At 40.9% G+C, this 72,089-nt stretch overlaps 1 long non-coding RNA gene across 1 annotated transcript; it reads right to left on the bottom strand.

The window, feature by feature from the left end:
* Window positions 1-15,460: 15,460 nt before the first annotated feature.
* Window positions 15,461-46,727, bottom strand: LOC139827420 (uncharacterized). Its single transcript, XR_011737956.1, has 6 exons — window positions 46,478-46,727; window positions 45,144-45,316; window positions 23,801-23,858; window positions 23,380-23,480; window positions 18,873-19,060; window positions 15,461-16,985 (listed from the first exon to the last, which is right to left on the bottom strand). It is a non-coding gene; the product is annotated as an uncharacterized lncRNA (long non-coding RNA).
* Between the last annotated feature and the right edge of the window lie 25,362 nt (window positions 46,728-72,089).

Raw genomic sequence — 72,089 nt, 5'->3', positions numbered from 1 at the left:
GGAACCAAAGAAATACATTTTTTCCTCATTTTGATCCTGTCTAATCATTACCACTTTCATGTCAGGCAGACTCCCCTTTTAGTGGAGAGTCATGTGTGTAAGGGTCATATCTGAATACAGAACATCAATATTTATTTGTTAACAGTCTTATGTATGTGCAGCTACCCACAAACATAAGTTCATAATGAACTGAGATACACATTTCAGCTTATGTTAAAAATTCAGTTTCAGCCTTTATTTTGAAGAAGCGCAAAGGTGCTTATGCTCCTGTAATTCTCACACACAAACAAAAGGGTCTCTGCTACATAATTATAAGGAGGTAATGCTATCTAATTTTTGCTGTGGCACACAGACACCTTTCACACAATTGTGGCTGCCTGAATGATGAAAGAGGCAGCAAAGACCACTTGAAATTCCAGTATGAAAAGCAGGTTCCAGCTACATCAGATGTAGCTCTGAAGTTGCTTTAAAATATTCAAGTACAATGTAAACACTTCTGTCTGGATGGGAAAACCTGTCCCCTTATCACCTGCAAAACTAATTGCCATGGAGCCCACATGAGTGGAGTCAAGGAATAAGCAGCAATAGGGAAAAATGGGCCTGATGCAGCATGTGACAGTCATCCTCACTGGTGATACGCTATCTCTTACCTTTTCATCCCATCTTCTTGTCTTTCTCTTGTTCTTCGCTTATTTGAAGCTTTTCCTGTCAGTTCATGCAGCACTGGACTGTATAAAAGTAGGTTGAGCAGAACCAGCAGGGAAATGGTTTGGTAGCCAAAGTATAGGTACCTTGTAGGACACAAGTACCTCTGTGTGTGTGTGCACCTGTACGTGCACCTTCACCTCTGCAAACTTTCCATCCTCTTTGGGCTCCTTCCGTCACCACCAAAGCCAGGCACTGGTGATCCCACTGCCCTCCATGGTGGCAGCGACCAGCCAGGTCCAGCCAGGGTCCTCTCCATGGGGATTGCCCTGGAGGCCTCCCAGGGCAGGTGTTGCAAACCTGCAAGAAGTGTTCACTACATATTTTAACTTATCAGAGCCCCGGTCCTCCATTTTCCCTGAGAGCTTCTTTCGTGCTTGTCCCTATGTTAAACAAATCAGGCACTCATAAGTAGGTCTAAAGGGCCTTTGTCCTTGTCCCTTGTGTTAGACTTTCTAAAACTCAGTTAGTAATTCTGAAAGAAAAGTTTTAAACAACATATCGTCACCAGAGGAGCCAGAGGGAAACCGGGAGGCTTGCATTTCAGAAGACTTCTCAGCAAGCAAATGAGAAAGATTCCTCAGCTGGTAAATGTTCACCTGCCTTGGCTCTTAAAGGGGAGCATAAATGAATCCAACACATCTAATAAATAATGTTTAGAACAGAGTCAGGCTATGTGTTTACAGTTCCCCAAATGACACATTGTTAGAAGAACTTCTGCAGAAGACTCGTCCACACAGTCAGTAGTGGGAAAACTAAAGCAGTGGGAAGCAGGATGTGACCGAGAATACAGCCTTCATGATGAGTCTTTATCTACAGCAATTTCCATGAGTTAAATGCAGAAAATAAAAACTTGAGACAGGTTTAAAAAGAGAAACACTTTCAAAATGCTGTGCTCTGTTACAAACAGAATCACCTACATTTTTAAAGTGGTACTTGGGGATCTGACCATATGGTTCCCATATACCTTAATGGGACTCAGACAGCCAAATCCCTTATGCAGCACTTCAACAATGTTGAAAAGTATGCCAGGCTCTAGACCCATCATTGTTATCTGCTGCAGAGCATAAACAAAACAAACAAACAAAAACAACCCAACCAAACAAAACCAAACACACAAAAGATTTTAAAATGTTCTTATTAAAAAATCTGGCCTTAAACAAAAGAGAAAAGAGAGACTCAGACAGAGGAGCTATTAGTGGGAGTGACACCCTGATAGATCTTCATACTGCTGCACAGCAAGTATTATCACCTTTACTTCAACACTAATGCTATTTAAGCATGGGCAGGACTGGAGATAACAAAGTAAAACCAGTTCTTAGCTTTCAGTATAGTATTAGGAAAGAGTAATTAGTTGATCCTTCTGACAGTGAAAGATGTAGCATTATTTCTTCTCGTTCTTAACTAGCAAAAAAAAAACATTTGTCATTACATCCTGGATTCTTTCAGACCCACAAATATAATTATTTTCACGTAGCATTTCTTGAGATGGTTATTTGTATCTCAGAACAAGTATGCTTCTAAAATGTTTGTGTGGACACTGAATGACAACATGTTAAAAATGTTTAGAACATCTCTCCAAAACAGTTTCTTTTGACAGCATTGAGCATCCAGTGCCCATGAATACCTCTGCTTTTCACTAGAGAAAATAAATCTCCAAGCATTAGCATATACTCCTGAATTGGGTAACCATTTACATCTCTTGCAGGTATTCAGATTTACCCAGAACAAAAACCCACAGTTTTCTGACTAGGATCTTTACCACATTGAATCACATTTTCGAAACTAGACAAGAGCAAACTCTTCTACTAAGGCAAATCTGCCCCCCACGAGCTTTAATAAAGCAATGCCAGTTTACATTGATTTTAATTGTGGGCTCAAGAGTCTTATTTCATTCATTTTTGTATTTGTAGAATATCTGTCTAAATAGCAATACAACAAAATCTTCATAGCAAACTTAGCCCAGGACAAAGAAACCGAGTTTTCTCTGAAGTTTAAACATTTATCACATTTTAAATATTTTTAAAATACAAGATACATATGGAATGTTTAAAGAGTCAGCCTAGTTTCTGGGAAGAGCAGTTAAACAATGACTCTGATGAGACTTGAAGCTTATGTAATTAAGTTTTGCCTACATGAGCATGGAGTTAATTTTTTATGCATCATGTTTCTGTAGAGCGCTTCATTTTTTATTGGTTAGTTATGATATTTTAGTTGCATTCTTCTTTTGCTCACACAATAACAAAATGAACTGTATATATGAAAATCAGTTGGCCTAAGTCCCTGTCATGGCATTGGTTCTGAAGCAGTTTTGCTGTCGCAGTACCAGTTATGTTGATCGCTAAACCCAGTTCATTTACACCACACTACTTGCTAAGATCGCCATGACCATAGTCAAAGGCGTATCCCTAGACCCAAGAAACCAAAACCTTTCCTGGGTGTCTCAAGTTGGACATGGCCTGTGTTTCTTTGTAAACACTTGCCAAGTCACCCTCTTTCTAGCTTCCTACTACAAATTTTGGGTATTCTCACATGGTTTATTCTGCGGGAAAAATAGATAGATAGATAGATAGATAGATAGATAGATAGATAGATAGATAGATAGATAGATGAAATATATGTATATAACTAGAGAGAGACAAAAATTGTAGTGATATTGGTGTGTGCTTGTGAGCATGTTTACTGCCTTGGTTTCAAACACATAATGGGTTTTTCTCTGTTTCTACATAACAATAGGCAGAACAGCGAACCCTGAGGCTGCTGAAGAGAGGTATTTCTAAAACTGGTTTCAGCCTGGAGAAGCGTATTTCTCCCTTCTGGAGGACAGAGGTGGGCTTCTTTGGGAGCAGCTCAGATCAGCTAAGTGTCTCCCTCAGATGCCTCAACTCTTTTAGAGGTTTCAGTATCTGCAGCACTGTTAAGTCTAAGTAGCTTAGGGACAATTTTATATGCTTGTATCCTCCAAAAAATACAAGTAAGTGCCTTAGAAGATTGTTAAAAGTCTCTGATCAGGTTAGTGTCTCCTTGACATGGATCTCAGTAGTTTCAGTCCTTTCTTAGTCTGCAGATGCACCAGACTTTCTTGTCAGTCTATCATCTCAGAGTAGAACCTATAATAATATGACCTGGAAAAATAAATTATTTGGGCTGCAAGTCAGATACCAGGTTTCTTACACTTCAAACAATTTAAAGAGAAATAAGAGGTTAATTAAGTTATGAATTAGACATTTAGGGAACTAGTTTTGCATTTCTAGAACAAATCTCACTAATGACGAATCTCTGTCTTTGCTCACATAAATACTTTTAAATACTGCTCTTCATCCAAAAAAGAACCTATAGCAAAAAACCACAGAAGAGTGTGTGATACTTTGACTTCAGTACGTAGAAAGCATTATCCAAAGAGAAAATCTGTACAAAGGATACTTTTTAGTGAGCCTGTTTTACATATAGATGTTTGCTCAATTTATTGGTTTTTTTCATACTGGTATTTCTACTAGCATCTCTTTTAACAGCTGTCAAAAATTCAAATGCTAAAAATTCAGTACTCAAGTACTTCAACAACTAAACTGAAGGGACCAGACCTGAGATTCCAGATCATTTTTCCTTAGAACTAACAGAAAGAAAGAAAGACTTAAAAATTATTACACTCATCTCCCTTCTTCTCTTCATTTTTATACTGTACAAAAGCACAGAGATCCTAAAGCCTAGCACTGAGCTAGGTCTTTCTCACTGCAAGTCATTCCAGAAGTTTTCCATGTGTCTCTTTAGGCACCTAGGTCTCATTGTGACATTAGCCTGCTTTTGAAACAAAAATTTCAGAGGGGAATAGAGCTTAATTGTAATTTATTTTGGCTGCCTGGGCACTGGCATAAATACACATTATGTTTAACAAACACACATGTATATATACACTTACATACACACACACACGCAGCCAGAGACTTGCAGGCCATCCGGTAGCATTTTCAATGGTGCCTAAAGCTTCAGATAGAGAAGGGGAAGAGAAAAATCACATGGTGTCACCTACTCACACACAAACAGGCTGCTCTGACAGGCTGAGAGAAGAGACAGCAGCAGCAGCACACAGGAGAGCAGGAATTTGAAACATGAGAAATTCTGTCCCAGTGCAGTCAAGGGAAAGCTCAGCACAGATTTCAGCACATGAGGAGAAGCTGCATCAGTGATCTTTCTTAAGCCAGAACAGCTTGGCTTATCAAACTAATCTGTGGCATGTGTCATTTAGATGCCTTCATGCTCCTGAAGATGTAATGTAATGTGTAAAGACTCCCCAAATAGAAACTTTTGAATTCCCAGGCTTTGTACTGGAAGCCTAATCATGACTGTGGGACTGTAATTGCACTGAATTTAGCTGCCACACACTGAGCCAAAGTCTGTCCTCATAAGTGTACAGCTTACATGGCTTTCATCTCAAGGTTAGTTTTTCTTCCATGATGAAAACATTTCCCCAGCATTAGTGAATAAATACCATCCCCTCAGCTGCGAAATTGATGGTGCCTTCTTGTTTAGATACCATTATTGCAGATTAATTATTTAATCTAATCTTATTGTCATGCCCATTGACTGTTTAGTAGCAAAGGCTGCTTTCATTTCTCTCTTTAGATGGCATACTACTGCCTGAGAAACTGCAGTTTGCAGATACTGATATATGCATGTGGCAATACATGATTTTGAAATAGAACAGACTCCCCTCAGCCCCCCTGCTGAACATTATTAAATGTGATGACAATACTGCTGTCTAGTTTGACTGTCCATTTCTTGTACGTTGCTGTTGTGTCACACAAATTTCTAGTTACATAAACTCAGCAAAAATATATGCAAATTGTTAACAAAACAGAATTTTCAACCATTTACACTGTCTGGTAGTATTTTCTACTTACTCTCCGTATTTGCAGATGACTACAGGAGAGCTGAGAATCAAGATATTTATCATTATTACTGATGCCAATGAAAATTAAATTATATTTTAGTCATCTGCTAAAAAACTGTTCACCCTTGGTAAGTGGATGAATGTATTCTTTCAAGGCTACCCTGAAGAAAAGAACAATAGTTTAAAGCTTTACTCTTCCAATTGTTCTGTCATTCCTATAACCAGTAACTGTTGCAGTAGAAAACTGTCATCTGGAAATTTTTCCTATACAAAATGAGATTGTATCAAGAACAAGATTTGGCTAAGAAATGTTATTTTAGCTTTTTTTTTTTTTTTTTTTTTTGAGATGAGATCTCTTATAGAAATCAAATATGCATTCTGTTTTCAATGAGTTTCAAGATTTTCAAGACTTTTCATTCTGTTTTTCTCTTTTGTAACTATAAGCATTTGGGGGAACAGAAATGAATTCTTTTCCCATTTTCGGAATCACCAGAGTTCAGTAAGACTGAAAAGACAAAGTAACAAAAGGAGAAAGACATTTTTAAAACCCAGCCAGCAATCAAAGTTTTAAAAAGTTGTGTCCCATAGCTGAAAAGAGTAAATATTCAAAAAAAGAAAAAAAGAGATAAAAAGTAAAAAACCTGAGATGATATTAATATTGTTAGTCTCAGTGACAGAAGAAGGGGGAGAATTAATATAAATTTTTGTGAATAATATACTTCAATATAGATTTAAAAAAGGAAGAAAGCACTCTATTTTGAAACCTGAAAATGAGAAACGTAATAAGCATATAACATTTATTTAAATTTAGTTTTTCCATCAACTCTAACATTTAACTACAGAAATAAAACTTGTCCATTCCTACCTCAGAGTCATATTGTTAAAGTATTCGTATCTGTAACACTCCCATAAAAGAAGGAATTGTGATTTCCTATCTATTATCAGGGGAAACATGATGCCAGTAAGAGTTTTGTGTGAATTAGGACTGTAGAATACACCTTAAAATTAGAAAAGGAATGTATTTTAACTCAGTTTTCAAAAGGACTGATTATTAATATGTTTCCTCCTTAGAGATCTATTTATGCCTAGGATTTCTTCAGATAATTTGGCACATCAATATGGTTCTATTGATGGCTATTTCTTCATAAACAAAGATAGATAAAGGCATGCTCAAACACCTCGCTATTTGCTTTTTACTTCCAACTCCTTTTACAAACTGTGACTCACCACTGTACCTTCAGCAATATTTTACAATTCTAGGTGAAGCAAATTCTATTTATTTCTCTGATTATAGTCTCCAGTTCTAATGGGTATTGTCCCATACCAGATGTTATCACCTCGTTTCCGGTAACGTCAATGACACAAGGTAGAGTTTTGTATTACGGAAATAGCTCTTATCCGTAATCATTTATGAAAACCACACAATTCAACCATTCACTGTATGACTATGTTGGCAAGCTGTTAGAAAACAAGACTTCCTAAACAGGAAAACTCTGTCTCAGAGAATCTCCTGAGGATCTTACTGCATTTATCATGGACAGACGGTCCCCTTTGGAAGCTACAAGCTGAAGGGCTCTGTCCAGACAAAATTTGATTAGATAAAATTATCTTTGTAAAGAGAAGAGTGTCTGTGGTAGATCCACAGAGAAAGTGCCTGGTGAGGGCAAGCAGGAAAACCTTGGTGAAGGGTTTGAAGAAGGCAGGCTTTGCCTTTGCCTCCTTTTCCAGAATGAATGGTCTCAAGTAAGGAGAATCTCAATGAAGACTTCTCTTACCTTACAACCTCATTTTCTTACATGAAGGTTTGAGGGGATTTGCTTCAGTTTAGCTAGGAAATCTGGCATGTCACCACTGACAGACACCATTTGCTTCTCCTGGGAAGAGGCAACATCTCCTGGGAAGGAGGTGAGGCTGTGGTGAGGCTGTAACTGAACCTGGGGTGCAGTAACTGGGCCCCAGTCTCATGCTGGGATGATACAGGGGAAGAGACACTGAGATCTGTGGAAATGGGAAGGAAAGAAGGAGGGAAGGAAGGAGGGAAGGAAGGAGGGAAGGAGGGAGGGAAGGAGGGAGGGAAGGAGGGAAGGAGGGAAGGAGGGAAGGAAGGAAGGAAAATACTGAGTAGGGATTACCCTGCCCTGCAGCCACATAGCCATGATAGAGGCAATTGCTTGAAACAAAGGGAGAAGGTTTTGCTCATCTATGTTCTAGTGAAAACCGGAAACAACCCCCGCCCCCCAGAAAAAAATCCCCCAGACATCTCCTGTTAGGGGGTTGGGGCTTTTTTCGCAGGTGATTTAACAGATAACACTCATCTAAAATCCACTTGGCACTCAGCTAAAACTTGAAATAAATATGCGCTGGGCTACTCTAAGATTGACGTGAGATATAAATGAGTCATTCACTTTAACAGCCCTGAGAGAGACACGGACCTTAACCTCTTGTGACCTGCAGCACCGTAAGTGTACCTGCTGACCATTAGCACTGGTCGCTTATCACCTCCTTTTCAGCAGGAATTACTGTAGGTCTAAAGACAATGAACTCTCCTCTTGCCTTGAAGTTTTTGCTATGTTAATGTTTTATATCCTTTTTTTCTCAAGAAATAAAAACTTTTTAGCTAGAAAAGCTTTTCTCTTAGTTTAGATGAAGTTAGCGATGCCAACAAGAAGACTTTTAGATTAGCAGTATTTTTCAGAGTGAATCAGATGACTGATATCTTCATTTAATAACCTCTGTTAGCTACTCCTGCTTATGAGGGGACATAATATCCCTCTCATTTTATTTTTGGGAAGTTCAGCAGTGCAAGGATGCTCCCTCAGGATCACGAACCAAAGTTGGAGGCTAGAGATGGAGAAGGAGTATTTGTTAAAATGTATGTAATTGTAAGTGCCAACTTTTCTATAAAAAGGAAGCTGAGAAGCATGCTATGAATGTTCATTTGCAAAGTCTCAAGCTGTGACAGCGTAGCTGTGAATCTCATTCCGCTATTGTCAAAGCACCGCATTGGTAATTGGCAAGAATGGATGGCTGGCCACATACAAACTAACAAAAGTTACAAGATCAGCAGCAGCTAAATATACTTGCTGCTTCTATAAAGTGTATAATCTACTTTTATTCTTTTTCCTCTGAGAGCTGTGTGATCAGTGATGAAGTGTAAAGTTGGGGAATAAAGTGAAAGTGCATTCCCCAGGACTTAAAGCTGGAATCCAAGCCCTCTGCTTTGACCTTCCTTCTGCTATTCAGCAGACCGTAGCGCTGCAAGAGCGGCTGAAGTGACAGCAGCATCCAGAGAGAGTTCATCAGCATGTTACTCAGCAAACCCTTCAGGGACCACCAGGTGCTCAGAAGTATTAAATCACACAGATGTATCTGCAACCGATGCTCCCCAGGGGGAAAGCATCACCAACTGGGAGAGGGAACATGGAAGGAAGGTCTTAATAATATCATGTGGCAGAGTACGATGTAACGTGACATGGCATGCAACGTGATGGACTAGAACTTGGTATAACAGCAGCTATCTAGGGGGTAGGAATTTCACCTCAGCAGCAACCCAGATTGCAAAATGTCTGCTATAAATTCCTGTAATGTAGGAAAGATGCTGTGAGTAAAAAGACTGTACCTTTCTTTGCAACAGCTGTGAATCATCTGACATTTAGACAATAGTGTAATAAAAATAAGAAATAATAATTTAGCCAGAGCCTGTTAGATCCTTTAATAGATGCAAAACTTGAGCTGCTGGTGTCTCTTGAGCATTTCTGAAATGTTATCAGAAAACACAGGTAAAAGAAGATCCCATTGGTAGCTCTGAATGTCCTCTAATGATTCCCTATCCAGATAATTTTCTTAGACTCATCACCTTTACTATCATAAATCAAACCTTGATGTTATTTTAAGTCCCTTAGCTACCGACACAGAAAAGATATTGCATTAGATTGTTTTCTGTTGCATTTTATCCCTTCCTGTTCCAAGAAGTTTGCTAGAAATCAAAGCAAGTTTTGAAATTATAGGGAATTTGAAAGTTGCTTTTTCAGATGTTGAAATGGCTCCATCTTGTCTTTTATTCTCTTGGAGTGTCTGAAGAACAATGTTTCTGATTGGGTGGAGAGGAGCACCTGTTTTTGTGGTATCTGAAAACTGAGAGAGCTGGGTGGAGGCTTAAGATATACAAAGGCGCTTTCTCTGTAACAAAATGGGAAAATGTTGAATCTAATTTCTGGTTGTTTCACACAAAATTATCTTTCTCAGACATGGGATGTGCCACTCCAGCTATGGTTCTGGAACAGTAAATTGGGCAGGGACTGAGAAGGAGGAAACCACTGGTGGTGGCACCATGACTGGATGAGAGAAAGGCACCACAGAAAATTATGTAGAAACACATCTAAGAATCCTGCAACCTAAAAAGAGTGCTTCCAGAAGAAGTAGGAAGCAGGAGTACTCAGACTATGAAAGAAATTTCATTAAGCAAGGAAATGTGGGTATTTCAAACTTTGTTTTGTTTTGAACATACCAAAACCAAAACTGGTTTAAACCACCAATTAATTAAAAATATGTATCCATGCCCAGAAAAACTGATTTTGGCTCAAAACTGAAAGATCTTAGCCTTTCTAAACTTTCTAATGTCACACACAAGTGTGGCACAAAACCAAAACCCACTGTGTTCATCTGGGCATTTTTCTTTCTGATGGTCTCCCAAACTAAAACTCCAGTGCAAGTGTCTCAGATTGTAAAGTGTTCCCATTTTAACATCAGAACCACTTCTCCCAATGGATTACACTCACACGCGAACCTTAGTGACTCACAGTATTGGTGTGGTGGTATGGAGGGTGAAATGGAAGGAACAGGGTCTCCTACTCAGGGAAAGGGCCAAGGGGTGTCTTGAGAGGGATTGCAGGGAATGAGGAGACATGCAGGGAGCTGCACAAAGGAATAAGGAGGCACTGATGAGAAGGACTGTAACTGGGAAAAGAGTAGAAGTTGAAGTGATTGCTGTAGGCAGACCGGGAGGGACAAGAAAGAGAAGCAGCAGACAGAAAAAACTAGGAAAGGTACTGGATTTAAAAAACAGTGGTATGGCATGATCCTGACAGGAATATTTGCCACAAAGAGAAGTGGCAAGATCCAAACAATTAATTACTGGAACAGTCCTAAAATTAGGCTTTCTTAAGCGTAATGAATTTCAGAATATTTTGAAATACTTCAGTTTTCAAATTGTGTGATTCAACAGCCTGAATTTGGTTCATAAGGGAATGGGTTAAACTCTTGCCTGAGCTTGGAAGACAAGGGGACCTATGGAATAAAAATGGATGTTTGCCTTCACTCATCTGATCTGGAGGCGAATGAGCCATCTGGAGCTGAGCAGAGAAGGACACAGACGAACAGTTTTTTTGAAGGAAAAGTGGAAGCAATATCCTCTCTGAGCATTGCTTTCCAACAGGGATGCCCGCCCTGGCTGGAGCAGCCCTGTGAGGATGGCAGCAGGTGAGGCAGAGTTATGATGGATAAGGGTGGTTGGGAGAAATGTTGATAAATGTTTTCCAGGTCTGAGAAAGAAAGCTTGAGCAGATGTGCTGCTCTCAGTCCAACAAGGACGTTGCAGGGTCAGAGCCCCAACCCATCCAGTTGACCAAGAAATGCTGGCTAGTTTTGGAAAGACTGTCTTGCTTTGCAAAAATGGCTGCTGGCTGTCTCTGCTCCACATGAAGAGTTAAGCTCTCATTTCAGAGCAGCTGTAGGCAGCTCTGCAAAGGTGAGTGAGGGGGCAAAGAGGCGAAGGGGCCCAGGAGCAGGCTGCACGCATGGTTGCTGCCTCCAAAACCCACCCTTGGGGACTGAGCAAAGCCCAGCTGCATCTGAAATAACAGGTTATGTGTGAATATTTGTCTGTGCCTCAGAGTCGTGATCTCTTGAGTCTACAGACCTGCTCTAAGTACAAAATGGCTCCTCTCCACCCCAAACACAGAGGCATCCTCCCCAAGGTCAAGCAGGACGGGGATGGATGCAAACCTGCCCCTTGCCACTGTGTGCACCTGGGAACGCAGCTAGGCTGTGTCGCTTGACCCAGGCAGTTTGAAGGGCCCCCAACTAACCCTGCTTAAACACAGGCTCCTATATTCCCTGCATGGAGCAGCCATCCTCATTCCCCTTCTCCAGAAGTCTGTTTAACCAGTTAATGACCTCCTGGCAACATTGTGAAGCTAGGCGGTGGCTTGGGAAGGGGCCCTGGGAGTAGCACCTACATCAAAAACTCAGTCTCTAGTTCATTCCTGTCCTCTCCTTTGCCTTCTGCTCCCCACCAAACAAATATTCTTTCCTAAAGCATTTCTGTTGCTTTCTGGTTTGGTTTTCGAATAATATGCCCTTCCTCGTTGCATTGAACTGATCCATTCAGAGACAAAGCCCAAAGAGTTAAACAGTAATTACTGAAGAGGCCAAGGCACACGGACCTACACCTAAAGTAGCATAAAATACTCCTGTCACAGATTCACAAGCACTGTGCTGTCTATTTTGAATAGTCTCCTGGTAATTTTGTGCATTTTAGAGGGCAAGATAAGGTCAGGTAGGCCTTTTGCAGATCACAGTGAGTAGCAGCAGGTTAGCTGACAGACAGAAAAGGCTGCATATCTTCAGCACTAATGTCTGGACACTGCAGAGCCCGTCTGTCTTTTAAACAAGTATTGGTAAGGGAAAGTCTAGCAGCATTTGGAGGGAGTTGAGGGACACATATTTGAGGATTTAACTGGAACTCTTTGCTCATTATTCCTGTGCATTTGTCTGTGCTAACTGCTGTTTGGAGGTCTGTATTGGGGACTGCATAAATGTACTCAGCAAGACAAGGCAGAGGAGCTGACGAACAGGCAGGCAGGCTGGCACACAGCCTGGCAGTAATGCACCCTTGGTACCAACAGCTGGTACCCCCGGACCAGACACTTTTCCCAGCATAGCCCCACAGAAATGCTTCCTTGTGCACATGACACAGGATAATCTGGTTGAGTTGCCTCCCCTCAGATGTCCATCTCCATCAAAGCCCATGGCAAAACTACCACCCATCTTCCTCTGTGTCACCCTGTGAGTGATGGCAAAGTGCAAAGAGGCCAATTAATTCCCTTAACCCAGTTTCCACTTCCTTTACATTTAACAAGTATTCATGCATGTTGTCAATACTCTTTCCTTGGCTATCTTTCTGTGCCTTTTGTTCATAATTTTCTACCAGGACTTTTTTTTTAAGGTTTTTTTTCATTTAAGGCAGAAAAAAAAATTATACTATTGCAGTAGGTTGTATTTCACTTTCAGAAAAGTGAAGCATACTGCAGAGAATATATGCAGTTGAACTTGCGTGGCTGTAATTCCCCCCCACAGACCATTTCTCCTGGGAACTAAACACTTTTACCATGTGCTGAATGACAAAATACATTAGTATGTTCCTTATATAGAAACACCATATACCACTGTGTTTTAAGCATAAAGTTTGACTTGGACAAGTGAGCTTTAATCATTCCCAAGGAAAGGACAGAGATGAGATTTGGCTTCCATGTTATATTCTGGTAGAGATGTAGCAGGCAGCTTGTATTTACTTTTGGAAGTTTGGCATGTTCCACTCAATTGCACCTGACTTGATAGAAATACACATGTATCCTGCATAAACATCAAGGAAGTCTGTAATGAAAGCAAGGCTGCTCATGCACATACGCAGAAAAGAAAGGGCAAAAAAGAGGCAGGATTGCAACCGTACTTACAATCAGCAGCAGATGAACCCTGAGACAGGTCTTCTGCTCACCAGAAACCATCTTCACTCCCTAAATTCACATGCTTAGATCCCCATACCAATGGCATAACAGAAATCTTTCCTGTCCTATAGGACAGTGGATGCACGTGCCACTTGACAAGCAGACGCCTTGTGGTCCTGTACATACTCCATGTAACAGCCACATGCTTCTACAGCTCAGAGATAGAAGACTGAGGGTGCCTTCCATTGTTCTTTTTCTGTTGTTCTTTTCTTTCTTTTTTTTTTTTTTCCTTTTTTTCCTTTTTTTTTTTTTTGTTTTTTTTTTTTGGGGTCTTTGGATCAGTTTTTGAAATAATAAAGAGCTTAATTCCCAGTACCTCTAATTACAATGAAAAGCTAAAAACAATAGGTCTTTGAGCCTGACCCTGCGAATGGCTCTTAGAGAGCAACCCACCTTATACGCAGAGATCTTTGCCTAGAATCAGGATAACAGCATCACCAGAACAAGGAGCTGGACTCTGAGCGAGTGAGTGGACCCAGGAAACTACTTGTGCCAGGAACCTGGCATTTATAAAGCTTGACCCTGCCTTAGCACAGCATTCTGTGTGAAATTATGAGGCTTGTGAAGGCTCTTAAATCTGTCTTCAAGGAATAACACTAATATCAGTCCTTCCAGCTCTGCAATAACCAGACGTGAAAGACTTAGTAACTTAATAGCTGGTTTATGAGTCAGCCTGGGCTCCTGTCCCCACACATGTGGCCTCCAGCTATAGTCCTGAAAGGACAGAAGCCAGTCTTTCTTCAGTTTTATTCTCCTATCCATCACAGAGGCTTCTGGAGAGGCTTCAAAAAATGCAGAAGCAACAAGCAGAGCAATTTTTGTACTCACCATTCTAGAAATGCCTCTCCCTGCTGCCCATGCTCATGCTTTGGCAGCAAAAGTGCTCTGGAACCACTGGCAGATTCTCTTGTGAGGTGTCTGGGATATCTGGGCATAAAATCCAGGGCATGGCTGTGCATTAGGCAGTACCATTTTCACCCCTCTCTAGCCCTCTGTGGTGCAGCAGCTTCTTTCATCTTTGTTGCTTTAATTAAGTGAAAGGAGAAACTCCTTAGCTGTTTCTCTTGACATTTGGTTTCTAAAGATTTTTTTAAACATCTATTGCTACAAGTGCTTCACTTTTCTGTTTTCTTCCCTTTCTCCCAATTATTTTGAAAAAAAATGCCATGGCCACATTCACTTAGTATTTCTGGTATTTTGGGATTCTAGAATTTAAAATATAAGTCTCAAATACCAGCATGAGCTTCAGACAATGAAATCATTAGCTTGAAAGAAAGAGCTCAAGCTGTCCATCAGCAGTAATGTTAGCTACATGACAGAAAGCACAGAGCTAGGTGTGCAGGAAAGAAAATGTTTTGTTTTGTTTTTTTTTTTGAATGCAGGAAATTAACACAACATTTATTTCAAAGTCAAGAAAAGGAATAAATAAAAAGTATTTGTTGGAACATTCTGAGTACAGTGATGGGCCAGCGAAATATTTTCAGTGCTCAGATCAAAAACACTGTGATGTGGTCAGGGTGTAAAGGTTAACCAGCTCAGGCCATATATGTCCAAAAAGGCATTTTTTTTAGAGATACTATTTCTGAATGGGTGGTTGGTGTTATAATTTCTTCAAGCTTCTAATTATTTTATGGCTTAAGTGAAATTAATTTTTCAGAGGAAAATATTGCTTTCTTTTACATCTATAGCATGGTGTAATCTAAGAACAGGTAAAATTAAGCTCTGAATAAAGATTTAACACAATTACTCCTTATTTTGCTAAATACATTCTGATGAATTGAGTATTTTCTACAATGAAACCTCATAGCTCTTATGCTCTCAATGGGACTAGAACACTTTGGGATAGTTCAGATATTTTACAAAAGAACTGGATTGAAACCGTGTCTCCTGTCTTCTTACTATTACACTTTTAGGTCCTAATCCACAGCAATATTCAAACCTAACTTTCAATATCTGTGTAATTTCATTGTCTCCATTGAGAGTGCTGTCTAGACTGGGTTCTTCATGCTACCTACAACTGTACACTAATATTCCACATCAAAACAGACAATTGGTATCATATTATGTAAAAGGAAAGCTCTTTATTTTTATGCAATTAAAATATATAAATCTGAATTAGTAAAAATACTCCTGACCTTTCTGTGGATATGAATCTACACACAACTCCTATGGCATATGAGAGCATCTCTACCTGTGTTGCTATCGTAAATAACTATAGGAGTAATACTTGACTCTCTTGTCAAAGTTTAGAGACAATTGTCATTACTTCATCCTCCTCCATTTTACCCCCTGTTCTAATTCTCCTTCAGGAGGAGAAGCAGTGAGGGCTGACACACCTGTTGCTCATCACTGACAGATGCCTCTGCTATTATTACGAGCTTAATCATAATTCAGTTGCTTGCAGTATGTTACTATGTCTTATGCTGGATCTAATGAAGCTGCAGATACACTGAAAGAAAGAAGGAAAAAATACCAAGTCTATTTTGCACATTGGTTGGTGCCAATATATATCCAGAATTTTTGGTATGTTTGAGCAAACTTAATTCACATGTTTATAAATGCCAGAAGTAGAGGGCATTCTGAGTGCAAATAACTGCATGCTAGGAAAAAAAAAAAAAAGAAAAAAAAAGAAAAAAAAAAGGGACTTGGTGAGTTGGCTGTATGGTCAGTTTCCTCAAGAGGCTGGTTATTACCTCTGTGCTCCTTGTGACCTTTCCTGGCTCTCTCCTGAGCAGAGACTACAATGAGAGGTCGGATGCTTCCTTATCACTCTCACCCTCCACTCACTCTCTCATTTTTGACTGCAGTGTGTCAATTTGGGAGCGACATTTCTTTATGTTAGAAAGAAATGATTAAGGAAAAATTAGGTAGGTTACACAGTTGTGTAGAGAATAACAATCTGGATGAATATAGTAAGGACTCTAGGGAGATGAGGTGGTGAAGTGGCTTTTCAGGTTTGCCTGCTGCAGATTTAAAACTGCAGTTATGAAGTCTCTGTTAAAGGGGAGCAGAGGGTTCCCCACAGGGAGCTAACTCTGTTCTGCAAGACACGCTGAGCGAACACAGCCCACTTTAAGACATGTTTTGCCAACATGTGGTCATGCATCATATGCCACAACCCCACTATTGTGGGCATAACTGTGCAGGACAGAAAATTGTGGTTTATAGTCATACACAGAGACATACAAACATGGTGGGTGGGCTATGGCTGGCTCAGAGCATTGCCCTCCTCCTTGAACAGTAATGTCTCTTTCTCCCTGGTACAGCCAGCCCTGCCCGCCACTACTCTCCCATGTCTGCAACATGAAGTCCTTTGTGGAAAGGATTCTCTTTTTCTTGTTCTTCTGCATAGCAGCCAGCCCTTCACTAGGATGTAAGGTGATGCAAAGCCTTTCTTTTTCCATTTCCGATGGGAATGGATCCACAGCTGTGGTGTAACCAGCTGAAATGCTGCATTATGGATGAATTATTTCAAGTCAAGAGTGGAAGACAGTGCAGATCCCGTGGGAAAGGCTGTGACTGGGATGAAGCCACTGGATTTGCTAACTGCATAGGGTCCACAGGCTAGAATTTATATCCTCCTGACGCCAGGCATTCATGTAGAGAGCCTGTAAGCAACATAGTGAAAGCAGTGAATGCCATAATCAAATAACTCTTAGTATTTATCTAAAGCATTTTGTAATTTTTAGAAGAAAAAGACGTTTGTGCATTAATAACTAAAATAGATGAAACTACTGCTACAGTCCTACCCTTCACTTTTCTTCCTGCATTCATCTTCTTATATGTTTCTTTGTCTTTTATTTTAAAAAGCCCATGACTACGTTTTCTTGTTAAAATGGGAATAAGATAGCAATTGCCAATGAACTTAGTGGGCACTTAGGAAAAACTTTGGAGCAAGACACAAACTGTGTTCTTAAAGAAATTTAAATTGGCACATTACTCCAACTGCTTTTCACTGAGAAATATTCACATTCCCATTGTCCTTCTTTTACCATTCAAGGCAATTAATAGGAAGGATAAATGCTAAATCCATCTTGATCTTGTAGAGCAACTAAGTGTCTTGCTGCTACTCCTCCTTAAAAGTGTATATGGTAGCTTTATACTATTAAAAGGAAAAGTCACTTAAGGCAAGCTGGATAGGGACCATCAGAATGTAATGTGCATTTATGGCTTAGCTGCATTTATTACCATGATCATTTTTTGTTGCTATGGATAAACAGGTTTTACATATGTGCCAACGCAGTCAAGTAAGTGCCAAGCTACCAACTATTGCAGACGTTTCAAATATGGGTGGCAGAAGTTTCTCTCCTAAATAGAGGATTTTGAGGGACAGAGGACATTTAACTCCATTTGTCAACTTAAGGTTTGCTTGGTCATTCGAAAATCACTAGATTTTCAGCACACCTAACATGATTAATTCTGCCTGGATTAATTATAATGAAGCCAACACAACACAGAATTATTAAGTTTATGACATAATGTAGCTATTGAGATGATAATTTTTTTAGTTTGATAATATATTACAGTAGATGCCACGTATTAGAGCTCTTATTTTCTTTCTTGCTATTGTCTAACAAAACAAAAAAAGGCAACATGGAAGTCTGCCAGGAAACGAAAGAGAAAAGCAGTAAAAGACTACCTAAGAAAAGTTAATAATGCACTGCCACAGTGGATACAGAATGCTCAGAAGCCATTGATCGCATCCTGTGATCTCATGAAATTTTATGTGGTATTACTTAAAATGTTTCTTTTTATCTTTAAGGTTCATATTTTCAAACTTTCTTCACACATGTAGAGTAGGTCATTTCTGAAAAAAATAAATTTTCTTCAGAGTGATACCATAATGCAGAACCCCCCAGGAGTTTTGGTAGCTGGCAACCCTGCAACGATGGCTGTTGAAGGTGAAACACCTGGCAAGTACCATTGTCTGCAAATGAAACATGATGTTAATGCAGATCTGATGTCAAGTATTCCCTGGATTTCAAGAGGCTGGAAAGAAGTGGACTCAGGTGCTCAAGAGTTTGTGGAGAAAAGAGAGTGACACAAGTGCAGAAGGCTGTTTTATAGGAAGTGCAAATTTTAAAAATGTTAGCAGGAACACAGAAGAGTGTATTCTACTTAGTTCTCGCTGCCTGGCTCGAAAAATACAGATTTACTATTGTCCACATTTTTTTCTTTATCAATGCACTTCTGATCTTGGATCAGGTAGGAAAACACCTTTAACAAAGGGCACAAGGAATGTCATTCAGCATTTCAGCCAACAGTGCAGTGGTCTAATCTGCCAGAGTGCTGCTTCCACAAAACCAACAGGCTCATGATCTTGTCTTCCAACACTGCATCTTGTGATCCCTTCTGGTATCATCCTGAGCCATACCATAGCTTGCTAACTTAATACCCATGCTGGCCAAGTGAGCATACCTAGAGCTGTCTGCAACAGAAAGGAGACCTTACCAAGAGCATAAAGCTATCGCATTAGGCACAAGGAGTTCAGTTACCTGCAGCCCAGTTGGCTGAGGTGAAGCAGCTGCTGTCGCAGAACGGTGGTTGAAATATCGATGGCAGTTATTTCCTTATGAAAACTAAAATTCACTTTTTTTCTCTGTATTTTTGCTGGTGACGTAATCTCACTTCTTGACTCATTTTCTCCACAGCAAACTCCCCTCCTAGGGAAGAACTGGCATCACTAGAAGAAAGCAGAGAGCAACCGATAACAAAGGGACCTGTGCTCACTCCTCTTTTCCAGGGAAGATGGCAATCACTGTTTCGCTTAATACAAAAGCCGAACCAGGACATCCAAAGATAAAAGCTTGATTTGGAACAAAGACAGACATAAAACTGCACCTGGGAGCCGAATGTATGCTACTGATAGCAATTAAATTAGAGGCATATTTTTCTTAACAATTTATCCAACTGACTACTGAGTTAAATATACCTGTTTTTTTCTGACTTTTGTGTGAGCTGTCATCTCAATATTCAGAGCTACACTACTATAATGTGCATCTGAATGCATACTCGAATTCAAAATAGGTAAACATTTAATAAAAAAAATCTTCACTATAAGAATTAGAATGACAGCAAACAGAAAACAAGAATCAAAACCCAGAGCTGTCCTCATAAATCCTCTCAAACTCTATAAGGACCTAGTGGGTGATCGGTGGTTACATGACATACATTTGACAGCTCAATCTAGCTCCTGCTAGATCAGACTCCTCCCAGTCTGCAGCCTTGGCTCCCAGTCTCTGGTTACTGCAGCAGCAACCCTGTGTTCCCAGAATCACATCAGAGCGTCCTTCCAGCTCCCTGCAACACAGCCCAGAGATCACCAGTCCTCCCACCATCAGCCTCACAGGACTGTCAGATGATGTGACCACCTGAGGGGCAGGTTGCATGTGCATCCATAGCACATGAAACAATTCCACTGTAGGAAATAAAGCACTAATGCAGGGCATACATAAAACGTTGTCTTGCTCAGTCAGAAGTTGTGGGCTTGATGCAGGAATTAGTGGCTGAAGTCCTACTCTCTGTGTTATGCAGGAGCTCAGATAAGTGGTTCCTTCTGGCCTTTGTATCCACTAATTTATAATTGGGCACTTTCCTGGTGGTACAGCACACTCCTCTAACAAAGATCTCTTCTTCAAAGAAGATCTCAAGATCTTCTCTTGAGAGAAGACCTCTTCTCAAGAGAAGTCTTGTGCAAGGAAATCCAGTGCAAGAGCAAAGGCATCCTAGGATTGCAAGAGGATACATTTTCCTAGGCAAAGCAAAGGCTCTAAATCAAGATGAGTAACATGTTTGGTGGTTCGCAGAGGAATTCCCGCTTCCCATCCCCTACTTCTGCCAAGTTTATCCAAGAAATAGTTAGAGGAAGTGATACATATTTAATTAAATCAATATCTCTGTGGGAACTGAATGACTCTGGAGATCCTTTCTGGCAATGGGAAATGAAGGCTCTCCCTGCTTTTATTTATCCCAGACAAGTATCATAAGTTGCTTTCATGAGAGTTTGTAAGTGATCTCAAGTACTGATATCCAACTATTTGACTGTGCAGTTCATGTCACCTATCACCCTTCCTCTAACTTCTTGTCTCTCAGGTCACGTTGACTTTCTGCCTTATCACAAAGGACTTGAACTTCTGCCTTATCATTGTATGACTGACAGATCCTATCCCATAATAAGCACATATCTGGTCACAAGGTTGTTGATACAAGCAGGGCCTTGTCATACAAAGGTTGCAAAGTGTGTGACAAAGATGTTTTAGCAATATGACAGATCGTATTTGCTTATATGACAGGGGAAGAAATACAGAATCCCAGGAAAGAGGCAGTTGCATATAAAGGTGTCAAGAATTACTTCCAGCCCACCGAAAAGCTATTCACCTTTTAGCCTCCCTAAGATATTTCCAGCCTTTCCTTCTCAGGGCTGGACACCCTGATATATGGCTGGCAATTGGGCCATAGCCTGGAAGATATTTTGGAAATCCAACTTGGTTGCTTTGAATGAGCCCCCTGGACTGAAAAGTGCACATACAACATGGCTTCACTATGCCATGATCAACACAACACACTTGGTTAGTTTTACACCTCCCTTCTCTGACACGAAGCTCTTCTGAGTTCCAAGGGTGAGAGGATCGGCTTTACCACGGCTGTGGTTCTCACCTGCAGTCCTGATCAGCACTTGGACAACAAGTAAACCAGTTTTACTACTGCTCTGTGAGCAAGACAGAAGTGTGGTTGAATCTCTCCAATTGGCCTTGGCTCCCTCCTGGCCACCAGGTTCACAGGGTGGTGAAAGAGATGTTGCTGAAGGAAGAGGGCAACAGTGCTGTGATGATGAAGAGGAACAACCAGCTGCAGTTCACCACTGTCAGGGAAAGCAGTGCCAGCCTGGAGCTCTGGAAAGAAGGGTGTTCAATCCACCTAACTCCCAAATGCATTTTCAGACATAGCTGGGTTAAACTTCCATGGAAGCCATGTCCTGAAACCAGGCAATGTAAAGGAGGAATTACAGTTGTTGGGAACTTGAAAGGAAGGGGCAAGGAAGACATTGTTTGACATGTTAGAGTGCATTTCTCTCAGATATACAATTAGTATTATAAAATTCACCAGGAATAATATTTACATACACCACATAAGCTTGATTAATGTTTCTTCAGGAAATTAAAAAAAAAACGTTTTTGCCCCTATGGAGCTTTCACACCCTCTGATCTCACCCACAGTCAAAGTGCTTGACCCTTCTCTATGCAGAAGAAATCATAGTTTTGCAAGACCTATAAGACTACAGTGAGATTAAGACCAACCTGGAGCTTCTTGAAGCAGTATCTTTACACAAGGTGTGCTCAAAAACAAAAATAGTTGCCACAGGTGACAAAAATGCAGGAATATTTATGTAATTTTCTGTATTATCTCTTGACTTGGGCACTTGCATGCCTGGAGGTTCCGCACCTTGCCACAGGAGCACACTACATTACTCAACAATTGCAAAGCAGAGGGAGAGAGAAAAAACATGTTGCTCCCAAGGCAGGGTCGAGTCACCACTTAAAAAATATCACCATTACATTACGAGGAGTGCGGACAGGACAAAAGCTATGTCCAAAATTATAAGAGAAAGAGCAACTTGGCCCAGGAGAAAGCACTCAGATATAGCACAGAAGCTTCCATTGTTATTCAGGTGCATTTGAGAGTACGAATTAATTAGTAGGCTTTCAGAAAAGACTTGAATCCTTTATTGGCAGTTCTCAATGTGAAAGCCCTGTCACCACAGCTGAGAAAGTGACTCAGAAATGAAAATGAGAAAGAGGCAGAGAACTGCCACAATATCCAACACCACCTCCAACACCAACCCATCAAGCCAGTCAGCCAGCAAATTCTGCTTTTAAATGTTATTGGTCACATACCATTATGTAACTAATATCGTGTCATATTACTCCAAACTGTACCCTGTTGTACACCTAAGTGACAAAGCATCCCTTAATGTAATGTAAAGTGGAACAAATACAGGAAGAAAAGATACTGACTTATGGATTATGTGCCTGTTACCAATTTATGGAGTGATTATCCAAACTGTTTCTATTTTTATTTTTAATATGATTATATTTCCCTCTACCTTCACCCTCCTCCACACTCCCTGTAGCTCAGATCCCTTTTTTTTCTAATTCACCAAACAGATGCAAAAACTGATATTTCTCTGCCCACATTCTCTAACAAAAACCCTGCAACCTTGTGCTTAATGAGGAAGAGTTTTAATAGAAGGATAGAGAGGTTAAATTGGCTAACAGAGAAAAAAAGAACTGGATAAGAAAAAGATCAAGTTTCCATGGAAACAGAGCCATATCCTATAATACTCTTGACTTAATGCATTTATTTATTTATTTCAGCTATATCCATTTCTAAGCAGTAGGTTAGAAAAATGTCCAGGAATTCAGAAATAGGGGTCCTTCAGCTGCTCTTAATCAGCACAAATTTGTTGAAGTCAGTATGGCTAATGACACCATCAGGATTTACACCACTTAAGGATCTGGCCCAAGCGCCTCACAGAGAAATTAAATGTATGAATATGAACTGTGAGACAAGATATTAGTCTGAAGACCTGCACAATAAGGAGGCTACCAGAAATCACCACAGGGGATTATACGGGGGTTGCACATTACTGCCATCCTTTGAGGTGGCTCTTCAGAAAGGACATTATTTTATGTAGGTCCCCTGCTTGTACGAAGAGGAAAAGGGAAGGTGCAAACCTCAGTGTGCAAGTAGAAGGGCAGCAAGCAAGTCTGGTTAGCCATGCAAAAGATAGCACAGGCTTAATTTGGCTTACACCTTATTTTTCCATCCTAACCTGAAAACATCTCTGAAGAAGAAAGAGAAAATATTGTTATGGTTTTGAAGATACACTGATAGAACTGACTATCAGTCATCCATTATTCAGTCAGCTGCATACATATTTCTGCTTACACATTTAATGACATGATGTGGTATTTCATGAGGAGCAAAATATTTTAGTTTTACCTGGCAGTTGGTGCAGCACTTCCTCAGGTAGATGCACTCAGAAGATACTTTGGAAACTGCAGCTACAGGCCATGGAGTTCAGCTGGGTCTTAAATTTCTTTCTGCAGAATTAAAACAAAAACAACATCCAGTTTTGCTAGAATCAAAGATGGCCAAAATCTGACATGATAACTCTTTCCCACCACCCACATTTGAGGCCATGAAACAGGTCTCACACCCCATGTGGAGTTTTTGCAGATGAATTTTATTTTCCCAGTGAGCTCAAACTTAAGCCCAGAGCTGGTGAGAAAGTTGATTTTTGGAGCCTTAGAAATCTTGCTCCAAATCTACATCATTTGGCTCTGGCGTGTCTCCTGGGTTTGTGTGAACTATTTGACCACATAACAGTAGGAGGGAGTGATGTAGTGTAAGGGGTGCTGACCTTTAAGATGCACAATGAGCAGGAATCTTTCTCTTCACATTATCACTTGTCCGTCTTTCTGCGTATGGAGAGCATAACAAGATCAGGAGCCTTATTTTGTCTTTTTTCTCTGGCAGAACTTGGAGAGTTAGTTTGATCTGGAAACAAAACCAAACAAACAAACAAAAAAAACCACCCACCAACTTTTGACTTACCTCCTCACAAAAGAGAAAAAGCGATTTCTTACAGTTCCATAAAACAGTAACATACAACCAGGGAAGGATATGTGTCCTCATGCTGTCACTCCAGGGCTGTTTTCTCAAGCACCACAACTCACCCAGCTAGAGCGACAGCCATGTGTCAAGGACATGAGTGTCACTGCAGAAAAGACCCCAGGAAAGTATCTGGTGTAAAACCCATATCGTAAAGCAGCAGACACGGATTACGCTGTCAATCAGCCTGCCCGTCTGACAAGTTTGCTGAGCCTGGCCAGCGTGGGAGCCCAGCAGAGGCCCCCAAGAGCTGCCAATTCCAACTCCTCTGGTGGGAACCATCCATGCTCCACTCACTGGCCAGAAGCCCCATTATCATCACATTTCTTTTAAATAGGCCCCTTTACAAATCTCAAGCACATTCATTTCATTCATTTTTATGTTTCCCTCTGACAAGAAGGTGAAGCATCTCTTACATGCAGCAGTAAAGGTGGCATCTGCCAGGGAGTATAAAGGAGCCAGGCAGAAGGAGGGCACAATAGGGAGACCCCTTGCCCTAGGAGTCAAAGGACTTGTAGGATCATTGCAAACTGCCACCTCAGCTACACGCAGGCAGGACTCAACTTTTCTTCTGGCCTTCTTCTTTCTTTCTCCCTGTGATCAGAGGTGACCAAGAATTCCCCTTAGAAAAAGAGGTGTGTGGAGGGTTTCCCGTTGACTGGCTGCCTCAGCTACTCTCTCCTGTTCTGCGTTTCATCGCTTCAAGGGGGAGAGCGGGAGACAAGGAGATAGAGAAAATCCTGAGGTAACCCTACCCATATTGTTCTCTCATTGAAACGTAGGATTTTCATTGTAAAACTGCACTCTCTTTTTTAAAAATCTAACAACATTTAACAAGAGGAGTGAAAAATTTTACAAAGTAATAGCAATATTAAAACAAAAAAAAAGTTTCATCCCAAGTCACACAAAATTATTCTGGTTGCAAAAAGCAGTGTTTTTTCTTTGATCAGGCTCTTACCAGATTTCAATTTTTCAATTTTAGTTTAACTCTGGTAATTCCTTTCCACTTTACTAAAAATTTAATCCACCTCTAGTCTGTAACAGTCTACCACCAATGTCTCACCATGAGCCATGAGAACTTGCTTCCCAAGTTCTCTTCAAAGTCAAGGAAACATGGAAAAAAATATGTTATTGGCATCACCTGAGATTTTTGTCATTGATTGAATTTTTCAGATCTCTCTGTCCATAGACTCAAAAATCATAATAATTTTTACTCACCAGTAACTTAGTAGATGTGATTGTATAATTAATAACAGTACCTTCCTAAATTCTGATAAATATATTTTACATAATTATGCTTTACATATGTATTATCAAACCAATATTCTTACAGCAATTAAGGAACTAGAAGCAAAAAATAATTTTTCAAATGTTAAGAAAGTAAGTACATGTTTTTCTTTAATGAAAGCATGTTAGATTTGCTGTAAGCCTCTTTGAACGAACTACTGTTTCTAAAATTTCTAATATCATAATTCTCCTCTTCAGAATCTCTGTTCAAATGATACTGTACATCATTCTTCTCCTGACAATCAGTTTTTGGTTGGTTCAGATGTGCGGTTTTCCTGTTTGAGTCCATTCCTCATGCATGTGTACTCACTGATTTGGCAGGGAATTCCAGATGCCCAGATAGCTTTGAGCGGTGACAATACAGACAACTATCGACTGCCCAAACTCTTCTTGGCATCAGTTATCCAGCCATGACTTCGTGGATCCAGAACAGAAGGAGGAACACAGATAGCAGGGTTTATCCCCAAATTCCTTCTTTGCAGTTTGCAATGAGAACACAACAGAACAAGTGGGATTTTCATGGCACAAGCTTGGTGGGCTATTTCACTCCTTTTGAACTAGGATCATTGGTATGAAAACATTTGCTGAAATTGGTGTTTGCGCAGCATTTGCAAAGCTTGAAAAAGGGCAGGTGACAGCTGCATTCTCTTTGCCTAAATGTTAAGGTTACTTGCTTTCAAGTGCTTCAAGTATGGCATTTCCAAGGGAACACACTACTTTATACAGTCCACTATATCACATTAACACTGTCCTAATTAGGCCTGTGTTTCAGCTTTCTGAGATACTGAGCAAGACATGCTATTGCTCAATGCAAAAAGAGCTCAAGCATATCTGACTGATTTGCAGTCATCATCTGAGTCACTGAACACATGCAAAATAATACATGAATCTTCTTCCCTCCAAGATAATTTGAGTTCAATTTCCATACAGTGATGTTGGGTCAACACGTTGTATAGGAACTCTGAAACAGAACTGACAATTTTTCTCTGTGATGTCCTTATTTTTATCTTATTCTTTGTTCAAGGATCTATTTAGGCCTGACTCTGTTACTCTGCTGAAAAAAAGGTGTTCTTTGGTGTGGGACTTGCTGCTATACTCTTGAAAGAGCATTTCCCTTGGAACTACTTTGCATCTCTGAGCAGTTTTTATTGATATCCCCTGGTAAACTTTAAAAGCTACAGCTGTTCTGCAGGACTTTTTTCATCTTCACACAATGCTGACAACCAGTCACAGCCCCTCAGCTCTGAAATTGCTCTTTTACTACCATTTACTCTAGAGCAGGCTCGTCCCAACCGGAGGGCAAAAGGCCACTTTCAGCAGCAGTTGCAGTCTGTACTATACATATATTGCCTCATGTGGCTTTCATATGGAGTCATTGAACCAGGCTGGTGTCCAGAGGAGAGATGCTATTGAGCACATTACTATGCTCATGTCCACCTTTGGACAACAATTAACATGACTACCAAAAAAAACCTGCAATGTTTTGTGCATAAGTTTATTTCCTGGAATCTACATCACCTATTTCTGCTACCACAATGGCTACCTGGTCATATTTCAATGGGGTAGGTTCAGTTTCAAAAGTATCAATCTTTTCTTCTTGAAATTACCATACACTTGCTTCCTTATCTTTGTTGCTGTCAGTAGGTCATCAACATCACCACCCAGGACTTGCTAGCCAGTAGTCAAACAGGTGGCTTACATATTTTCAGCTCTAACCAGGTCTATACTACTGTTTTCAAGCAGTTCCAATGAAAGTACAAAACCTGCTTGGTATTTCTAAGTCCTAGAGGGCTACAGATCTGCTGCAGTTAGAAATTATTTATTTTGCCATGTCTATTGCATCACACAATACTTCACTGTTCAACAGCTAAGCAGCATCTACTGACAATGCCAGTTCAAGAATAAATTCTTCTGCGTGACTTAAAATGTGTCTTCATCTGGCCTTTCATCAGTTACTAATATTTTTTTTTATCAAGAAAACTTCCATTTGAACAGAATGTCCCCCATTTTTATGATGCATGTGGACATTTGGGAATCTTTCTAGTAAAGATACAGTTTCCTTATGGTACAGAAGTTAAATTTATCACTTGCAAAAAGGACTCAGAGAACAGAATTCTATCTCATTCCCCTGCTTAACTGTCCAAAATAATCCCATCATAATGTGGACTATACCAGTGTCAAAAATATAAAATTCTGGCAGGTTCCACTACGAGCTTTTGCCAGGTACCCATACTTTTAGGTGACAAAGATACATTCCAAGGACATTCATAGTTTGTGAAAATCAGTTATTGCAAAGAACTCCATTGAACCCCAGGTTCCAGTATAAGTTGGGGAATGACCTATTAGAGAGCAGCGTAGGGGAAAGAGACCTGGGGGTCCTGGTGGACAACAGGATGACCATGAGCCAGCACTGTGCCTTTGTGGCCAGGAAGGCCAATGGCATCCTGGGGTGTATTAGAAGGGGGGTGGTTAGTAGGTCAAGAGAGGTTCTCCTTCCCCTCTACTCTGCCCTGGTGAGACCACACCTGGAATATTGTGTCCAGTTCTGGGCCCCTCAGTTCCAGAAGGACAGGGAACTGCTGGAGAGAGTCCAGCGCAGGGCAACAAAGATGATTAAGGGAGTGGAGCATCTCCCTTATGAGGAAAGGCTCAGGGAGCTGGGTCTCTTTAGTTTGGAGGAGACTGAGGGGTGACATCATTAATGTTTCTAAATATATAAAGGGTGAGTGTCACGAGGATGGAGCCAGGCTCTTCTTGGTGACAAACAATGATAGGACAAGGGGTAATGGGTACAAACTGGAACACAAGAAGTTCCACTTAAATTTGAGAAGAAACTTCTTCTCAGTGAGGGTGACAGAACACTGGAACAGGCTGCCCAGGGAGGTTGTGGAGTCTCCTACTCTGGAGACATTCAAGACCTGCCTGGACACATTCCTGTGTAACCTCATCTAGGTGTTCCTGCTCCAGCAGGGGGATTGGACTGGATGATATTTCGAGGTCCCTTCCAATCCTTAACATTCTGCGATTCTGTGAAATGCCCTTGGCATGTATCACCACAAGCACTGTAAATATATTTAAGTGCTTCTCTTCCAAGTGGACAGCTTCCAAAACTGGAAAGCAACAATGGCTCTGAACAGGTTTCAGAAGGACATTCTGCAAATTCATTCTCTTCAGTGGCAGTGTATTGGCACATGGATCTCTTAAAGTTGTGTAAATTGTTCATGTCTTCCTTGCTAATTTGGAAGAATGTCCACCAGCTCCCTCTTCTCTGGTTATCTCCATAGATGTGACACTTATTCTCCAAGCCTCCAATAAAAACACTGTCTGTATTGTAAGCTGCTCAACAATTCAGCAGCTCAAGTAAATAAAAACAGTAGTAGCAGATGTACAAGTGAAATGGCATCCAACTGCATTTCACCAACCATCTTGGAAAAGCAGCTCATGCAGAAAGGTTATTGCACAAAAAAAAAGACTGAGTTGTATAGATAAACCTGTTTAACTCAGCATTAGCAACAGTTATCAAGCTGGCTAAACACTACCAGGTAAACACAACGGGTCAGGTGCCTGAAGCTGTCACTTTTCCCACCGTGTACAGTGAGACCAAGCCAGAGAACAGCAATAGAAAGCAATAAGACCCTTCTTCTCACCCAGAAATGTGTGCTTACTCTTTTTGATTCCTCCTGTGTGGGTACTTGAAAAGTACTATAGAAGGGAAAGCTCTCACATTTTAGATCTGCAATGAGACACCATTTTATTTCATTAAAGGGTACTTCTCAAGAAAATGCAACTTTTAGAGTTTTTTCCTCACTGCTTTTTAGTGTCTTCCTGGATAGAAATACAGCTCCTCCTTTTCTAGTCTCTGTTTTGCTATTGGAATAGAGAACCTTGAAGTAAAACCTCTTCAGTTTTGAATACAAACACCCTCTTCAATGCTTAATGCAGTGTAACAGATCCAGTTTAAAGTGCAAAGACATTCACCTTAACTAATAGCTCTCATGTGGATGGATGAGATTTACATTGGTATAGCCAGTTCAGACGTTCCTTGCCTAGAATTGTCAGAAAACTTTGTGAAATATTATAACACCAAAACCTGATCACAATTACTTGATGGCTGCAGGTATAAACTGGTGAGGTAAGCTCAGCAACCCGTCCACCATCAATCATCTCAGCCTTCAGCAGCTGCATCTCTACAAACACAGAATCATGGCTGGAGGTAACTAGCTCCACTACCACCAACAGCTAATTTCAAAATTATGTTCCTGGGAGCATGTCCTTTGAGTGAGTTACAGATAATTTATGACCAATTCATCCCTATCTCCCTGTAGGCAAGGAAAAAGCACCTTTAAGGCACTAAGAACTGCTCACTCACTTCTGGTAGGTGTAACTGCACATCAGGAAAAAGTAGCTACACTGGTGATATCCTTCAGTAAAAAGGATCCACACTGCTGACAGTGACTGTGGCACCACAGAGCTTCAGCAGGGTAGAAGAGTCCTTATCCTAAGTTGTAACGGTATTCTGTGCCACCTGTGGTGACTGTCACGGTTTAAAGCAAGGCGGCAATAAATCATGCAAGACACTCCCTGTTACCCCCTCACTTTCCGCCACCCCCTTCCTCTAGATTGGAAAGATGATAGAGAAGATAAGGAGGAAAGAAGAGAGACTTAGACTTCATCTTGGAAAGGTTTTAAAGGCTTTTACTAATGCTACTAGTATACAGAGAATATATGCAACATATAAAAAAACCGAACTTGAATGCTCGCTGTGGAGTTGGCGTCACTCCAACAGCAGGAGCCGGGTGTGCGGAGCTGGCGGCTCCAGCAGCTGCAGCTCAGGCCCGCAAAAGTCATGGACGGGACTTCACAGCAAACTGGAAACCGGTTGCAGGGATGTGGGGCTTGAGGATCACAGGCAGACAGGCAGGGTCCTCTCCAGATGCCGACCATGGTCGAAGAGAGCTTGACCCTCGTGATCACCCTCTTATACATGAGGTATGATGATTATGAGATGGAATATTTAATTCGTCGATTTAATTCACCTGTTCCATCCACCCCTCAAGTACAGATGTGACTATTTGACACAAATGCCACAAAGCTCCGAAACTAATTTCAAGGACACATAACACAAAAGATACAAGTGAAAACAGGACTTTGCTTTATTTTTTTGCAGCCTGGCAAACGCAAGTCACAGACCTGCAGAGAGCAGCAGGAGGAACACAGGCCAAGCCGTCCTGTTTCCTGAAGACTGAGAACATGAAGAATGAAGATGAAGACCAAACACACGCAAAAGAAGGAGGAGAAGTTGTGTGGTACCATGGGGTATTTTCCAAAGTGTGACACGCAGCAATGACAAGCTGACTTTTGGACTTCCGAAGCTTGCTCCACCACTGGGCTTCTTGCCAGGGGTGCATGACAGGCGCTCTCATCCCTGCCCAGTGCTTGTGTTGCCCACAGGGAGAGCTGACAAGTGGCAGCTGCGGATGGTGCAGCGCACCTGAAGCCCCTTCAAGCATGGGCTGCTCTGGACAAGCAAGAATCCCTAGGGAAATGGAGCCCAGGGAAGAGCAGAGCTGGCTCCTGCTGCAAACTTGCCCTGGGTAAGAGAGACCAAGAGATCCAGGATACCAGCGGTGCCTTGGAGGTGCAAGAGCAGCGGGCAGAAACTGAGGGGAAAGGGCTCAGAGGAGCCCTGAACAGGGGCTGTGCTCAATGCGACAGAGGTTGAGAAGCAACACCCGGGAGCACCCTCGGGGCCCGCCCTGGGAGGCCATGGAGGACCCCCGGGAGCACCCTTGGAGCTCAACCTGGGAGGCCATGGTGGACCCCGGGAGCACCCTCGGCGCTCAACCTGGGAGTCCAAGAAGTTCCTCCCCCCGGATGTGGGGCACGAGGGCCACCTTCGTGGAGCAGGAGCAGCAGGCACCCAGCCACAATGGCCCAAAGGTGGCCCAGGGCCGAGGAGCCGTGCTCACTGCTGCATAGGAAGGCAAAAAACCCATGGAGACACTTGATACTCACATGGGAGAAAAAAAGCCTTCCTCCCCCCAGCTGCAGGACATGAGAGGCCATCTTCGTGGTGCATGAGCAGCAGGCAGGAACCGAGCCAAAAGGGCTCAGAGGAGCTCTGCAAAGTGGTCATGCTCCATGCTGCAGAGGAAGGCAAAAAACCCCCGGGGACCAGTGCCAATCTGCCCCAGGGGAAAAAATTCCTTCCTGACCCCAGTGCTGGCGATCGGCTGTTCCCTGAGCATGTGAGCCAGACTGGCTCCTTGTCCCACAGGTTGGTCGTGCTGCCCAGGAGATGCCCAAGCCCTATCCTATCCTGTCCTGTCCTGTCCTATCCTATCCTATCCTCCCTTGAGCTGGAGCCATCTCCCGCACTTCCGACAGTGCCCAAATGCCTCTGAGCTGATGGACCTTGGGGGCAAGAATCCTTCCTGTGCCTGGTGCGACACCAGTGGGTGTTCCAAAGCACTGCAACCCCTTGCAACTCCTCTACCTCCTATTTCTTACGCCTCCTGAGCCTCTTTCCGCAGGGGATGAGGATGGTGAGCTCTGCTTTGCTCCTCCAGAAGGAATTCCCTTGGTCTTGCCGCTGCTATCCAGCTGAAAAGGATTTCCATCCATGAGCTGAGTTTGGAAGGTGGCCCTGCCAGCAGATCGCCTTGCAGTGGAGAACCTCCAGCAGCCTCATGCAAGCTCTTCCTCCCTCAGCCCCTGCCCTGTGATTCCACCAGCTCCTCAAGTGCTTCCTCCGGGATGTGTTGGGGCTGCCCCCGGGCCAGCTCTGGCAGTGGACACAGGACCCGGCTGCTCCTTTTGATCCTGCCCCAGGGGCATTGTGACCTCAGCGTTGCTGGGTGGTGGCCCAGTGACATGGGGGACAGAATCCCACCTGTGCAGCCCCGCCCACCACAGCTCTGCCCAGCACCCTTTGGAGGAAGCCTTTGGGCTACTGCTGGCCCCGAGGGGATAACAGGGATAACAGGAGGCGGTTTCAGCAGCCGCAGCCTGGAGAAATTCCAGAGTTTAACCAGAGCCATAGGCTGAGCTGGACAGTGCCAATAGACCAGCATGGGAACGAGAAACAAGGGAGCGGTGGTGACACTGATGTGTGGTGGAAAGACAGGTCGTGTTCAGGCCTAGAACATTTGGATCCATTGTCAAAGCATGGTCAGGCAAATGCTGCCTCTTCCAAACAGCAAAAATAGCTCCCTGCTGCGATCCCACTGAATCCAAGCTGTGCAGCTCCTCCATTAAACACACCCATTGGCCAGATTTATATGTGACACAAAATCCACTTCAGCCATGCCAGAGTTAAAACTCAGAAATGTGCAGCCACCTAGAAGAACTTAGCTTAAAGGAAAAATCACTAAACAAGAACTGGTCTTGTTTTTAACAAAACCAGGACAGTCCCTCACCATAAGTGCTTTATGAATATAACTATATACATGGTGACTATACATTTTCTTCTGGTTCCTACCTGGGTGCTTTCTACAGATCAAGCATATCTACACCTAGCGTATTTTTTCCAGAACTTTATCCTTCAGATGAATACCTGATTAGCTTCTGCTCTCTTGGGCTGTTTTTTCTGCTGTTCGTTTCTGATTAGGGTCCTACTCTATCACCAGTATTGCCAACCAGGTATGCCGTTCCCATGCAAAAGCTGGTTTTCAGTGAGGATTTCTTCCTCAGTCATTGTGTCATCTAACCTACGGGACATCTACAAGTAGCTAGCGTGCACTTCACGCTCCTCAATTTTTGATCAACTGTTTTAGCAATATTTATGAAGTCCTTCCCTTGACATCAAGGAACATCCCTACTACAAAGAATTAATTGTTTTTAAAGAAAATATCTTCCTGCTTTTCTCTTCCTAACTCTAGTACAACCAGGTCCAAAGTTTTATCATAGTTCTTAACTTCCTTTGCTAGTCGGTTATGATTTTTCCCTATTAATCTGTTCATTAAGTTCCTTTTCAAACCAGTGCCTCTCTCCTGACTCGGCAATGGTCATCAGTCAGGTCCAGGACTGGCCCAGCATATTATGAAATATGTGAGCCATCGTCCTGCCAGGCAGCATGGCAAAAACCCTATTAACACACCTTGTTAATACACGTATAAACCTATCCCAGGTTTTCCTTTCCTGTCCTAATATGCCATTCTGTCTTTTATTCCTCACTGCTCCCTCTTCCTGCTCTAGGGAAATATCTTATTCTGACTGTTCTTATAACTATTTAATATCCATGACCTTTGGTTTGAAGATTTTGGTAAAAGAGCTAGATATCACCATTCAAACCAACTAGTGCTCATTTTGCTAGTCCTGCTGCTCTCTCATTAGTCTGCTTCCGCAGGGGAAGTGACAGCTCGGAGTCTGTCCAGCATTCACAGATAACAGGATCAGTCTTATGACCACTTTCTTTTTTATTTTGGTGAAAGCACTTCTACCATATTGGAGCTAACAGTGACTGTAAAAATGGATAAATTTGCCTAGTCTCCCTTCAAACTGTGAAGTGCCACGCAATTTTCTCCAGCATGGAGCTGCACAGAATATTCCACTGCATGAGGAGTCGCCCACAAGGTTTTACTTCTTTCGAACCTCTCTCCATACACCTGAGCTCTCGCACTGGCACATGCAATATGCAGTCAATTCTAATCTGCCTTACCTGTGCCTTTTGCGATTTTGTCGTCTCTTTTGCACACTGAAGAGTCCTGCCTTATTTCGACATTACATACCTTTAACCATCCCTGTTGTCTATGAACCCTTTCTAGCTCTACTCCATCCTATCTGAGATTATGAGACAAGAAATGCATACACTATTAAAGATCAGAGTGATCCAAGGTTATTCTCTACTCATGTCTTGACCATTCCTAACATTTTGTCTGTTTTGGTTTTTTTAACCAAAAAGAAAAATGAACACTGAGCTTTTGTTTCCTTAGGATCTGATGAATTCCAAGACGTTTCTCTGGAGAAGCAGCAGTTAGCTCAGAGCCCATGAACATATAACCTGATGTTGGGTTTTTTTCCCTATATACACACTCTTCTATAGCCTGCAGTGAGGAAGTTACACCAGAACTAACACAGGAGTTAGTGCACTTTTAACATGTTGTTTCTCTTGTGTGCACTTACAGAGTCCTGAATGGAGCCAGGAGTCAGGGCTGCTGCTTTCTGGCTCCATTTACAGAGTAAAACAAATGGACTAAATCCAACTGTGGATATACAGTAAGATGAAGTGAAGCCACACGCATGGGTGTTGGGGCAATTCACATCCCATCTTCTCAGGAGGGCAGAACAGAAGCGAGCAGGTTCTACCTTCATACCACCACTACCAGAGAGCTCACTGATTCCTATGTGGGAAATATGACACAAACACCTCAAATAAGTTACTTTGTCTCAAGAAGAGCTTACACTCTTAGGAGACAAAGGCAGAAGAAAAGTGTGGGGAGTGACCTTCCAAGAATACACAGCAAGCTAGAGTAAAACCAGGATAGGTAGCTCCACCTCTAAGCCATGTAAGGGTCGTTTTTGCTGCCTGTCCTGATCAGAAGCCAATAAAATATCAGAGGAATGAGGCTAGTCACTTTTTGTTCTAAGAACAATTACTCGGGCTGGTAAACAAAGACTTCTATACGGAGAATGCTTTTCTGTTGTTGCCATTCAGATTTCTTGTCAGTGTCACCCAGAGTCAAACTCTGCTCTCGTGCCCTGCTAGAGAGAGGATTTCACAGTACAAACCAAAACCACAGACTTGGAAAAATGAATGGAAACTTTGCATATAGCCAATAGGACTGAGGCTAACACATTTGGTAAAGAAATACACTTATAAATATTTGAGATGTTATTTTCTTTTCATGTTGGTTTGGATTTCTTTCCTTTTTATCCCTGACCCTTCTCTCATCCCTCTCATCCTCTTCCACCTCAGTATACTTAGAAAAGCACCTGTGCCAGACAACTTCAAGCAGAGCTGCGGCAAAAATTCATAACATGCAGGAGCCAAGAAAACATCTCCATTCCAAGCTGTGTGCATGCATAGGCGGACCCGAGGTGTCATCTTGGGCTGTCAAATAAAGCATGAATGTACATAGTGAATCAAAACATTTTAAATGAATTGTTTTGTTTTCACTCACTGCCTGGTAGGTGCACCTGTGCTCCTTCTCAGTTCCAGATGATATACATCTTTGTTTTCCCATTTAATATTCAGCATATGAGACTCACACATAGAAAAATAAAAATAAAAAGGGAGAAGCAGGAAGACAAAATAGTTCTGTTGTTGTTTTGGGGTGTTTTTTTTAAGTCACTTCAGAATTAAAAGTTAAGGCTAAGGTCATGCACACAGCCCAGAAAGACTGCACAATTATCAGTAAGGCTTGCATAATAAATGAAAATAGTGGATAGGAGAGCAGAACACCGAAGATTTTGGGAAAGAGGCTGCATCTCACGCACTGCCAGTGGGACCATGGGTGTCCATAGCATAAGCAAAGGTGATTCTTTGAGTCTAACAAGGAAAGGGGTCTGTCTGGTGTCTCTTGTGACTGTAATGCATTTCTCCTAAGGTGCAGCTGAAATATATTGTAGCTTCTGTTGTCCTGAAGCAGGTGGATGTGCATGAAAGACCACAAAAGTAGTCAGCTATCCCACAGGCATCCTGGCAAAACAAGATGCCACCACACTGAGAGAAAGCAATAAAAATTGGAGAGGGAGAGGGAAGGGTTTCTGCAAACACAGGCTCCCTCATAACCAGCAAATCCTTTTTTCATCTTTTCTTTTGCTAGCATGCAGTGTCAGGAATCAAACTGCACTGTCCTTTTGGCAGCAGCTCCTGCTAGATGTGAGCAGTGAACTTGCCCTGCGCTCCAAGATAAAAGTGTAAAAAACTGAATTGGAAGCTACTCCTAAGAGCACAAGCTGTTAGAGCAAACTAAACCAGAGCTGCTGTGTTTGTTTTCCCTTTAGGATATCACTACAGTATTTTTCAGTGATGGCTTCATACCCTGAAGCCCCTGAACACTGGAGGGAGAGATCCTAAGTTTTTTCCTACTGACTTCAGCAAAGCCCTCTCTGAATAAAATCTAAGAGTTAGTTGACTTCCTGAAGAGGTTAGTAAACTATTTTCAGTATTGTTAGTATTTAGCTGAAAGTAAGATCTTACAAAAGCTTTACATAAGAGCAAGGTTTTTAGGCTTTGTTTCCCTTTGGTTGCCGAAGTCTAAAAGGATAAGTGTAGGTGACAGTGACATGCATGAAAAATCTGTCAAGGGACTGAGAAAAAACTTGACTGCAGTTACAGGTCTTTGTTTTGATACACACTAAGATTCAAGTTAATTAATCCTGACATACCCTATTCCCATATATCACACGTAATAGCTGCTGCCAATGTGCTTTTTTTTTTCTGAAACTCTGAATGTGTACCCACCCCATCTCCCCCAGTGCCTTGTTTATTTCCATGTGCTCACATTTTGAGCAAAGGACTGGGTGAAAACCACCAAACCAGCTAAACTCACTGCAGAGGGCAAAGGAAATGTGACTGAGCCATACTCTGTGTTAAAAGCAGGTAATATTGTGGACAATATAAAGGCACAAAGATTTAGAAAGGACACGGTTACCAGTGTTCATTTGGGAATGAACTGCACCTGAAGCTATGCCCTTCAGCAATGCATTGAAATGGAAATTGCTAATTACAAAGCTGTTCTAGGGGCTAATCAAGTAAAAGTCTCCAGCATCCTTATTGCATTCAGATGGTAAGTAGGTTGGTGCCATGGACTTGGTAATAGTTGATCCTTCTGTTCTTGTCCACTAATGAAAGGAGTCTTTCATCAGGGAAGAGCATTCAGCCTTTGGGGAAGCTGCCTTCCATAGATATATCACGCTCTCCCCACAAAAAGCTGGCATTAGAGCTAGTGGTGGCCCAAAAAAAAGATTACAGTAGAGTAACGAAACATGGGGTCAGAAATGAGAGAGTGCATAGCAAGGATTTTCTCACTAACAAAATGAAAGCTTCAATATTTCACTTCAGAGAGCAGGGGCCAACAGAAGTACATCCTCTCTTTATCACTTCAGTAGACAGAGGCATTATTAAGGTCACTGAGGTGTAAGGATGGGAAGCTGGAGGCCTGAAACTGTGCCTCTGTATACTTGAAAACATAAGCTTTTAAGGGAGTATCAGCAGGTAGCAGCTGTTTTAAATTATATATATATAAAAGGCAGAACTGAGAAGCAATAAGGTAAAGAGAGATGGAAGATGAACCCAAAACAGGAAAGCCCCTTCCACCTTGGAGCAATATGTGAAGATGCGTTTCAAGTGCCCCTGAGTCTTTTCACGCTGTTACATGAAAATCTGTAAGGGAATCTGGAAATAATTGCTTTGGCTTTGGTGATGACAGAGCATCTAGTACTGTCCAGCTGAAATTGCCTCCTTACTTTCTTCTTTCTTGCTGTCTCTGGCTATGTGGTTCAGTTGTTTCCATACTTGTCCTATGATGCCTGTATTTTTGACTCTCACAGTATTAACAGGAACATATACAACACCCGATAAAAAAATCTTCAAATCCTGTTGAGCGGCCTTCATTAAAATTCTATTAATATCTGTTTGTCTCACACTGTGAATAAATTGTTAACACTTCCATGTTCTTCTAAACAAAGCCAAAAATACAGCAATATCTTTCTGAAAACCACTTGACACATACAAGAACAGCCAAGTTCTTGATGGAGCATGCTACATTTTCTCTAAGAGGTCTACTATTGAATATTCTGGCAGCTTAAGCTGTTCATCTAAACAGTAAGTGCGGTGAAAATGGATGCGGCATTTCACAATGTAGTTGAGGATCTGTCTACATGAGTCACAGATACTGAGAAAAGGAGGACACAGGCTAAAAACAAAATAGTTCTTCAGGCCCTTGACTTTTACTTGCTGTCAAATACCTCCATAACCCTTGGAGTGAGATCATGATGTTCCAGATAGCTTGAAAAAGGATACTAATTTTGTAAACTTATGTGTATTTAAAAGCTTTCTCCTTTTGCCGTTGTCCCTCACAGACAGCACAACTTCTGCTCCTGGGTTAGGGCAGAGTATAAAGGGAACCCAAGTGATATTTTCTAGCAGCACTGCTATGTGCCTTTACTATTTTGCAGAAGAACAGGAAAACATTTGCAAATCAAGTACACAGTAGTTTCTTTGAAAAGGCTAATCTAAGTAGGAGAAACTGAACACTGGCCAGGTGACTCAGAGGACAGGAGTCTTCAGTTTCATGTCAGGCGTAAATATGTTCACAGAAGTCTGTATGTAACTTAAGAGAGTCTTACTGCAGCTTTACCAGTTAAAGAAACAACAGATCTTTCTGATGCAAAAGTCCATGCAAAAAATTCCATTGTTCCAGAGAAATGTTGCTCTGCTAGGCAAAATCAGAATTATTTGGTTTTAGCTAAGCAACATAGGGCTTCCCCTTATCCTTTTCCAACTTTCTTGTATCTCTAGTGCTTCTTCATTTGTCTTGTTATCCAGTATCTTCCATATTTTTCCCCTTATCACTCTCTTCTCCCTTCTCTCCTGCTCCAGAGAAGCTGCTAGTTTAGCACGTGTAGCGTGATCAGCTTAGATTAGTGCACAAATGTTCTCAGGGGTCTTCATGTGTTTTCTCAGCAAATCTGAATGAATCTCAAGTCTGGTTATTTTTAGACCCCATTACCTCTGAGCGTGGGCAAATCCTGCACAAGCCACGCTTCACTATGCTCTAAGCCCCTGCTGCAGTGGTCTGGCAGGCTTGAGATCAGCACTGGAAACTATAGAGCTAAATCCAAAATAACTTTTTACCACAGATCAGCATGAACCCTTCAAGGATACTTACTCTTGACCTTTACACTAACCTGAAGAATATGCTCAGTGAAGACCTTTCAAGACATTGAGCTTTGCAATTTAGATCACTAGTAGGACTTCGTTGCCAAGCCAGGGAAAATGTTACCTAACTGCTTGCCCAATTTACATTGACCTGAAATAACTTCAAATATAGAATTTGTCAAGAGTTTGTGAGTAGACTGACACAATGGAAGGAAAGCAAAATATCTCACCATGCATGGTTTGACTCACCACTGACTCAGGTGAAACCTAAATTCTTATGAATATTTAAAAGATGTAAAATCTCAAAAGAAATCAACAGGCCTGTATCATGAGCTCTATTTATTTCCAGATGCTCTGCCCTTCATTCACAAAGGTGATCCTATGCCGTGTTTGGCACCAGCAGGACCATTTATCTGCTAAAATACACTTCTTGCTAGCTCTCTTGGTTTATTGCCAGGTACTGCTTTGCACATGTAGTCAGGTTACAGAAGTCTTCAGAGGACTTAGTGCACTGGCCATGAACAGAGTGTTTAGTCATTCACACAGATGATCGAAACATGTAAAGAAATGTCAGCAATGTCAGCCTACCAGCCTGCGTGCATATATCAGGACCTCAAAAGTTGATAAACCTAGTCTCTGTGAGTTAAACAGAGAGGAGCTGTGTTTTTTTCAGCTCTTTTCAGCCCACAAAGTACTCCAAATTTCATCGATACTTGTAGAGATGGTTGAATTTCTCACTGAAAACTAAATGGTGCACCTATTTCCTCAAGTCTTGCAGGATTCACTGTAAAAATTCACAGTCCATCCACACACAGTAATTTGGCCTTGGAGAAATTTTCCTCATCAATGAATATGCTGCTTCTTTTCTTCTGAGTTTCCAAATATATATTGAAGGAGCATCCTGTTCCCAGGGTGTTTCCTGGGAAAATCACCTTTCAGAGGAGAAGCAAGGATGGAATCCAACATGTTGCATCCACAAACAAATGAAAGCAAAGCAAAATATAACAGAAATAGGAAACAAAGTACATACCTGACACTTATTAGCATGACAGAGGCTAGAAAAAATCCTGGGCTGAGATTTTACTGATCCTGACAAGGGCGTGGCAAGTTGCAAAGTAGGAGGAGGGTGGATATTTCGTCAGGAATTTAGTCAGCATGGTGCTGCTCCCCAGTGAAGCAGTCCAAACACTTGCCCACAGAACTGAAATGTATCCCAAATCTGCTTTGAGCTGTGTTAATCCATGTATGTTCATGTATGCAAGTGTCTATGTAGCACAGGCCAGACATCCCACAGACTGGCCCTGACCAAGATCTGCAGAAACAACAAGCATGTAACAATAGAAAAAAAAGCAAAAGTGTCGTTGTGCAGAAAGAGAAAAGCATTAACACTACTGCTAGGTAACTCTTTGGACAATGGAACAAATCACACAACACTGTCTCATTAAACCTGAGCACAAAGAGGGGGATCCTGTGAATCACTCTGAGCACCTTCAGTGGCATCTGAGGGCACACAGCATCGTACAAGAACTGAGCCAAAAAGCCAGCAATTAAAAGAAACCTATTCATTAAGTTTTCTTGCTCATACAATGATTTAAACCCAGAGCCGTATAAGACAAGCATTTCAGCACATTATAGTCTCACAAGACTCCAGCAGGTCCAGCACATTCCTTCTCATCATTCTTGCAAACACTATAAGGGGAACATAACCACTATTTAATACTCTCCAGTTTGTTTATTCTTAGTGTTTGTGATTCCTCTTATAAAGCTTGGAAACAGCATTTCTGCCTCAACAGATTTTATCTTTTTCCATTTGGCCAACAATATTTCTGCTATCACATGGTGGGAGACAAGACAGCTTTGTTTGGTTTGCTTCTTTGTTTCTGCACTGGCAGCCCTGATTTGCCTTTCTTGCAGTTATCAAATGAAGTGAGAACCATTAGCATCTCTAGTGCAGGACGCTGAGAAGATGTGACCTCAGCCTGCTTTGCCTTTTCTTAGGGAAACATGAGAATTTTCTCCTTTATCCAAACATCTTCCTTCCATTAGAAGACAGACTAAGCAGAGAGATTCATCTCACCTAACCTTTGTACTCACACATGCTCCTTAGAATTCTTTTGTAGACAACAGAAAGAAAACGGCATTTGCATACCATTGCTCCATTTACTGTGAAAATATGTACAGCATAGTCATGCTACTGAATGTGTGTCTCCATTCATAGCAGCAGTCAAGGCTGACTGCTTAGATGCACATGACTATTTTGTACTCTCAGAGTTATATGAAGTCCAGCCAAGGCATCCTGAACCCACAAAACCACAGAGCACTAGAAGAGAAGCAAGGCTGCCCCTGTGAACAAAGCTAGTATTTTCAGTCTCTGTCTTCTGAAACATTAGCGAAATGACAAACGTAGATGGCACCTTGTAAGCTTTACATTTCCACTCTATTTTCAACACTAGGAATCAGCTGATGAAAGAACAGAAGTAGTTGAATTTGTACAGCTATATTATTGAGCCCTCACTATCCTCTCTTACACGGCTGTTTACACCATAAAAAGCTTTTATATGCCGGTATAAAACACAAGGCAGCAAGGAGCCAGGCTTTGGAGTTAAAATCTCTGCAGTTCTCCAGAAATGGATGGGAGCCAGCACCTGGGAATCCCAGAGCCATGGAAGTGCCCTGACTTCCAACAGCCTTCCACCCCTTGGACATACTCTTGCAGTTGTTGCTGCAAACTCAGCCAAGCAGGATGTAGCACAGAAGCTCACATTGTTTTTCACCTTCTTTTTTTTATGTTATTGCCATACCAGGTTAGTCAATTTTCCTGTTTATTCACCTTGATTATATTCTGTTCAGTGCAGGAGGAATCACTCTGGGTTCAGACAGCCCATGTAAATGCATAGCGTACATTTTTATTTTCAGCATGGACAGCTTACAGCTCTGTAAAATACCGATGACTGTCGCATGTTGGAGGATGCTGGCATTTCATAGTAACTTGCTTCAGAGATACAGATTCATTTCCAGTTTAGTGAATTAAAGGATCAGGCCTTGTGGATGCAATCCAAGGAGAGAGAAGGGGGTTGGTGACCTCATTTTGTTACTTTCAGTGGAAAAGCATCTATGCTGTTGCATAAAACAGTGAAAATGTAAACGAGGTGTGAACTCCTTTCACATCTCATTTAGGTAACAGATGAGGCATGAAATGCATTTCACAGGCACGTGTACCAGAGCAGTATGCTAAGGCTTGTAACAATGAAAAAGTCCTTTTTTCACACACAAGCACCCCTCTTCAGAGCACTAGATTAGCTCTGAAAGCACGTGTGAAGAGGAGAAATATAATAAAAAAATGGCATGTTGGCTGCTTTTATTAGCTCTCAAAATATTTTGGATAGTAATCAAAGTTCCTGGGGTCTTCTGTCATTGCAAAGACTGATTCTTTTTTTTCTTTTCCCACAAAACGAGTCACCTCCAGATGGTACCAGACAATGAAAATAAGTAAGTAAACATGAAGTCTCTGCTCCTAGCAATGAGATTCTGAACCAGAAAGCAGATTCAGTTCTCCCAAAGCACAAGGAGCTAAAGTGTCAGGCAGAAAAGGCCCTCAGTCATTTTTCCAAAAATACAGGTTGCAAGAATGTCCTTGCCAATCACACAGCAGATGTAACATCAGAGCACTTCTTTAAATTTCTAAAACATGCACAGATAAGGTACAGAACACTTCACTCAGGTTTAAGCTAGATGAACATAGCTATGAATTAAGTTGGAAAGATATGGAAAAAGCCAATGTCTTTATTAAAAAAAAAAAAAAAAAAAAAGGTTGTTAAAACAAGGTATTCTAAATTAGAGAGACTCTAGGATGAACTATACAACCCAAGGAGAGGTATTCAACCCCTTGATATGAAGTCAGCCTAGAAGAATATTTGCTGGCAGAGAGTCAGAGGAAAATCTGAAATGTATTTCGATGCCAGTGGCACAGTTGAAAAGTTCAGCAAAGGACACAGTCATGAGGAGAACTTCACATGCTAAGGGCAGCAGAAATGTAGACATCCAAGACGAAAGAAACGCAAAGTGAAGCAAAACTTCTTTCACATCACAATGGTAAAGCAGTTCAAAAAGTGTTTTGATTTTTTTTAAACCCTACCAAAAGTCACTTCAGATGTCTTCAGCATTTATACCTTTTAACACAGAAAAAGTTTGAATGTACGTGTTCACAATTCGAAGTTCTTTTTCAATTTTGTGTCAACTGGCAACTACTAAAAAAATGAAAGAAATAGCATTTCACTCAAGCACAATTCTGTTCACTGAAATGTCAGTACTTCTATAAACATTAGAAATTAACTTAAAATTAATTGTGTTTTATTCAGCGCTAGAAGGTGTTTCTTAGAAAGCACTGTGCATCAGTAGTGCTCAGAGCCCCAGGAGGAGTGGACCTTTCTCTCCTGCTCTATAGGCTTTGACTTACAGTTTCTTACAGAGTGTACATTTTTAATCCAAGTAGGGCACAAGTCAGGTACACACACAAACTGACTACTGATGAATAATGACTTTGCAATACTTGAGATAATAGCTCAAAGAACCAAATAATTTAGACATTACACAGGCAGAACCTCTACTAATTTGAGACTGAAAGGGAAATTTACCTTAATAAAACCTGCATGATAAGGACACAAATTGCTAAGAAACTAAAAGACTGAATAGAGAAACAAGTAAAGGACTCAGAGTTTTGAGCAGTGCAGAAATGACCTGGAGGAATGTTGCTAAAGATACAGATAAGTCATTGCAAACATTTTTCTTCTTGTGCATCTCCCTCCAATTTAGAGTGCAATTGAGTGCTGTTCTTAAATATAAACACTCCCTCCTTCGCTCTGTTCAATCTAATTGGTAAATGTCAGCCCTCCTGGCCCACCGTCATTCCCTCAATTAAATGATTATGGATCTCTTGGCCGACTCATTTTCAAGGCTGCAGGCAGCTGCCTTTCCTGCCTGCGTGCTAAGTTAGCCCTGCTCCCACCTCCCTCCTCAACCCAGCTAAGCAACTCCCAAATTTCTCTTGCTCCGTTCATTCCCCTCCTCCCAGCTCCTTCACACCAGCTAGTTTACGTCTTTCCTTCAACACTTCTTCCTCCATCTTTTTCCTACCCCTTCTTTAGGTTCCTTGTCTTGAAGAGAAGCTGCCAAATTAACTGTGATTAAGTTATAAAAGACGTACCCATCATTAACCATTTCACATGAGATAAATGCTTTCTGACCACCTGCAAAATGAGGGGATATTTTTCAAGTTTTAGATCCTTCTGCATGACAAGAGGGAGACAGAAGATTAAGTGATACATTGTTTAGAAGCAGAGTGCTTAATTTATATTTAACTAATAATTAATAGATGTATTGTAAGTAAGAAACTAAAAAATTATAACTAACATCATCAATTATTTCTTAGTATAGAGGTATTGTATGTCAAAATTTTCAAAAATTGTAATGCATATGTAATAATTATGTGAATATAAGCAATGCAAGAGCATCCAGTCATTGGAGCATTTATGAAGGATGATCCCCAGTGTTCCCTGGTGCTGTTAAAATAAAGAATGCTGCTTAACAGTATAATTGACTCTGCTGTTAAGTTTAGTCCTCCGCTTCAGTCTCACCCCATCCTTCTCACTGAATACCTTTTCCGCTCTTTATCTTTGATGGCCCTGTTTTGCAGACTCAGCCGTGCCCCACAGCATCCATACACAGCTGAGAACTGTCCACAGACACCTGCAACCTCTTACCTGCACGCTCCTGATTCATACCACAGCCAGGCTGATCCTTCAAAGTAGGTCTGCTGCCAATTAATCTCACTTTCAAGAGTGACTGTCATGACACAACATGTCACCAGTCCTCTGGAATTCACCCTCTTTTGATCTCTGCATGGAAATGGATTCACGGGAACATAGTCCTTATCTGCCCTTTATAGCTGTTTTTCTCTAGAACCATGTAGTGTTTCACTCACCTTAGCAGATGAGCATCCCATGGACAGTAGGGACCCTGGACTTCACACTGTAGCTTCAAACCACATGGTAGAAGTGTCAATCTTTATATCTCTGTGTCTCCTCTTCCTGTAAATTAGTTCATCTGTCTAGATAAATGGCAGCCATCCATAGATCGTCTCAGAAGCATCACAGCCTCAAAGATAAAAGGATCAGAAAATTAGTTGTTTGGAGACAACCATTGTCATCATTTGACTGACTCTCAGACTACTGTCCATTAAACTTATTTGTCAACAGGATGGAAAGACCAGAGGGTCCTTTAAGTCTTTGTGTGGAGCATTCAAGGCACTTCAAAATGGCATCTCAACAATTTTTTTTATTTTTCCAATTTGCTACCAGCATTGCTTTTGTGTTGTATCTTCTGCAAGGTCATCACCTGAGAAGTGCAAATTGGCTGGCCTGTTGGCAGAAGCAATTCAGCCAAAATCATGGGGTGTATCTGAAGGGCCAGCAGCAACCCAGGCATAAGCACTGGAAGAGCAAACGTCAGCTTCCAAATTCAAGAAAGTAACCACTAAGAAACACACAAAAGATGTATTTTTTAGATTAGGGAGAACCAAACAGAGTAACCTAGGCAGTGGAATATGATGGGAATACCCTGAGATTCACCCAAATTTTTCTGTTACCTCAATTGCAGCGTTATGGAGGAGGGACTCTGAGTTGCAGAGAAGCAGCCGATAAAGCTAACCCCTCATATTCCTTTCAGTGACACTCGACACACTTCTCCCTTACTATGACCTGCACAAATTGCTGACCTGATAAATTTGCCAATACTGTTTCGGGGATCAGGCAAAGATCAAGACTATCTCGCAGTGCTTTCTCTCTTGCTTCAGTGTTTGAATAGGTCTTGCTGCAGTTCTCTCAGCATGTGCAAACTTTGAGCAGTTAGACCTGTGCTTTAATCTGCACAGGGATGTCAGGACGGTACCTCTTTGCCTATAGAATGTGGGGCTGAATGGCTTTTAATTAGATATTCAAAGCCATTCAAAGTTTTACGTATTTTTAATGGCCTAGAAATTGTGCTTATTAGCATATTAGACTGCAGATGTAATGTCTGAGGACTACATTATTGTCGCAACTTCATGCATTGGCAAGATAGATCACCTTTCCAGAATACTCAATGGACAAATACCATTGTAAAAGAGAACCACTTACCCTCCATTACAGTAAGAGCAAAGATGCTGTGATGATGCCCTGCTATTTGTATTTTAACAAATGCACAGCATTAGACAATCATCCTACCTAATAAATCTACCGGTGCAGTAGAGCGCAAGTTTTTCAATGACCCATTACTTACCTGCTGCTTTTTGATCATTCGAGGTGTGTGTTGTGTGAGGTGCTGATTCAGAGAGTCAATGAGCTTCAACGGCATTCAGCAAACCTCCAAGTAATGTGATCTTAGCAGGTGCCCCTGCTCTGTGTTTCAGTCAATCAGAGGCCACTTTATCCATAACAAAGATGATGACAGAGAAACATAAAAGTATTATTGTTCTGCAAATATATTCTCAGAAACCTGATTTGCCTTGTAAAATATTATCTGTGAATGCTGGTCGGGAATCCTGCCATTGGGTAGGCAGCTGATTTTCTCAGTACTAATAATAAAGCTATCAAAGAATTGAAAAAAGCAGATTCTTTTGATTCTAAAGCCTTTAATTTGCAATCAAATACAAAACTTAAATGAGGAACACTCATGTTAATCTTGTTTTATCATCTGTCCATGATATACAACTTTCCTTTTTGTCTTTCATCCCTTCTTCCTACCCTGCATGCCTTTTTTTTAAATTTCCCTATTTTTGTCCCCTGAATCTCTGAGGTACTATTTCACCTTTAAAACTAATAAAACTCTTTAATCATCAAGCTGTTCATTCAAATATTTCTTTTTCACCAGTGTGGAGAACGAAGGTTTTCTTCACTTTCCTGTAAGGGATTTGCAACAAACATCCACTAATCAAGATAAATAGAAGAGAAATCACAACCTACCTGAGGCCAAACATTTCATACTTAGGTGCTCAATGACAAGCACATAAATCCATATGTAAGTAATCAAATAAGCAACCCAATTTAAAAAAAAATAAATGCAGAACTTCCAGCTATTGCCATTGATTTCCTTAGTCATTTTGTTTTCTCCATCGCTAGCGAAAACGTGAGTACGAGGCCTAATATTAGGTATTCACATTTGAAAATATTCACTTTAGGAAGACTGTTCAAAGAAACTTCTGCCCCGCTATAAGAAATGAAAAATACAAAAATTGGGCTTTGGGTTGACAAATGTAAATTATGGGATTAAGAAGATAACTTCCTGTATCTCGTATAACGTCAAACATACTGATACATGGTGCCATTGAGTTATGAATATAGACCTGAGGGACTTAAGGTAACTAGCAAATAAATTGTTCCTAATGATGGGTAGATCAAGGCACACAGGTCTGCAAAGTCTAAGATAACCACTGCATGATTTCACATTTGCTTTTGTAGCAGACAGCAAGAAAACTGTTACTATACTAAAACTCTTAACTTTGTCCCAGACTGGAGAGTTCTCAGAATGCCATTAATCGATGGGCCTGACCCTCTGATCCCTATTCAACTTATCCCACATGAGGGAAATTTTTAAATTCAGGCTCACTGGATTTTTGCAGGCAGCTGGTTCACATTGTTTCAAATACTATAATAAACTCCAAGGAAAACAAAATCTTGGAATGGGCCAGGGAATATGGAAAGACCTAGAAAGTATACAAGAGTGATAGTTTGCATCCTATCTATCTGAAATCAAGTTCATTGATACCACAGCAAAGCTTCCAGTGATTTCCACAATGTAGGAACAGACCCCTTTATGAAAGTACTAAGAATTCATAGCTTCAGAGACTAAAAATACAATCTACAACTCAAAAAAAAAAGAAAGGGGAAGGGGCAGAACATACCAAAGAGCAACCAGTTGCCAAGTGGTTTGGTTACAGCTAAACTACCAGGCCTTTGATTTTCCTTCAGATGTTTCCCAGGTGGCTACAGAATCTTCCAACTTAAACCTCTGTGCAACTCCAGCAATATTGACACACAGGAAAACTACCCATATCCAACTGATCTTTGTGTGACTGAAAATACATGATGCTGTTTACTCAGGAATATTATTAGTCTCTGAGCTCCAGTTGTTAGAAAACATTCATCACCAGAATCTCGTATAAAAATCGCGAGAAGACAGCAAATATGATGAGGCAATGTTCTCAGTTTTTCTTATGCAACTGCCTCTCGGGACTAATTAAAGTTGCTTTTGTAATTCACAAGCTATAAATTCTTTCAGATGCTTTTGGAAACTGTGTAATCTCCTCGGCAAGATTCTGCTTTGTGCTGATGCAGCATGTAACAATCTGTCTGATTAACAGAGAGGAAAGTCGAGCGCAGTAACTGAATAATGCCAACCGGTTTGTTAATTTGCTGTTTCCCTTCCTCACTCACTTAAGGTTAATTGTACATCCTGCAGAAGTCTGCACTCCATTCTCCTGCTATACTTTTTTAATTAGCTTAATAACTTCATCTTATTTAATGACTGACCATAGCTAAGAGCTGGAACTAAGTATGCCTGTATTGCAAAAAGAGCAGCTCAAAGCAGGTAAAGATTGGATACCAAAATGCAGGTGAAGATTGGATACCAAAATGCAGATATTCTTTCATTTTCAGAGGGGAAGGAAAGGGAAAGGGAAAGGGAAAGGGATTATAACCACAGATTTAAGTCCCACTCGCAATGTATCCTTCCTTGTGGGTAGGTAGGACCCATCATTAGACACATTAAGTGTGCACCAGAGCACTAGACAAATCTCCCAGTCATAGATTTTAGCAGGATCCAACCTCCTCAGAGTTACCCCTACAGGGGAAAGTGGGCCAACTGCGAGGTGTAAGGCATGGCACAGGCAAATTTGATGCGTAAATCTAGATAACCAAAAGGACTCGTCATTCTTCTGGTGCATCTCTTACCTACACAGGTTAGAGGCAAAATACAGAGAAGGTTGTGCATAAACAGACCAGCAACAGAAAAGGTATTTTTTGCTGAGGTTAACACTAAGGAAAATGAAGATGAAGATCAGTGTGGGAAAAGTGGGAAAAACAAGAAAGAAGAGAGAGAGAGAGCATCAGCAGCAGAGAGTGGAAGAGCTATCCATGGCCACCCATACAGCTGGCCAAAATCCAGCTGTGGAAGCAAGGAGTAGGCTCTGAAAGAAAACTGGATGTAATGGAAACAGTTGAGGGACATGAGAATCTGCAAAACCAGTATCTTAGCAAGATTTTTCAAGGAGGACAGTCTATGATTTAAAAGAGGCAAGTTTTGAAGAAAGAAACAATATGTTTATTAGACAAGATTGATACCACTTAAAAAAAAAAAACACTCTTACATTCTTCTCTTTTTTTTTTTCCAATTATACCAGTCAACCTAATAAAATATATTATAATTCCTTCCAAACCATCTCTCTCTCAAATTCTGAGAAAATCACAAGCACAATAACTTTTACTATCACACAGAGTTGAAAATATCATGTTTAGATTTTTCTGTAAAAATATCTTGAATATTTGGAGAGTAGATGAATATGAAAGTTGTGTTCTTATGCCAACACTCTCCTTGCTAAATATTATTGGAAACAGACTTAATTAGACTGGGATTACTTTTTTTTTTTTTAATCAGCCCCTTTGGTTGTAAAGGATTTCTGTTTTGTTTAAAAAATAAAAATAAAGTATTGACTAGAAAGAAGTAATATAAATGGGTAATGAAAGCAAATTATTATCAAAATGTTTCCCTCTTCACTGCTACAATAAAAACAAATTGTATTATGCTAATAAAGCCAAATTGTCAAATACAGAAGTACAATTCAGTTTAATATACCATTGCACCCTACATATTCAAAATGTCCCAAAGTGTCTTATAATAGTAAAAACACAGCCTTATTACCATATGTGTCTGATTTCGTTACCAACCAAACACTAAACTGAACAATTAACCATCTAATACATTTGTCAAAGCTTCAGGGTTTTCTTCCTCCCTCAGCTGTACCCAGGGTTGTAATCCCAAAGTTTTTGTTTTGTTTTGAGTTAGACCGTAATCTGGGCTATTGAAGCGCAAGAACTGATCCAAAATCACATCCGCAGCTCAGAGTTCAGTCTCTGAGGCCACATGCCTGTGAGTGCGTTACAGAGGGCCCAGGAAGGCTCACAGACCCTGGGCAGCAATTGCCTTTTGCCTCCTCACATGCTCTCAAAAAGTTCCCAAGCTCAGTTTGTGGCACAGGTCACTCCTACCGGGGAGGCTGCATATAGCTACCCTATTCTTGAGCCTTTAAGACTCTGAAGTATAAAAAATCTGGAGTCCATAAGACTTTGATGCCAATAGATTAAGCACTGAACAAGTTTGCTTTGTTCACAGAAAGAGCTATAAGCTCTGTGCCTTTGAAATACATATTTAAAGACAGATTTTCTGAAGAGAGCTACTGTCATGTAAGACTAAAATATTAATTTAGATTTGCTGAAGAGCTTACTGAGGATGTCAACCCATTGAAACAAACAAACAGACCAACCAACCAACCCAGTCTTTTCCATTTTCTTCCTTTAAGTAGGAAAGTGTTTTTTACAAATCTGACCCTCCAGTACACTAAAATATAACTTCAAGTGAAACAAAAAATAAGTCAGCTGAGACTAACTGCAATGTACACAGCATCTAACCAAGTTTCATCTGAATTATTTGAACTGTATTTCGCTCTGTGCAAAACGGAGTTCCAAAATCTCCCAGATAAAGGCTCTCGAGCTTGTCTCATTTCTGATGCATCTAACTATTTTAGCTGCCTGACCACAGTCCTTGTCAAAGTGATCTCCTAGTGCAAATTTGGGCATGAATGGGATTATTTTCATTTCAGTCATCAAACCAAACTCTGGGCAAAGAAAGAAAGAAGAAAATAGTTTGAGTCACATTGAATTTGTAAAATAAATTTTTAGAGAGGTAAACTTTAATGTGCCTAACGAAGTCACCTCCTAACTGACTGAAATTTGCATTCACCACCTTAAACTTCTGTACCCACAGCTAATGCTACAGTAAATTCTCTTGTGCTGCTTACCTTTTGAGCTCTGTTCACACCTGTAGTGTGAGTCTTTCAACTGCCTGTTGTGTCACCACCATTTGGTGCTTCTATGGATCACCAGCACCTTCCTAATAAAAATGCAGAGGCTACTACCAGTATGCTGTCTTTCCTCTTCCACATGGCTACCTCTAATACTCTGGAATTTATTTCCATCTGCTGGTACCTTTCACCAGTAATGTCTTTTCTAGGTATCATTTTATCTTCATTTCAACACATTGAGGTCTTGGCAACACACACTGTAGATGCCTGACCACGTTCAGCTATGGATCTTTTATTGTATTGGGTTATCTTGGCAAGATACTCTGTTGCTTTTCTTGCCAGCATCTTATATATGCTACTAGCCTTTAAATGGTTCCCTTCCACAGCAGCAGCATCTACTCGCCTTTCTCTGATCCAGTGCTGCTCCTTATCAGTACTGCTAGGATGTTGGGCCACAGCGTAGGTGAAATCCATCTAATCACTGATTTAATTCACTGTTGACCTCTTCTTCAGCCAGCAGCTCCACTAAGATGCTTTGGACCTGCCAGAGATGTAAAGTTCCCTAAACAAACATATTGAAGACATCTTCCATAGGTGTCACTATGCTGTCCAAGGAGCGCAAGCCAGAGAGCCAGGACACCTGTAGCTCAGATGGCATGTTTGTGATATTCCATGACTGCTCACCAGTGCAGTCTTGCCAAATACATTGTAAGAGAACTTCCAGGGGGGTTTCTGTGACCAGCTTACCAACTCAACATCAGCCACCTGCTGGCACTGCGAAGGCAGATAAACTACTTCTGATGTGAATTTCAGTCGAAAAACCCCCATGCTGCAGCTCATATGCTTCAATCCATACCAAGAAATAACACAGTCCAAAGTTTTCCCTCTAACCATGCTGTAAACTTCATGCAAAGTTTTTACCTGAGCACAAATTTGCATCTAAACCACTCTTATACGAGGGAAGTTTCAAGTGAGCACAGCTTAAGGGCCACAGATTGTCATCAACTCTTTCTACCCACTGCTGCTTTTTTATTCCTGGGATAGTAGTAGCCACAGTCAATAAAGCTGCTCTTTTTCCTACCTTATGGACACTTGAGTGCTGGCCAAGCCTTAATCGTTCCATTACTTTCCCTAGCACCCACACTCAAGAGCAGGACAGGTACAATCTCAGACTGCCTCTGTCTTACTACCATGAAACTGTTATCTTAAGCCCTTTTACATGTTTTCTACTATTTGCTTAACTTCTTCAATCTTTTTTTTTTCTTTTTTTTTTTTTCCTGAACAGTTGAGTTCCTCTTGTTATTTGCCTACTTTTCTCTAAGGCTAAATATGGTTTTCAATAATCTCTCCTGTAAACTGATGTCAGTGGTCATACAAATGATTTTCTTTGGCTCTAATTAGTCAATCTATTATGTTTCCAGAGTTACATAAGGAGGGAAGAGATCTCAGCTTGGTGACGTACACATCTGTTCATGTCGAGAACATGGGATAAGGCAGGCGAGTTGGGTCCATCAGGGACAGTACTCTAAATTCTAGACAAGATGTCAAATAATTTATCTCATAAACCTACCAAACTTCTTTGAAAAACCTCGGGGAAGGGGTTTTTCCTGTTGGCCTAATGGTTAAAAACCTTTTTCTATTTTCTATCTTTTGCTTGTTAACAGCCAGCTTAGACCTTTTGTTCGCTTGTCATCATTGTTCTTTTTCTTAATTTGTTTTTTATCCCTCTGTAGCATTTACTCTCCTGATGTGTGTATAGACAACAATCATCCCTGCTCAGCCTTAATACTGCTAATCTAAAGAGAGCATGTCCCTTTAATCTCTATTTATAAGATAAGGCTCTCCATTTGCTCAGCTACTCCGGTAGCCTTTCTCTGTATCTTTTCCAATTCTAATTTGCCTTTCTTGAGTATAGCTGATCAGAGGAGCACTCAGACTTCCACATCCCTTACAGAGAAGCATTAATGCTTCTCCTTCTTTATCGGAAATTTCTGTCCCAGCACAAACCAGAATCATCGCAGCAGTCTCAAAAGAGGACCCCTGGTGTCTCACTGCCATTCTGTGGGGAATAGCACACTTGAATCCTTGTTCTACTTGGTCAAGAACATTTTCTACTTCATTTTCTATTATAGTAGGAAGCTTGTTTGGGGTCACTAGTGTTGAATAAGTCCTATCAGTTCTCCTATTTCTCTGTTTCTCAGGAATATTCCAGGCAATAGACTCAACTTGGTTCTCATCTTTTTTACCAGCAGTGACATGAAAACAATATGCCAGCTTCACTTTTTTCACTCCTACCTCCTTGGTCAACTCAGTGTGAGGACTTGGTCCTTACTTTTTCCTCTTCCATACAGTTATCAGGAAATGCAGTATTTCCGCAAACCTAAAATCTTAAATGCTGCGGGATATTTTGCTTCTGTTTCACTTATGTGCTAAGCGCGCTCTCACTAGACTGACCAGTGTCAACAGGCTTCTCTTCCAGAACTCCAGCAGTGTCCCAATGTAAAAAAATCAAGCCTTATCTGCCCTTTCCCAACTCTTCATTCTGCCACTTGTGACACACACCCTGCTCCCCAAATTGCTTGCTCACAGCTACAAAAGAAGGTCACAGTCCTGGCTGACCAAGGGATGCACAGCAACATGAAACAACTCCCCGAAAATGTTCTGATGCACATATAAAGGTACTTCTTGTCAAGCCTCGATCTGCACTTTAGGAGACCAGGGAAAGTTCCTTTACTGCAACTGTTGTTTGCAGCAGACTCTCCTCAGCACACTCCAGCCCTAGAGGACAGGATTTTTCCCCACTATTTTCACTCCTGCTGCCTTGAACAACTTCCAAACCAATCATTATGCCACACATCAAAAAGCTTTTCATCTGAAGTTCTGACAAATTTCTGCAGAAAGGTTGGGGTTTTATTCATTTAATAGACACCAGGGAAGACCAACTCCAGTTTTAAAAATCTTTGAGTGGCCTAAATGAAGTGATTTTTTCCCCGCTTTAGCCTTAAAACCAAAATAGCGTTATTTTCTTAATAGCTTAACCCAGCTTGTTTTCTTTCACAAGCAGCAGCATTTTAAGTAGAGCCCACACTGTAATATAATTTACTTGGGGAGAACAGATGGAAGTGGAGAGATGATCAAGGCTGAGTAGTATGCTTTGGCTTTCTGTGTGCATTCATCTGGGTTACTTTTTTTATTTTTGACAATGCAATGCTAAAACTATTGGTATTTTTTCAGATGGAAAGTACAAAGTTAAAAAGGTAACACTGTGCTTAGCAAACAGATGGGTTATAAACTAAATTGTTCTACACGGTGATTTCTTATTTGAGTTAGAGGGTCAAATTCTTAGCTACATTTAAGCACTTCAGAAAGCAATTTGCAAAAAAAAAAAAAACTAACACATTTTGCCCATGCCTCTGGTTTGAAAAGTGACTTGGTTAGTTCTCTAGCATATATAGAGTTGTCTGAAGACCGCTCTTCTTCCATCAGCTGCCAACAGCTCTGAGGAGCTACAGAGCAGAAAGGCACTGTGAGATCCCAGCCCCACCAGCAGGTAAACGATGCAGTTCATCCAATGATTATCCTAGTTATTATTCTCTGTTGACTTTTCAGAAGGATCATATTGAAAGGAAAGCAGGTATTTTGGTGCAGAAACGACTATGAAAAATTTCTTCCTCTATTCTTGCTTCATTTCTAGATTAGTTGTAGGGGTGAAGAAAGGTATGTGCGTGCATAATGTTGGATGTCTCTCAAATATATGTCCAAACTGTGAACCTTTTTAAGTCTGTGTAAACCTAGTGTGCATCTGTGAGGGTATCTGCCCATATTCTCCAGCTTTCCTTTCATTTTCTTTTTTTTCTTTAAAAAGATCAAATAAAAAAATAAAAAAATAAAAAAAAGGAAACCAGTATGAGACCGTGGCTCCAGGATTGAAAAGGTGTTCTTGGTTGTTATAGTAACTTGATTTTTGCAAAGCTCTCGTTGTGACAAAGTAGAGGTCTTTTGCATTAACAGAAGATCGTATAAGAAAAGATGTAAAATTATGTGTGCAAGATATATAATTTGAGAAGTTACAAAAAAGCTTCTCTTTGTCTTTCTAATCAAATTAAGGCAGAAGACACTTTCTGAGTCAGTGATAAAAACAACAGAGACATTAGCCTGAAAAGTTTTTCTAAGTTCCCTGTAGGTATAAATGCAGGAAAGATTTCTGCTGGATTCTGTGCAACAGAAGTAGTTTAGCTTCTAGGGGCGTTACAGTCTCACACACATTCAGATTCGATATTCTGCCAAGTTCACTGTCATGTTGCCTTTTCCTTAATAGACAGGGTGGTGGGGGGAGAATTAAGGATTTTATCAAAAAGACTGATAACAATGTCTCTTTGTGTGACTTTCAAATGTCCTTTTAAGGGATCGCAAGCTTCTTTCCCCACTCCATATTTTCTTCCTGAAAAAGGGAGATTTAATACACCTAGGTAAACGTGAGCATGTGTGAAAGTCTTGTCAACTGCTAACAAAGTGTCTTGATGCAGACATTAATTTGTACAGTGTACTTGCTTTTTTGGGGAAGATCAGAGTTTCACACATGTCCTGCTTATTTTTCTTTGACCTTTGAGGGCTAATTCAACATGTATACTTGATTAATTTCATTATCCTATCCAATCTGCACAAAGTGCTCTGTTTGAGCATCTGTAATTAGCCATCATTTCATTGCTCTATTCCTGTAGTCTGTCTGTAATGAGATACATAATGCTTTGCTAATGTGCTAGAAATTTTATGGGGTTTTTTAACTGTCAATTTGATTTGCTGTTACTGTATGTTCTTTTTGTTAATTGATCCATTCTCTGTCTCTCAACACCCAAGAAATTAAACCTTTCAAAGCAGCATCCTTCTCTACCACATCTAGCTAATATATAAAATTTATATATGGCACCACTATAGAATACATATGCACAAACACACACATAGCATATGTCTAATAAACAATTTCCTCTCAGTACGCTTCCCTGATGCCATATTTGGGTGTTAAATTCAAGTAAAATTCCATAGGCCAAGCGTTATTCTCCAATTCAGATTTGCATACTTATTATGCAATCAATGGAGTGGACAGTCAACACCAGTCTCCCACCTTATCCTTCTGGGACATACATCTTGGATTTGCAGTCAGTTGCACATATAGAAACCAAGAGACAAGGAATGTGAATTTGTCTGTAGTGGCTAAGGCAGATTTCTCTTACATGAGCTGGAGAAGCTAATATCTCCGATTTGTCAGGAGAAAGAACTACATTTTTATCTGCTCAGCAGACACTATGCAGCAGGATCATGTGTCCTAGCCCAGTCCTCCATGTTGAGGCTGGGATAAAAACCCTAATGGAGAACCGCGTACAGTAGCGATGTGTTTTCTACAGCCTGATCATAGGTAGGGATGATAGTCCTCTTTTTCACAGCTTAACAAGAATCTTTCCTGAAACATGACTTGCTTAATCCTTTCGGAAGAATATGACATGGATATCGCCCTTACTGCACCTACATCATGATTAAGGAATCTCCACAACAATCCTTAAGCTCATAGTATTAGAATCAAATGACAATTGCCTCACCAGTGTAAGGAGCACATATGCAAATAAAAGGCCAACTTATTTTTTTCAAACCTTTTCTAGCAAAAGCCTGTTCCTTCTACAGATCTACGTCCTCAGGAAAGCCAGACAGATAAAGCAATCTTTAGCAAAATGATTTGCCCAAGACTCTATACAAAGTCTAAGGTAACGCTAGGAAGAAGAAATGAGGCCTCCTGATTCACAGGCTTATGGCGCAGTCCACAAATCATGTAAGTAAATTTATCTAGCATGTGCTTGGGAAGAAATATTAACTCATCCAGAAAGTTATTTTGACCTTCTGAAAAATGTCATAATTTGTGACAAGGACAGTAAAGGAACTTAATGAAAGAGACTGTAAATATATCTCCACTCCTCAGAAATAGCATCTAAACAATCACAAGATTGATTTTAAAGTTTCATGTTTAAACAAAATGACTCATGCTCAAAAAATAAATTCTTTGTTTAATTCTTAATGAGGTCTATGCAAGATGAACCACGCTGTACAAGCTTTCTTGCATCAAACTCTGCTACATTTACATCACAAATACTCTAGCTTTCCTCAGGATTAAAACAGGTATTGTTTCCTGATCGAAGATTGCATCTCTGCAGCACTGAATATATCTGTGGTCTCCAAGGAGTGAAAGCTTTGCTTCAGCTTAGCCACCTGTAAGATGGTCATAATGATACTGATTTATTCATATTTCTCAAAGGGCTAGGATTAGCTGCCCAGGGATGCTAAGTGCTAGACTGTTTCCCTACAAGCAATCCAGCAGTAAATTTGGAAGTACTTGTTTTGCCTTAGAGAAATCTATGTTTAATTACCTCTCATTTTGCTAGAACTTATTATCAGAATTGGGTGAAATTTCTCTCTACTTCTTTCTACTTTTAACGTAATAAACTTTTACAAGAAAGAATTCATTTAAATGACAATTCTAGAGGAGCACCATAGATTAATGGTTCATACGTTCCTTCTGCTGGCAGTGAGAACTTACACATAGATTACACATACATGTAATTCTGTGCCAAGTAATAGGATCTTGTGAAGGTGTTTCCGTGTTATGCTAATTCTCCATGATAGATAAACGTGTTTCTCCTTGATACTGCTCAGAAACTAGGTAACACAGAAAGGCTTTTCAGGCAAGAAAGGAAGGAAGGAACTGGGAGGAGGGAACAAAAGAAAGACTATGGACCCTGGTGGAAAAGGCACAAACTACCACAAATCAAAAAGATATTTAGAAACCAGGGTTTATGTGTGCAACTACCTGCCCACCATACAAATTTATTACCTAAATTACAAAAATAGGTCAAACTGTAGGAATTTAGGCAATGCTCATTTTTCTCTTCTATTTTAAAATATTTTATCTGATCTGGTTTTACTTTTCATACATGGCATGTATCTATCTTTGGGTTTTCCTTGTGCTTCTCTGTCTTTCTAGTCTGTTAACCTGCTGTGTATGCTCTCCAGTCTCTGCTTTAGTTATTACTCAGTTCCTTTTCTTGCTTTTTTTCTGTCACCCTGCACCTACGCTCCTTTTCCCATACAGTTTCCAAAATGCAAATCTTCATCCTCAGATTGTGTTTGAAAGAGTGCAAAATAAGTTGCTCGTCTCTGTCACTGCCTTGAGATCTCTGAGACAGCTGAAGGCAGCGTTTCAGAAAATAGCATAGCTTCAGTTCAGTGATAGCACCCTTTTGGCTAGTCCACTTAAATATCTCTATCTCTGCGAAAAGATTGTGCTTCACTTTCAGGTCTGAATATCCACCTCATGTTGTTTGTCACTCCGAGGCAGAATTAGTGCTGGTTTACATCTGTGCAGAAGGAGAATCTGTGCCCCTCTCTGACATCTGGAACACCTGCTCCCACCACGCCATGTTCTCGCTTTTCTGATGCAGTTGGCTTTTCTGCAGAGGAGGAATCCACGCTAACTCCCATCGCTACCAGACTCTTTAGCTAAGCTTAAGACCCAAACATTTTTCTCTCCTAATCTGAATCTCATTCCCTCACCAAAATGCTGTGTCTTTTGAATATAAGCACATTGGCTGCATTACAGTTCCAGTCTGGTTTTGTGTGTGACAGAAAAATCTGCTTTCATTATTTTCTTGGTTCTCCCTTTGTTTTCCTCTGGGCTGTAAATAAGCAGTGCAAATGGTACATCTCTCTGACCTGTTTGTCCCTGTCCCATGCCAGGTACAAGAGGAAAAGGGTGGGAAGAAGTAGAGAGAATCCATCCACAAGGTAAGACAGGCCAACTGAGAAACCTGGCATAGAGGATGGCACATTTTTGTGCAGCTGGTGTCTTCAGGAACTAGATAAGGACAAATGTTTTCTTTTGTCAATCCCTGCAAATGTGATTTCACTGTCAGGAGCGAGCTGTTCTCTTTGGCACATTAAGAACAGAAAAACAGTAGAAATGCTAGCAGAGGGTAAAGCATCCAGGAAGGGGGGAGGAGAACATTAGCTCAGCTCTTTACTACATGACATATCATAAAGACAGACCAAAGAAGATATTGTTATTGCCATCTCACAAGTGAAACCCATTTGTGACCCTGTGAGAAACATATTCAGGAGGTTTTTTTAGGAAGAACTGTAGGGACGTCAACTCAGTTGTGATTGGGCATATGGCGTGACTTCCCGGAGGCTAAGATTTCTGCTACCAGTCCACCAGAAACTAATGTGAAGAGGTGAGGATAGAAAGCAAATGCATTTATGTAGCTATATTCTGAGCAGCAAAGACTGGCAGAGAGATACTTTACAAACGGAGGCACTCACGATCTTGAAATACATGGTCTGGGAACATGCAGCTTCTATTGGGGTTCTGATGGTATTATACCTAGTGAAGGCAGGAGATAGGCACACAGCTCTTCTGATAGCAGAGCCTATATCTCCTAAAAGGACTTTTAAACATACTTCTTGAGGCTGGTTTGAATACATCCTCCTTGTTGCATTACATCAGCACTGGGCAGCTCTCCTTGACTGTCTCCCTTCCCTTAAAATGGAATTCTACGTTGGTCAGGTTGCCTACCTGTAAAAAAAAAAAAAAAAAAAAAAAAATAGAAAAGAAAAGAAAAGAAAAGAAAAGAAAAGAAAAGAAAAGAAAAGAAAAGAAAAGAAAAGAAAAGAAAAGAAAAGAAAAGAAAAGAAAAGAAAAGAAAAGAAAAGAAAAGGTCCCTTTGTTAATTTTGAGAATGTTCTGTTTAACACCAGATAAAATAATCAGCCAGACCTGGTGGTTAGAAGCAATAGTGACCAGGTCATTGTCCAAGAGGAAAAGGTATCTTCTACTTAGCTGGAGGTAACCAAGTTCTTTTTATTTGCATACACAAGATCAACAAACATTATGGAAGTTCCTCCAGTATTAAGCAGTAGAGGCCCAAATGTTTTGCATAGTAGCTCTAATTTTCTGTTTGTGCTGATAGCCAAGAGATGATGAGCTGAAAAATCAATGTGTTTCATGTCAGGTGTTATGCAAGATGAGTTTCAGACACAAGTTCTATGAACCTTCCCTTTTGAAGCTTGGGGCAATTAGCTAACCCCTGGGGAGTTAGCATTGAAGTTAGAGTAACTGTAGAAGTTGAGGAGTAGAGGAGTGAGGCCCCTCCAGTAAATCCTTTCAGTCTCCAGATTCTGCTAACTGATCCATGACAAGCTGGAAAGGCTTTAGAGTTATTATCATTCTCCTTCATTCATAAAAACACTCCCGAAGGTGGTGTATATTATCCTAAAATGCATGAGATTTTATAAAGTATGCCCATACTTACAATGAAACTTCCAACTAGGAAATATATTGGTCCTTTCCTCCCTGTGGCATACCAATTTCTCAGGTCTATCAACTGCTCAGTAGTTCCATAAGGCAAATAAATGTCTGCTGTTGGGGACTTAGGTCCGCTGACCTTTTTCATTTGTGAGCTAAGACAGGTTTGAAGCCTGAGTTTAGCTTGATTTCCCTGATGGATGATACAATGTCCGTGCCTCAAAACAAGTTTCAGAAAATTCTATAGCAGGCTCAACAAATCAGTATTTCCCATATTGATACATCAGCATTTCAAGCTGTGCAGCAAAATGAAGGTTGTATGCGCAGACCAAAAAAAAAAATAATAATAACACCACCAAAACACCACACGTGCTTCCTAATACCTGTAAAATGAGGAGAAAAGCCAGTATATCTGTAGCTGTTTTGCTCATTTCTTGACCGACTGCTATTTGTTGTTAAAAAGTAATGCCCAGAGGATTCGCAAGAGCAATTTGTTGATCATGCAGGCATCCTACATTGAGCGCTGTTCTCCGTTAGTGGACTAGCAGAACATGAATAACAGCCACACACTACTGACTGCTGTATACAAAGCAAGATTGACTTTCACACTCATGCAAGAGTAATGACCAGAAATTGGAGGAAATGATCAACTATTATTCATATTTTTGCTAGTTAAAGGGAGACCATTATATTAATCTTCTTTTTCGCTAGCTAAGCTAAGCAATGTTTACACAAGCCGTAAGAGACTGCTCCGGGATATGAGCTAGTTGCTGATGAGATTCAGAGGAAAAGTTCTATAGAGGCGCTCATCCTTAATGGACTGTGAAAACATTTCTTGCACCTTTCACACAAGCATCTATCTCTAGACACCCTAAAATGACCTTAAGTCTCTCTCACTATAGCAAATAAAAGCTACTGATAAATTCTTATTTTTCTTATTCTGAGTGATTCAGTGAGGCTGTAGACTGAAAATATCAAAAACATCTTTGCGTGCTTCCATGCCAGTCCATCAATCTGATGGGTCTGTATACAACTGTCAGTGCCCTGCATTTTTTTTCTGACAGCTGATTCTTTCCTCATAACTGACAGATCTCACAACAGACCATACAGAAGTGTTTGTAGAATCATGCTGGCCCACGAAAACACCAGTCTCGTATGACTTACATTTGCAGTTGTTAAGTCAGTTCTAAAACGCTCCATCAAGTTCAACAATTAAGGTCTAGAAAAAGAAGATGCTGTTGCTGAAGATGTAACTCACTCACAACATGAAGAACAGGGGTGATAAGAGATGTTGAGTAAATGTGCCCATAACAGACTTCTAAGCAGATATGCCTACCTACTATTGCAAACCTGTTTATCTGCTGAAAATAAACAATGACATCTACACAAATTGTATGTGCTCTCCAGATAAGCAAAAAGGTATTTTATTCATCAAGCCTACAGAAGCTGATAGTGGAAAACCTGTTCCTTCCTCCTACTCCCATCTTGTGTCCCCTTTCCTCACCCTCTCTCAAGTACAAGGTTTCCCAGAACCTGTTTTGTCTTGGACTATGTGGGAAAAAAGTGAAAATTTGCCTCAAAATAACCTCCATCCCCCTTTGTTATGTCTTTTCTTGACATTGATTTTTTTTCTTCTCAGTGCCCCTTCATCTCTTTCAGCCCTTACTGGCTTTACTCTTTTTTACCCCACCTCTAATCGCTTCCCACCCTCTACATTGCTCAGACATTATTTTCCATCTCCCATATTCCCAAACACCTGAATCTAACTTTCCTTCACTCTCCCATGAACTCCCGTCCCCAGCCATCATTTGCCAAGCAAAGGAGATACTAGCTACCCTTTCTTGATGCTGTTGGAGATTTTCTGCATTTCTTTCCTGTTTCCCCGTTCCTGTGCTGCACACCCATCCCTGTAGTCAGTTCCAGAGTTGGGGAAACCCAAGGGGAGGAGAAGGGTGGATAACAGCAGAAGAGGCTGATTGCAGGCCTGTCTTCTATGCGCACAATAAACACCTAAGGAAACAGTCACTGATAGACCCAGGATGGAGATATTACACAAGGCAGACAAAAGGCTTAGGAGTGCTTAATCCTCAGCTTAAAGGTCAGGCAGGTTTATTTCCCAGTTTTATCAAGCAGGTACCAGCCTGAAAGCTCATTTAGCCAGTGAAAGCTATCTCCTCTGATAAGCACAAGAAGTTTTGTTTTAGACAGGGACACTTTTGCAAAATCAAAGCAGTACTTCCCATGAAAAAGCCACAAAACCTCCATAATCAGACATGAGTGTTGTGGCACAAAAAAATGTCACCCAAAGGTTGTCTAGGAGACAATAGGGCACAAGGGAGAAATGGTTATTGCAGATATCTGCAGGAAACAAGCATGACACCTGCAGCTACTTGATGGAAGCTCAGTATCAAATATATCCTCCTATCTCCATTTCATACTAGCTGCTTTTGAAATCAGATGGGCTTTTAGAGGATTCAGCCTTAATATCACTACTAGTTTAAGATCATGAAATGGAGAAGCCAAACCAGGACTGTAGCCAAAGCCTCCAATATTTTCTGTCTCTACTACCAGGTTTTGGTGTTGTTTGTCTTTTTTTTTTAATTTCCATTGGATATTCAGCTCAAGTTCTTATGCAAACAAAAGAATAAACTGCTCATTTGTTGTATCTTGATATTTCCCCTTAGCAAAGGACATAGTTTTGTCTATCCTGAATACAGAAAACACTGAAGAAAAAGCAAATGTTACATCGCAAGTAAACATTACATATACAGAACTGGATGACTTCTGTCATTCATTCAGATGACACAGAGCCACATTTGAATGCCTTTAGTCTGATTTAATGTCACCTTATTTCACAACAACTCCCATTTGCTTTAACAGGATTATTCAACTAGAGCCTGACTACATATGCTGAAATCACAGCCAATGCTTGCATTCACTTCACATTTCGAATCAGGCCAGGGTAAAATAGTGTCCAGTATGAGCAGGAGTATCAGAATTTGGCCTGTAATGAGAGTGTTATGGAAAGCTATACCCCTTCCTAGCTTCACATTATTGAAGGTGCCTGATTGATGTACAGGATGAAATGTATTCAACAGCCTCAAATGTTTAGGGTGAAACCAATCATTAAATTAAAGACAGGAAGGAATGTTTTCTTCCTTGGTCATAGAGGCAAAAAACCAACAGGGGCTGGAGAAGTTATTGGCTTTCCTCTGTATTATGAGATACTCTCTACTTTTAGGGAGCATACCTAGTGGCATTGCAGGGATCTATGATACTGATGACACTTGCTGCCTTTCTTCTTTCTTTCCTGTGGTATGTGGCAGTTTTGAGGTCCTTTTATTTTTTACTTTTGGTCTTGACTGAGTCTTGTGGCTAGTAGGATGAATTTTTGAGGTCATCGGGTACTGTCACATGTAAAATTCCTAATAATTTTGGAACTGGAAAAGCAAGGAATTAGAACTAGGCACAACTGGTCTTTCTTGGTCCTCTTATACCTATGGCCACTCTGTGCAGCACTGCAGAACAGAGTGGAGTCATTTGAGATGCTGCAATCCTAAGTAGTTTTGGACTCTGTATTTTGCTGGATTTTATCAGAAGAGCTTCTTTCCCATTGTATTTGATTTAACTGACAAAATGAAGCCATGGTTAAAAAATAAATCATCTCCAGCCATCAGGAACACTGTTATGCACACTCACATCTTGACAGTTTTTCACAGCTTTCCAGTGTAGGAGGAGAGCACTTGCCACTAGAGCTGTAAATACAGCTTTTAGAGAAGGTTCCTGCTACTTTTTGGCCTACATGCACTTGAGAAACAAAATAGAGTATGCACATACTGAATTTATGAACGGGACACTGTACAAATATGAAACAAGCAAATTAGAGCTCAGAAATCACAGAAAATTAGAACTCAATCTAAACAAATTAAAAAAAAAAAGAACAAGAGGCAGAGACATATTCAATATAGAGAGCTGTTTAAAGCAAAGATAATGGCTTTGCAAGGAGGTTTTAATTCAAGAGGATCATGAAAAAGAAAACAAAGAGGTAATAATCATCCATCCATCTTAGCACAAATAGCTGTTCTGTACTGTGTGTGAAGATTTCAGCTGTGACATCATTTGCCAAACATATAATATTCCTACTATTAATATGCATTCGCTTGCAATGAGGAATAAGATGCAAAGTATAAATTAGAATATACTAAAAAAAACCAGGCAAACAAAAAAAAAACACCAGCCCACACAGATAACTTCTACTTGAGTCTTCAAGACCAGCAACAAAATTCCAATGAGCTACTTATGAAACAGGTAGCAAGAGGCCATAGAAAAATGAAACGCAACTTCTTTTACATGAGGTGCTCCAGACAGACAGCACCAATGCAAGCTACCAGTCCAAGCCTGGGTAGAGGGGACAATGCAAACCACATCACATCTATCTCAGGGACATGCACCAGTGTTTTCTTGAACATCGTATCCTTAACAATTTGGTTATACAACAGTAAGACAGAAGAGTAGAGATGCCTCTTACAATGCTGGCTTTGGAAAAATGCAGATTTTGAAAATTCAATGAGGTTACCGATGCATCCTTCAATACCCATTAAACAGCTGTCTTTGCTGAGGCTGGCAATATTCTATTCAATACCTCAGAGATCAAACACCTTGCAGCAGGCCAGCTGTACTCAACCCAATTCTGCTAAAATAAGTAAGTAGCCTTCGCTCACACTTTGCACTATATACATGCCACCCCTTAAAAAGACTTGTATCTGTGACCTGATGTGTATGTGTGACCTAATGTTATCCATGTTAATGTTTCTGAGGAAAAAACCCACAAAAACTACTGAAATCTGAAGCCCAAGTTCAACAAGTCCTCAATTAAAATGAACCTCCTCTTTTGTGCCAGGCACGCTCCTGACTGTAGGTTTTGGTACCAGTCTTCATTCAAATCTTGATACACAAGCAGTTTAAAATAGAATCAGTAAAGTTTAAGACATTACAACGGTGTCATTCTCTTCAATCATGCTATTTCCTCTTGAGAACAAAGTGACACTGAGAGTCACTAGAGCCATGTGGGTTGTGATAGTAGTGAAAATCCCTCTCCTTGATTCCATCCCAAGAGGTATCAAAAGAAATTGTTTACTGCATGAAGACTTGTAGATGAGGTTCTTAGGGACTTGGTTTAGTGACAGTGTTAGGTTAACAGTTGGACTCAATGATGTTGAGGGTCTCTTCTAACCAAAATTATTCTATGATTCTAGATTGTGGACCTAATCTGCTATTACTTTTCCAGCAATGCTGAAGTATTCTACAGTGGAAATGCTAAACAGAACACTGTTGCTATCACAACCTCTAGTGCTGTGGAGGCTTGCTGCTTATTTCTTAGGATTCTTGAAACATCACATAAAAATATATGGATGGCTATTTAGAGTCACCCCAAAGGTTCACCTGAGCTGTGGGACCTGTTCTTAAATGGTTGCCTGAAGAAGATGATCAGGGATATAGAGCTGTAAAACACAGCAAGCAGCAGGGTGATCCTTCCCCTGGCATATCCTCCCACATCATAGTTTTTCCAAGTGAAGATAGGTTTTGAATGGGTGTTTAAAACAGCTAGATTTCACAGTTATGAAATCCCACGTGTGCTGTTTTGACAATCCAGTTTGCAACCTCCGGTCTAACCCCAGCGTGGATAAGAAATGTGACACAGTGATTTCACACTGCACATTTTCTCAGTGAATCAGCACATGTATTTAGGACAAGAATTTCTTGATCCTCAGAGCTATAATACTATGAGCAGGATACTTAGCACCCACATGTAATACATTGCCCATGCTTGGCTCATGTACCTTGCGATATTCACGTAAGACAGTATCTTTTTACACATCCATGTATTAACTCTGTTTTGAAAGGGAGGATTTATGGTCTTATTTGTTTTTACCAATGAGGGAAGAAAATAAGTCCCACGTAAGCCTTCCTCACTGCTTCAGTAGGATTGCTCTCACAGATCTCCATGTGGGTCTGCTACTTATTGAGATAAAAAACAACATTCTCCAGATGACAGGGCCTCACAGACAGTGTTGGCCAGTGGGAAGCAGATTAAGTCAGAGTTCGAGATAGCTGAGGCTTCGCTCTGGCTCTGCTGTTTGCCTTCCAGGTAACCAGGGTTGAATCATTTTGCCATGTCTCAATGACTCTATGTATAACACAAGAAAAAGGGAAGCAGATCCTTCTTGTGAAGCGTTTTCTGCTTTCTGCATTCAATAGCAAAGGATTTGCTGTCATACTCACCTACTTGTTATTCCAAGCCTTATCAAGACCCCTGAGATATACAGTGGGACCAGATGAGAAATATGACCACAAAGGGATACACACCACCTAGTAGTCATCATCTGGATTCTGATGTTACGTAGGTGCCAATCCAGATGAATAATGGTGCACATGATGAAAAATTAACACAATAAGAAGAAATCTGGAAAAGCGGAGTAGGCATATGAACTTAGAATGCTCAGCATAACTGCAGAGTGTTTTGGTGAAGATACAAAGATCTGGGGGTATTTTAATGAATGTATCATATTCACATGCTCATCTATTTTATGGGATTTTAGCTGCAGTATTTTTTATTGGTTCAAATGTATAAACTGGAAAACTAATCTGGAAAAATTTAATCATTTAAACTAATCATCATTATGATTTTATGTCATTCAAAGTTCCTGCCTCCAATGCCAAGACTTCAAAAGATTATTTCTTGCCTCTGGTTACAGAGCATTAATAGATATCCAACTAATGTAAACAGTGGGGGGGGAAAGGCAAAATATGCACACAAAATGGTGAAAAATGAAATGTTTACACAAATTGTTCTGGACCAGCAGATTACTATATACATTCTGTGAGAATTTGGGATGCTGATGTGAACTGGAGTAAACCCTGAAATTACCTATTTAGCCAGCCAGAAGAAAATGAAGCATTTGAGAAATAGACTGGGAGATGCTCACATCTCCTATAGTTTCACAATATGTGATTGAACATACCGTAACAGCCAAAATACTGTGACTTCACTAATTAGCTGCCCTTCAGTAGCACGGTGTTTAATCAAAACACCAGCCTTAGAAGTTTCTCCCAGCCTCACAGCAAAGATGTTTCAGAAAAAGCTGTAGTGAGATTTGCTATTAAAAGTGCCTTTCTTAATTCATCTCATTAAAAGTATAAAGGGAAGAGATAACTAGTTCACCGTCTACTCTTTCCCGTCTTATTTGCCACCTTCTGGTCCATGCATTCTCTATGGAGCCATGCTGGCTTAATTTAACTGGACACAGGAGGGATAAAGAACTCAGGTTTCAGTGAGATCTCAGGTGGTGACAAGTAACATCAGTGGTCTAGGCTAAGCCAGGAGCCGAGACATCAGAAATTGCTATCGAGTCCGTCTCTTTCAACAGAGCTCAACAAAGTCTGCTTATCTTATGCTCCTCTAGTGCGAGGGACAGCACTTTGGCAAGGAAAACATCAGGTTCTCACATGGCGACAGCAGTAAATAAACCCGAAAAACAGAATCAGGTAGGGACCAGCAGAAAAGCTGCCAGGAAAGGAAAGAAAAAAAAAAAAAATAAAAATCCTTCATCTTCTGGAAGCTTCAAGTTTCTGTATGCTCTCAAATGGCGATGCAGCCCCACAGACTGTTTGTTTTCCAGCACCACTACTTCAAAGCCCCACAGCAGAAATCTGAGTCAGAGCTGCCCTGAAAATGAGAGCAAGCTGGGCAATGTCAAGAGTCTGGCACCACGAAATATGTTTCTCTCTTACATTCTCTAGCATAGGAACCGACAGCTGCTGCAGACTGAGGCACGGCATGGCCTGACAATGAACCATGCTAGTTACAGAGCAACAAGGCAGGTAATACAATAAAATTTTATACTTTTGAAGCCAGCTATGTTACTGCCATCTCTTTAAGTAGAGTGCAGAAGCTTTGCTAATAGGGATGTGTCGAGCTGGGTTTTTTTGGAAATGACTCTGCTTTGACTCACATTGTATACACCAGATTTCCTTTTATGTTATTCAGAATATTCCCCTCAAGCCCCAAAACTTCCACAGATTATCTCTTGCTTTTGGTTGTGGAGTATGATAGGTTGTCCAATTAACACAAGTAGTGGAAAAGACCCAAATCCATGAAGTAGAACAATTACTAGAAAAAGTTATCTGAGGATCCCAAAAGGCTTTGGGGAGAGTTGTGGGAAGCAGAAAAGTCAAACACCATGCATGATGGTGTGAACAGCCTGTGGGAAATAATTTCTTCAGTAAGTCAGTGTTGCCAGTTTTCTCTCATTATGCAGTATTTGGCATGACTTCCTACTCTGAGTGCCTCTGAAACAGAAAACCTCAGATATGAACAGGGATTATCTGAAACACTCTAACAGAAACCCAACATGCTTTATGCTGTGTCGAGCTCTGGAGAGCCGTAGCTGTTATTATACCCACACAGAGAGCAAGGCTGAGGCTCCATGCTGCGGGATAACGGGAAGCAGAGGGAGTTGTCGAGTAAGGAAGAGGTAGACAGCATTTAAGCAGAAGTGCCTGGCAGCACTGCTCCTCCACAGGGCCTCACTGTGGTCTGTGTGGGTGTCAGCTCTCAGCCAGCATCCTCCCAATGTTCTTAACCATAGGGAAAATCTGAGAAGGAGGAGGATGTAACCTCTGGGGAGAACCCAGAGGAGCAAAGCTCCTTTTTCTCCCCTGCAGACAGGGTCTGCAAGTTAAAGTGCCAGTGCTGGCAATGCTAAGTGTTAATGAAGATTCTAGTTCAAGTAAAAAGTAAAAAGTGACTTGGAAAAATCATCCCACTTAAGGAGCTGCAGTTTTAGCCATCTACTTGGTCAAAGTCAGAACACTGTCTTAACATCTAGAGACTTAAAATCATGACCCTCTCCAGAGCAGTGTTTCTCTGTTCTCTGCTTTTTAGACTTCTCCCTGGTGAAAGGGAAGCCAGTAAATGTGATCTTTTTGAATTTCAGTAAAGCCTTCAATACTGTCTCTCACAGTATCCTCCTGGACAAAACATCCAGCATACAGTTGGATAAACACATAATGCAGTGGGTGAACAATTGGCTGGTGGGCCAGGCTCAAAGATTTTTAGTTAACGGAGTTATGTCAGGCTGGTGACCAGCCACTAGCAGGATTCTGCAGGGCTAGCACTTATGGCTAGCACTCTTCAATGTGTTCATAAATGACTTGAATGCAGGACTGAAGGGAATTCTAAGTTCACTGGAAACATTAAATTGGGAGGAGCTGTCAACACTCTCGAGCGCAGAGAGGCCCTGTAGAGGGATCTGGACAAATTGGAGAACTGGGCAGTCACCAACCACATGAAGTTCAACAAGAGCAAGTGCTGATTTTGCACCTGGAACGAGGCAACCCTGGCTGTACATACAGGCTGGGTGATGAGATGCTGGAAAGCAGCTCTGTGGAGAGGGATCTGGGGGTTCTGGTCAATGGCAAGTTGAACATGAGCCAGCAGTGCGCCCTGGCAGCCGAGAGGACCAGTTATGTCCTGGGTGCATCCAGCACAGCATTGCCAGCCAGGCAGGGAGGTGATTGTCCCGCTCTGCTCTGCACTGGTGCAGCCTCACCTGGAGCTCTGTGTGCAGTTCTGGGAGACACAAGAGAGAAAAGATACGAAGCTACTGGAGAGTGTCCAGAAGAAGACCATGAAGTTGATGAAAGGTTTAGAGGAGGAGCTGTATGAGGAGTGGGTAAAGTCACTGGGTTTGTTCAACCTGGAGATGAGGAGACAGGGGAGACCTCATCACAACTACAGCTTCCTCACAAGGGGAGGAGGAGGTGCAGGCACTGATCTCTTCTCTCTGGTGACCAACAATAGAACCCAAGGGAATAGCAGGAAGATGTGCCAGGGGAAGTTTAGGTTGGACATTAGGAAAAGGTTCTTCACCCAGAGGGTAATGGAGCATGGGAACAGGATCCTTAGGGAAGTAGTCATGGCCCCAAGCCTGGCAGTATTTAAGAACAGACTGGACAACACTCTCAGACACATGGTGTGAATTTTGGGATTTTCCTGTGCTGGGACAGGAGTTGGATTCAATGACTCTTGTGGGTCCCTTCCAACTCAGGACATGCTATGATTCTGTGAAAGAATGATACCAGCTAGCCCAGCCCTGCTACAAGCAGGCAGCCCATCCTCTTTGCTCTCTCTCCTGACACCCTCCAGCAGCCCTCTGGAAGCCCTTTGCCCCTTTGCCTCCAGTGATGCTCAGTCTCCTTGCAGCCTCCTGCACCCCCAAGCCCACGCTGCAGCAAGCCCGCATGCTTCGTGAAACAGGAGCAACCATGACACAAACTAAACATAGGCAAGGAGCCACAGAAGAATTCACAAGAAAGACCAGAAAAATTTAAAAAAAAAAGAAAGAATAGAAAAGAAAAGAAAGGAAAAGGGAAGGGGAGGGAAGGGGAGGGGAGGGGAGGGGAGCGGAGAGGAGAGGAGAGGAGAAAAAGAAAAGAAAAAGAAAAGAAAAAAGAAAAGAAATGAGGAGCAGCTTTCAGAAAGAGTTTGTTTTAATATTAAAAGGCAAGTATGGAACCTGTTTTGGCAGCTGAGTGTAGAAAGTGAGGTGTTGTCAGCCCTGCAAATTCAGGCTCCACACCAAGCTTTACTCTGTTTCTTGCAGGTGTGTTGAAGAAATTTGTTTCTCCTGTATCTTTGCCTGACAGCCACATCACTAACTGGGAATAAGATATGTCATCACAATAGGCATGAACACCTTACCTTATGGAATGCTTACTTTATTTCCTAGCAGCAATCAGTGCATTACACTTGGGATTCAAAAGGTGGAGACAACTGGTCTAATTCAAGAAAACAACATTCAAGCTGATTCCATTAAAACACTGTATCTCTGAATATATAAAGGAACATTTTTGCCAGAGCAGGAAGAAACAAGAAAATATCACCTTCTTATCTCTAATAGTACCATAATCTTCCCTGGCTCCAGTCACTCCACCTGTATGGATGAAATATTTTAGATAAAGCCACATCCCATGAACAAGACAGAGGCAACGCTACCCCTCCTGAGGATGGGGAGTGAGTGCATAGACTAACTATTATTATATCAGCACTACTATCATGACCGGCATATCTCAATATAACCATCTGATACAACTACTTCAAACATAATAAGCCACTATTACTTTTCACTACACAGTCTCTCTGGCTGAAAAGGTTATTTTCATTAATCTAGATACTACTTTGCTTAGCCTGTCCTATGAGAGATGCCACATGTAAAAGTTGAGATTATTACTGAGATAACCCCTCTGTCAGTCCTTGTAGGTTGTTCCTCTGATCTAGTCCAGGAATAAGATTACCCAGAGGCTTTAATGAACTATACTTAATTGATGTCTAGTATTAACTGCACCGTCATAAGACGGATAATATCTTTTCCCCAGACAAGCATCATTCATATCCTCACATAAATGTAGTGTTT

This window comes from Patagioenas fasciata, chromosome 2, assembly GCF_037038585.1.
Source record: "Patagioenas fasciata isolate bPatFas1 chromosome 2, bPatFas1.hap1, whole genome shotgun sequence".
In the NCBI taxonomy this organism is placed as follows: Eukaryota; Metazoa; Chordata; class Aves; order Columbiformes; family Columbidae; genus Patagioenas; species Patagioenas fasciata.
The sequence above is the reverse complement of the archived record's forward strand: the minus strand, read 5'-3'. Positions and strand labels throughout refer to the sequence as shown.